Raw genomic sequence first — 72,089 nt, 5'->3', positions numbered from 1 at the left:
TAGAGAGCTATCATAAGCCGTCCTGATCCTTCCTAATCAGCAGGCTAAGTCAGTTTGCTGCCATACACAGAAGGAGCCGGTTTTGGAAGAGACAGTTGCCAGCTCTGCTGGTTTTTATGTTAGTGTTCAGTTAGCTCATGTATAAAATGGGGATAATATCCACCAGATTGTACGAATCAAATGAATGATTTAAGTACAGTGCTTAGCAGGTATTCATGGCTATAATGAATATATAGCCATGGCTATGGTGTACAGCCATGGCTGCACTGGTGTAGCACAGAAGAGGAAAAAGCAATTGACTCTAACCGTGGATGCTGAGCTGTGTAAGAAATGTGACTTGATTTTTTTGGGCAGTGGAGCAGTGGGGGTGGGTAGCTGCTATCTTCCAGAAAGGGAAATGTGTGGGATGATGAAGAAAGTACTAAACTCCGTACCCAAGAACTCTGCTCACCATCTTCCCACTGGCCTCTGGGCCTCAGTCTGCTAATGTGTTAAAATGAGGCTTTTTTAGATAAGGTGAGGTCTGCGGGGTATTTGTTCCAAAGGATGGGTGTAGGGGATTAATAATTAAAGCATGCTGTGATCCAATTAGGGAAATAACTGCAAAGCAAATTAAACAGATTATTGTTATTATCCTTAGACTTCTCAGAGCCTTTAATGTGCCAATGTATGTGCTAGTTCTCCCGGAATGGGCATGGTAGAGAGTTTCCCGATCTAATTTGAAAGATGCATTAGAAACATTTTATTTCCATCATCCCGAAAGCTCCCCTTGACCTGAAATTCTATGATTCTAATATCTAGGTAATGTAGAACGGCTGGTTCTTTATAGGACAGTAACAACATTTTACTAGTTTTGAATTAGGGTTTTTGATAAGGCAAATTCTACTTACCTGTCACCTCTGGAGACATACGCAGTCGTTCAGTTATTTCTCTTGCCTTTGAACTGGGTATACATATTCAGTTGGATCATTTGTCTCTGGATTTGAAAGGATTGCATTTAATTTTGAATCAAGGGGAAAGTGATCATGGTGTTCTGAGTCACTAGTGAAGCCAGTTACAAGCCAACCTCAAAGCAAGCACAGTCTTGCACTGATTAGGAAACGTTGAGACAAGATGGCGGCCAGAAATATTTGAAGCCTTTGGCACGAAACAGTTGTGACAGCAAAGGTCTCCAATTTTTGCTTTTCATCTTAATATTATCTTTATTTAAATTATTTTTAAATGATGGAATTACTAAACTGAAAAATAGTGAAAGCCACTAATTATTAAAGTGCTTACCATGTGCTGTTGCTATTCTAACTGCTCTTCTTGCATTATAGCCTCAGTTTCATCCCTATGAGACAGGTCCCATTTCCTCCATTAGCCAGGCAAGGAAACAGGCAGACAAAGCAGATTTTCTGAAGTTACACAGCTTAGGGGAGGATGGTCCAAATCCTGCCTTCATCAATTCCTGGCCGTGTGGCTCTGGCCAACTGGCGTATTTGCTTTAAGCTTTATTAGCTCTTCTACGAAGTTGGAATAACAATGAATAATAATAATAATAGTTTCAAAATAACAAGGTTGTCGTGAGGATGAAACAAGGAATGCAGAGTGTGGCCTGCAGAGAGTCAATACTCAAAATCTGCTAGCTATTATTTTAAAATTATTGTTATTATTACTATATTGACGTGTGTTAGGAAGCTGTTATTCTCAGAGGTAAGTGCTTTTCATATAAAATATAAATGCAATTGTGTATATATGGGATAGGTATAAATGTTAAGCTATTAATTCACTGTGTTATGCCTTTTTAAAGTATGTACATTATGTAGTCATAAGTTAATACCTAGAGCTTTTATGTTTTTCTTTCCCCAATGAAATAAAGCTGTTCATTAAGAACTTCGTGTGAACCAAAAATTTGGAATGAAATCATACTGAATTGTACCACAGTGGGAACTCTCATAGAGTACTGGTGGGCATTTAAAGTTGCAAAAACCGTGGAGAGAGAATAATTTGGCAAGATCTAGTAAGGAGGAGGCTGTACATGCTTGTGACCTAGTAATTAATATCCTGGAGGAACTCACACATGTATGCAAGGAGACTTGGGCAGGAATGTTTGTGGCAGAAGGATTTGAGATAGTGAAAAATGGAAACAAACCGAAGGTTCAGCAACTAGATAAAAAAAATGAATTAGAGCTCTAAGTATTGGCAAGGTAATATCATAAAAGTAAAATATTGAGTTAAAAGGAAATTACAGGAAAATATATGCAGAATAAAATCTACAAACAATATCACAAACTGATCACGAATATATTCATCTATTGCAAGAATATCATACAAGCTTAAAATAATGAATACCAAATTCTTGAATTCAGGGTGGCTGTTGTTTCTGGATAAGGAGGAATGAAGATGAGTTTGCTGAAAAGAAGGCTGTGCAATTCAACTGCATCTGGGATGCGATTTGTTCTGAAAGTGTCAAGGCATGAATGACCAATGTCAAGATTTGACAAAGCTGGATGGTGGCTGCTTTTGTATGCTTGAAATGTTTCATAATTATAAAGAAATCCCATTTCATTACTTGTGTTGCCTTCTCTCCTCTTTTTGTCTTCATCTGTTTCATAGTTTCAGGACACTTAGCACCTTATGTCTAAGTGTACCTTTTGGGGGGACAACCATTTTTTCTGCTACAAACTTTCTGTAAGAGGTTTTGGACTCAGGGATTCCAGTTCCGAGTGTTAGACCTGGTTTTCTGCTGGGTTCAGATGAGAGGTCAAACGGTGCAAGCTGGGGCCCGAGTTGAGTTAATTATTTAATAAGACTTCCACTTGGTCTGTGTAAACTCCACGAGCTCTCATGACGGCCAACTCATTCACACTCCCTGACCCGGAGAGGGTTGAGAAGGGCCAGGAGGTGAGATGGTTGGCGAGAACAAAACAGCATCCCTCCCTGCTGTTTATCAGTGTTTCTGCTGCTTGCTCAAGTAATCAACAGCATAGATAGGACTTAAAGAGGAAATTTAAGTCCGGTGCCGGCGGAGCTATGACTGACCTATTGAGGGAAGGTTCAGAGAGGCTGGGGAGTTTGTGACCTTCCGGTTAAAGTGTGACTTCAACCAAGGCAGACCAGGAGGGCGGGTGAGGCATCCAGTTCATAGATGAGATTAGTGTCAACGGGTGCAAATCCAGCAGGGTGACTCCGTGCAAGTGCGTGTATGTGAATAACACAAAGCGTGTCATGAAATAGACGCATTAAATCTGAAGTACATAACTTTGCATATAATGTCTTACAAGTTCCCAACTCAGCACACCATGAAATGTCTAACCATGACAATTAAACAGTGAAATGACTTGACAGGAAGGGCTTTTGTATTCCTTAAAGAACTTACATTCCCAAAAAGCCAGCTGGAGACATAAAACAATCCTTCCTCCCAGATGGGTTCGTGTTGGGTTGGTTTATTTTATTTTATTCTATTTTATTTTGATAAGAACATGTAATATGAGATCTACCCTCTTTTTTTTTTTTTTTTTTTTTTTGAGACGGAGTCTCGCTCTGTCACCCAGGCTGGAGCGCAGTGGCCGGATCTCAGCTCACTGCAAGCTCCGCCTCCCGGGTTTACGCCATTCTCCTGCCTCAGCCTCCCGAGTAGCTGGGACTACAGGCGCCCGCCACCTCGCCCGGCTAGTTTTTTGTATTTTTAGTAGAGACGGGGTTTCACCATATTAGCCAGGATGGTCTCGATCTCCTGACCTCGTGATCCTCCCGCCTTGGCCCCCCAAAGTGCTGGGATTACAGGCGTGAGCCACCGTGCCCCGCCAAGATCTACCCTCTTAACAGACTTGTAAGTGTACAGTGTAGTGTTGTTTTCTATGGCACAGTGTTGTACATGGGTCTCTAGGACTTACTTAACTTGCATAACTGAAATTTTATATTTGTTGGTTAACAACTCCCATTTCCTCCTCCTTCCAAACCCTGTTAACCTCCATTTTATTCTTCATTTCTATGAGTTTGACTGTTCAGCTACCTCATATAAGTGGAAACATGCAGTGTTTGTCCTTCTGTGACTGGCTTGTTTCACTTGACATAATGTTCTCAAGGTTTATTCATGTTGTCACATATTTCAGGATTTCCTTCTTTTTAAAGGCTGAATTATATTCCATTGTGTGTGTGTGTATGTATATGGAATATAATTATACCTGTAAGCACATACAATGGAATATATATATATATATCAATATATATATATATATCACATTTACTTGATCCATTTATCCTTTGATGGATATTCAGGTTGTTTCCACATCTTGGCAATTGTGAATAACGTTGCTGTGAACACAGTAGCGCACATACCTCTTCAGGATCCTGAATTTAATTCTTTTGGATAAATACTCATAAGTGGGATTGCTGCGTTTTATTATGAAGCAAAATTAGACAAGTGGGACTCGGTCAAACTAAAAATCTTCTGCACAGTAAAGGAAAGAATAATAGAGTGAAAGGCAACCTACAGAATGGGAGAAAATATTTGCAAATTACATATCCAGTAAGAGTTCATTTCCAAATATGTAACTTCTACAACTTTATACCAAAAAAGAATTACCTGATTAAGAGACGAGCTAATAATTTAATAAATATTTCTCCAAAGAAGACATGCAAATAGCCAACAGGTATGTGGAAAGATATTCATCACTAATCATCAGGGAAATTCAAAGCAAACCCAGGAGGTATCCACCTCACACCTGTTGGGATAGCAGTCATCAAAAAAACATTCGTATGCCCTTGGTGGGAACGCAAAACACTGTTCTCTAGGCTCCAGGGACACAGAAGAAAGGATGATACAGTCCCTGGCCCTGTGGAGTTTATGGTGCAGCAGGGGAGCTATAAAGTCATGTAGTAACTACAGAAAGAAAAAAAAAAAAGGCTGGCAGATGTCGTGGTGGGTAAATAGAGGAGGCCTTAAGCATACAGGGCAGGGTTATCAAACCTCAGTGTGTCTTAGTATTCCTTGGAAAGGTTATTAAAATTCAGATGACTGGGCTGCACTCCCCAGAGATTTGGATAAAGTGTGTTTATGCTGGGGCCCAGAAGCTACGTTTTCACTAAGCACCACAAGGGATTCTGGTGCAGGCTATTCTGCAGACCTCACTCTGAGAAGTACTGGACTAAAGGTAAGTAAAGAAAGGTGGGCCGGCTGCGGTGCCTCACGCCTGTAATCCCAGCACTTTGGGATGCTGAGGTGGGCAGATTACCTGAGATCAGAAGTTCAAGACCAGCCTGGCCAACATGGTGAAACCTTGTCTCTACAGGGTCTACAGAGGACAGCCTTCCTCTCTAAGGCTGTGCTTTGCTGTGCTTATGAGGGTTTGTGTCTCCTCTGGCCCCGAGTCTCATTCGCACCCACCCGTCTATTCCTGTTGGTAGGTGAGCCCTGGCTCTAGCTTGGGACTCAGGCCTCATGCATCTCATTTTAAAACAAACGCTCTTAGTGTTTCAGAAACAGAATTTCAGTGTTTAAACTGTATGTGGCAATTTGACATTGTAAAGACACCCCGGCATGTGATGAGTGGATTCATCAGTGGATACATCTATACTGTCTGAACTGGTGTAGACCTGGTTGGGTGATGTTAAATTCATGAGGGTATCACATGTGACACAAACCGCACCCTTGTCCTTATCAAGATCACATGCATGTACAGGATGGATTGGAAGTTAAGTCCGACAAAAAGTCCCAATGCTTGTTCTTCCCCAAGGACAGTTTGGGGAATATTGTTCTAGACAGAGGTACAAGAGGACAGCTGCTTTGGAGGGACTGGAAGAGGTTTAGTGTGATGTGGGGGCCTAGACTATGAGATGGAAGTAGTAGGCTGTAACCTGGAACAGAAAGTAAAGGGGGCAGGTTGCCACCTGACTGAGAAATTTAGACCTTGTGCAAGTGGCTATGGAAATCCACTGAGTGAACTGAATCGATGTTTTTAGGCACCAGGCCCTTGTGTTTAGAAATTCATTATAACCCTCCTGTGTAGCTGGGTTTCCCTGTTACCTGCAGTCTGTTTTCAAAGCCACATAAGAGTTGGGGAAGTAGCAAGATTATGAATTCACCTAAAGGATTTACTGTTTATCCAGTAGTTTGCTTTCTTCCTCCAGGGGCTTCTCCCACGACGGCCCCTCCTCTCTGAGGCGGTGCTTGTGAGGGTTTGTGCCTCCTCTGGCCCCCAGTCTCATTCACACCCACCCGTCTATTCCTGTTGGTAGGTGAGGCCTGGTTCTAGCTTGGGACTCAGGCCTCATGCATCTCATTTTAAAACAAATGCTCTTAGTGTTTTCTAGATAGCATGATGCTTTGAAAAAAAAAATTCAACTTTTTATTTAAAAATTTCAAACTATAGAAAGTTAGCAGAATAACAATATAAACACCTTTTTACTTTTCACCTAGACCCTTCGAATTGTTATCATTTTGCCACATTGACTTTCTCTCTTTATAACAGGTACTGTGTATTATGTAATATATGTAATAGATAATGATATAATATATACATAATTTTTTCTGCTAAATCATTTGAGAATAAATGGCAGGTATTATGCCCATTTACTCCTAAAAACTTCAGCATGTATCTTCTAAGGGCAAGGGTATTCTCTTACATAAGCACATGCACTGATCACATTAAAAACATTTAACATTGCTACAATGCTATCATCAGTAGAGTCCATATTCTAATTTGCTCAATTGCTCCCAAAATGCTATTTTAGGGAGTTAATGATCTGATCTAGGATCCAGGGTCACATATGGTGTTAGTTCTCTTCAGTCTTCTTTATTCTAGAATGGTGTCTTAGCCCTCCTTTGTTTTTTCTGATACTGACAATTTTGAAGAGCGCAGGCCAGCCATTCCGTAGGACGACCCCCGTTTCTGTTTGTTTTTCTGGTTCTTTCCTCCTGATTAGATTCAGGTTAAATATTTGGACAGAAAAACTACCGGAATAGTGTTGTGTTCTTGGGGCATCATATTCCGGGGTGCATAGTGTCAGTGATTCCCTTTATTGGCAATATGTATTTTGGTTGCTTGGTTAGGTGGGGCTTTGCAACTTTCAAGATGCAAGTCCCAGGAATAAGTTTATTGCCGTGATTGTTTCCTTGGGTACAAGGGTTGCCTTAGAGTATGTCTTTCTCTGGGAACGCCCTTCTTTACTCCTTTCTAAGAGGGCGGGTCTCTGCCAGCTCTGCCTTAGGACACATGATGAATCGGTCAGGTAACTTCTCCCATCTCCAAGAGCCTGTGTTCTAGTGAGGAGAGACAGGCAGTAAACATGTAAATGTAAATGATCAGAATAAATGAGTCAATTCCAGATTATGATAAGTGCTGTGAAGGAAATAATACAAAGGAATGGGATAGGGGTAGGTAGGGAAAAGTTGCCATCCATAAAACCAAGTTTCTGCCCTCCTGGGGTACCCATTGCAATAGGGGGCACCAAGGATAACAAACAAATATATAGCAAGTCAAGTAGTGCTGAGTGCCTTGAGTAGGAATGTCCTAAAGGATTCTACAGAGGGGACAGAGAAAACCTCGTTCAGGAAATGACAGTTGAGTGGAGAAAGCAAGCAAGCAAGGATAAGCCCTGTGACACTCTTGTGGGAGAGCGCTGCAGGCAGAGGCACCTGGTGGGCACAGAGTTGGGGGCAGCAGCTCTTAGTGCAGTGAAGGAAAAGCAAGAGGCTGGGCTGGTGTGGGGAGTGGAGAGTGGCCTGGAGTGAGGAGTGGGCAGGAGTGGGGAGTGGAGAGTGGGCAGGAGTGGGGAGTGAAGAGTGGGCTGGAGTGAGGAGTGGGCTGGAGTGGGGAGTGGAGAGTGGGCAGGAGTGGGGAGTGGAGAGTGGGCTGGAGTGAGGAGTGGGCTGGAGTGGGGAGTGGCCAGGAGTGGGGAGTGGAGAGTGGGTTGGAGTGGGGAGTGGAGAGTGGGCTGGAGTGGGGAGTGGAGAGTGGGTTGGAGGGGAGAGTGGGCAGGAGTGGGGAGTGGAGAGTGGGTTGGAGGGGAGAGTGGGCTGGAGTGGGGAGTGGAGAGTGGGTTGGAGTGGAGAGTGGGCTGGAGTGGGGAGTGGAGAGTGGGTTGGAGTGGGGGAAGCAAGGTGGGGCCAGGGCCAGACCCTGGAGGTTTTTCAGACCTTTTTCAATGGTAATGACGTTGGCTTTTATATTTATATGGAGTTTGGGAAACCACTGGCACATTGAGGGCAGGGAGAGGCATCATGCATGTTTTAAAAGTATCAGCTTGGCCACTTTGTAGAGAAATTGATGAGGTGGGAAAGATTGGGTCCAAGGTCAAAGTCAGGCATCTAATTCCATTTGAAATCCTAAGTTTTGGGACGTGTGGGAAAAAGAGACATGGGAGAGGGAGAGCAGTGGCCTCTTGGGATCCAGAACACGGGACCAGGGAGAGGCCAGTAGGCTCTGTCTCAGAGGAGGGCGCAGTTTCTGTGGTCAGCCAAAGCCTCATCTGAATCTCAAAGCAGAAAACCCAGTATCTGGAAGAAAAACGAAGGGGGCTCCATGGGAACTGTGACCTTGCTCTGTTCCCCTGTGCCTCTCCAATGCCCAACAAGGGATGCTCAACAAATAAATAGATGGATGGATGGCTGAACGAATGATGCAATACATTAGCTTCTATTATTATTAATGTTCAAGTACGGAAACCCATCTCCTGAGGGAGAATTTGCACCACGCCAATTTAGCTAAAGTGGGACTACATTTCCCGGAATTTGTGTTCTTCTATATCCTCTGCTGGGAGTTGCCAGCAAGAGAAATGTGCAGGTGACTTAGAAGAGGGAAGTGAGGAGCAGGCAGTTTGAAGCATCTGGGGGTCAGCAGGGAACCAACATGTTCGCAGCTGCCGCGGGCTGTGGGGGTCAGCAGGCTCATCTCCTTGGTGCTGGGCAGTGGCTCCGTTCCTGGCTCCTGAAGCCCCTGCTGACCAACTCCTTCCGGTCTTCAAATCTTGGTCCAGGCAGATGTGTAACTTCGTGGTGAGGAGGCTCCACCGCTCATGCAGGTCACGTGCGTGGTTGAGATCAGAGACCACGAGAAAAGTCACAGCTGCAGTGTATCACAGAGCTTTCATGCTGTTCTTTAGCCTTCCTACTTCAAGCCCATCTTCTCAACAGCCGGTTCTGCTGACTTCAGGAACGGCTCCCACAGTCATACACAATCTAATCTCAAAAACACCTCTTCAAACTCACTCATCCTGGTTCTGCTTCCCTGAACAAATTCTGAGGACTAGACTGGATTTAAGTATTTCTCAACCTTGGAGCTTCTTGGGCTTTGCTATTGCATAATGGTAAGCAAGAATATTAATTTTAAAGGCATGTTTATCAAAATAACTGATCAACTCAGCTATTCTAATACCAGTGATTCTCACCTAAACATACGGAATTGTTTTCAAATGGGTATTTTTTTCTTCGAGTTTTATAGATGTTTGATAAGAAAGCAAGTTTTTTTTTTTTTTTTTTTTTAATTGTTTAAATTGTTTGCCTAAGAGGGATATAAGAAATGTCTGGGTTCGATTTTGCAACATGTGTATGAAATGACTTAGCAGTGAGTCGTGGAGGTGATGAAGTTCAGCTGGCAATCATTGGCAGACCCCGCCCCCGCCCACCACACACACACAGTTCCCCTGCTTGAGAGCTGTGACCTTTAACTGAGTTCCTGAGATTAAAGTTTGTCCTAGTTTGAGGCTAGACCTAAAAGACCTTAAGTTTTTGGATATATGGGGGAAGGAGACATGAAAGAAGGAGAGGCTGGGCGTGGTGGCTCATGCCTGTAATCCCAGCACTTTGGGAGACGAAAGTTTGGGAAGAATTGCTTGAGTCCAGAAGTTGGAGACCAGCCCAGCCAACATGGTGAAGCCCTGTCTCTGCTAAAAATACAAAAATTAGCCATTTGTGGTGGCACATGCCTGTAATCCCAGCTACTCGGGAGGCTGCGGCAGGAGAGTCACTTGAACTGAGGAGGGAGAGGTTGCAGGGAGCCAAGATGGCACCACTACACTCCAGCCTGGGTGACAGAGCAAGACTCTGTCTCAAAAATACAGTATAATACAATACAATACAATAATACAATACAATACAATGAGAGAGGTGGCTGCTTGAGATCCTGACCGCTGGAACAGGGCAGGGAGGCCCCTGGGTTTTGTAACAGCTAAGGCACAAGCTCTGTGACCAGCCAAAGCTGGATTTGAATCTCAATTATGCTGTGTAACCAGGAGCAATTGATGGTGCATCTTTAAGTCTTGATGTCCTGATTTAGAATGTGGGTGATAATCACTTTCTCCATGTTTGCAAAGGTCAAATAGGACTGTACACCAAGGACTTGACAGAGCATCTGGTGCCCAGCACAGCAGACAAGGGATGGCTGACTTTGACCTTGCTAGGTGACCTGTTAAATAACTTTTCTGTGCCTCAGTTTCCTCATCCGTAAAATGGGGCCCACTAATAGTATCCACTTGATAAAGTTTTCATGAACATTAAGTAAATAAATAGTGTGGTTAGGATGGCAAACACTAGATTCAAATCCTGGCTCCAACACTTAATTGCTGTGTGACCTGGAGAAAATTACTTAACATTTCTGAATCTCAGTTTCTGACCCACATAAAATGAGTCTGGTAATAACAGTTACCATGGGCCTGTTGTAAGAGTTAAATGCCAGCATGTAGGCAAAGCAGTTAGCAGAGTCTAGTGCATAGAAAGTGCTCAGTAAATATCGTTTATTAATATTGCTGTTCTTATCATGATAATGAACCAGATTCAAAGATCTGAGCAAAGGGCATTGCATGCCTAATTGTCTTTAACTCATACAACCATTCTTCTGGGTAAAGATGACACTATTCCCATTTTATGGAGAAGCCACTGGAAGATTGGTAGTAGGTGTCATATTCATCTCTCTGACTGGGGAGCTGAGCTCCTAACCACTCTACCTGCTGCCTCTAGGTTATTTATTTACTTATTTTTTAAGACAGAGTCTTGCTCTGTTGCCCAGGCTGGAGTGCAGTGGCGTGATCTCGGCTCACTGCAACCTCTGCCTCCTGGGTTCAAGCCATTCTCCTGCCTCAGCCTCCTGAGTAGCTGGGATTACAGGTGTGCACCACCACGGCCGGCTAATTTTTATAGAGGTTATTTTTTCTAAGAGTACCTCCTGAGGGTTGAATGTATGGATCAGCCCACTTCCTCTGGGACTACTGCTTCTCTCACTCAAGGGTTTGATACACACAGGGCAGCCTGGGGTTTTTGAATGCCTGCCTTGCTATTGGGTGTCATCTTTTAGGACACATTTGAAAGGCCCCCACACCCCCGACACACAGGTAACTATGTGAGGTGATGAGTGTGTGAATTAGATTGATTGTGGTAATCATTCTCAACACATACATATGTTAAAACAGCACGGGGCACACCTTCAATATTCCTATTTGTCAGTCACACCACAATATAGCTGGAAAAGGAAGGAAAGAAGGACTAGGGCGATCTCTTTGTGTTGCAAGTGACGGTGGGAGGAATGGTGGGTGGGTGGGTGGGGGGACTCTGACTCAACTTCCCGATCCCCTCAGTTCTGTTACTCTGCTGACAGTGGGAATTCGGAGGGGCTTCTCAAGGGGAAAACATAAAACCTGACCCTTGTGTAATTCCGAAGCAAGACCTTAATGAAGACTTGCTTTTAATAATGAAGAATGACAGTATAAAAAGTCAGGAAGCTTCTCCATAGACGTCGCAACTAAAATATATATCAGCGAAGATGCTTGTTGCCAATAGGTGGGAACCCAAAACAAAATCTAATGTACAGAGTGAATTTCCTCTTTGGACTCCTGGTGAGTGAAAGGTAAGTAGATGCTAGAGGCACTGAGCTCTGTTGATTGCTGAGGCCCCATAGTTCAGGACTGACATGTATTAGCTTGGTGCTTCTGCATAAGGACAGTTCTACCTCCAACCCCAGCAAAAGATGTGTGTCAGTGTTTGGAGACCTTTTTGGTGTCACATTGAGAAATGCTACTGTCATCTAGTGGACAGGGTTCAGGGAGGCTGATAAACACTCCACAATGCATAGGACAGCCTCCCACAACAATAGCAAAAATCTGATCCATAATATTATAGTGCCAAGGTTGAAAAGCCCTGAGTTAGAAAGGTGTTAGGCAGTTGTCATCAAATGTTAACAGCTGAAGAAAACTTTTTTTGTGTTTGGACATGTGTCTTAGCTAGAGTTGCCATAACAAGATACTGCCCATTGGGCGGCTGAAACAATTGGCATTTATTTTTATCACCGTTCTGGAAACTGGAAATGTGAGACCAAGATACCCGCATGGTTGGGGTCTGGTGAGGGATAACTTCCTGGCTGGCAGATGACTGTCTTCTCGCTATGTGGCAGGGAGAGAGAGAGCAAGCGAGCAAAAGGGAACATAGTGTCTTTTCTTACCAGGGCACTAATGTCATCATGAGGACCTCACCCTAACAATTTCATCTAACCCTAATTACCTCCTAACGGCCACATCTTCAAATACCACCACGTTGAGGGTTGGGGCTTCAACATATACATTGTGGGGGAGGTGGTAACACAATCATTCATTCCATAAAAATGTAGCTAACAAGATTAAACATGTATGTCGCATTTACTCTTCTAAGTGCTTTACATGTATATGAACTCATCTAATCCTTGAACAAGTCTAAAAGGAGACAATGACTTTATCCTCATTTTACAGATGAGGAGATTAAGTAACTTATCCAAGGTCACATCGGTTGGGGATGCAGAGCCTGGTTTCCAACCCAGGCAGTCTAGCTCTAGGGTCTGTGTTCTCAACCTCGATGTGAAAAGTAATTGACATACTCCATCGTTGAAACTTCCTCCAATTAAAACAAATAAGAAATTATTTGTAATGACTGCATTGGCATAAAGAAAAATACAGGTTGGATTCATGATGACATATTCATTACCATTATTATATTTCTTTTTCCATCTGATTTTAAAATAAATTGAAATAAAAACATTTTTATGGACCCCTAAAAGTGTCCTGGGGCCCGACACTATTCCTAATGGAGAAGTCAACTTTGGTGGCAGTGGGTGCTGTCAGGAGCGTGAGGGATTGAAGAGAGTCAGGTGTGAAAATGATGGGAGTTTTAGCAGCCTGGGAAGCTGTGCCCGTGCTCTGGGGACAGCAGTTGTTCAGCTCCAGCCCACTACTAAGAAGTGGAGGGAGGTCAGAGAATGAGCGCTTAGTATTGACGAACCGGCAAATGTTCCAATTTTAGACAAGAAGCCAAGAATTCAAATCCAAACATTCTTTTCAGTCAATTTGGTTTCTACAAGCACTATATGAATGAAAGAAAGAAAGAAAGAAAGAAAGAAAGAAAGAAAGAAAGAAAGGAAGGAAGGAAGGAAGGAAGGAAGGAAGGAAGAAGGGAGTGAGGGAGGAAGGAAGAAGGGAGGGAGGGAGGAAGGAAGGAAGGAAGGAGGGGAAAGAAAGAAGAGGGGAGGGAAGGGGAGGGGAGGGGAAGAGAAGGGAAGGGAAGGGAAGGGAGAAAAGAAGAGAAGAGAAGAGGGGGGAGGGAAGGAAGGAAAGAGGCAGGCAGGCAGGAAGGAAGGAAGGAAGTAAAGAAGTAACAAAAAAGGGAGGAAGAGAGGGAGAAGAAGGACAAAGCACCACATTTGGTAAAGGAAATGGGCTTTGGGGTCAGATATGCCTTGGCTGGTCTACTTGCTAGGCATGTACCTTGGGCAACAGATTTCATTTCTCTAAATCTCATTTTATCATCTGTAAAATGGGAATAGTACTAGAACGCACTTTTTCCACCAGGATGTGGGTATTGAATGCGAATTAGATTTGCATCTCATTGTTTAAGTACAGTGGCATTTCAAACCCAAACAGGAACTTGCAGATCAGATTCCAGTGCTTTCTGGAGCTAGAAAAATGGTATATATGGGCAAACAAACCAGGTGGGGCCTGTGGCAGACTGGAGAGCTCAGACCCATCTCAAGGGGAAGCTGCTTGGCTAATTCTTGTCATCTGGGGATGTGGCCTATGTCAGACACATCTCCCATTTTAAATAGTGGTTAGGAATCTGGATTGTTTGTGAAATGTCTCGTTTATGTTTTTAATCTTAGTAATAGATTCCTATTTTTGAAAATACAAAATGGGCTGAATGATACATGCCTGTAAACTGGACAAGGCCCAGGTGGTCACCAGTTCATGGCCTGCCCTGAACAGAAGGCGAGTGTCTAGACAGTGTCTTCCTGTCTTGTAGGTGCCCTGGTGGCATCTGTAGATGTATCTGCAGTCCAATAGCGGCTATGTTCTTACAGATCAGGTTGGAATATTAATTTAGTGATATAGCTCATATAAGAAAATAAGAATTTTTTAATCAGTTGGGTCCTGGAAATCATGACTGGCAATGTCAGTCTGGAAACTGAAGATGTCACCAGGAAGAAAGGACAAAGATGTGTGAGGGATGGAGCAGGGAACAGATTGATTTTTTTTTTTTTTAATGGAAAAGAATAAAAGAGGATGAAATAAAAGAACAAAAGATTCAGACATGCAAATCATAGTACTCTAGAGAAATTTCTAGGCCCAGAAATCATGAGGAAAATAATGTTAGCTTCTTTTTCCACTTTTTCCAGTAAGAATTTTCATAAGGGTAGGAAAGTGCTTCTCTTAGAGAATTTTACAGCTGAACAGAACTAAAGAGATCTTTAGTTTTCAACTTAAAAATTTTTTTTTTGAAGTGAATAAAATAAGGCCTGCAGTGAAGAAATGAGTGGTCCATGGCCACGGCACTTGTGAAAATTCTAAAGCGTACGACGTAAAGCCAGAGCTTTGCTTGAGTGAGATAGACCAGGTGAGAGGTTCTACAGAATGGTGGAAACAGGCAAACCAGCCAAGGTCTGGCCTGCTTAACGGGGGCTTTGTTACCCAGCTGTAGCCAACTGTTCTTAGCAGAAAGTGGGCCCAGCGTAGACAGATCTAACTTTTTTTTTTTTTTTTTTTTTTGAGATAGAGTCTCACTCTGACGCCCAGGCTGGAGTACACTGATGTTATCTTGGCTACTTCTATCTTCATCTAGTAGGTTCAAATGGTTTTCCTGCCTCAGCCTCCTAAGTAGCTGAGAATACAAGTGTGCACCACCATGCCCAGCTAATTTTTGTATTTTTAGTAGAGACGGGGTTTCACCATATTGGCCAGGCTGGTCTCGAACTCTGGACCTCAGGTGATCCACCCACCTTGGCCTCCCAAAGTGCTGGGATTACAGGCATGAGCCATTGCACCCGGCTGGCAACAGATCTAACTTTTGGAGGCAAGAGAAAAATATCAACTTTGAGAATGCAATCCCTCAATTTTTAAAAACTGTCAACAAATTCAAAAGTTTAAAGCACATCATGCAAACCAAAAAAAAAAACACATGTGAGGTCCACATTTGGCTGGGAAACTGCCAGTCTGTGACTTGCATTAAAGAATCTTCCAGCGTCCCACACATTTTCTGACAAAGTAGTTCTCACCTCACTTCCTGTCAAGTGTTTACTTAAGTAAGGAACCCTTAGTGCGATCATTTTCTTAACTCTTCATCCTCAAGAAGGACCTTCAGTAAAGTCAGTATTTTAGTATTTTACTTCAGTTTCCTATATTTTACTTTGGTTGCCTTCATTATTCACCAGTTTGTGCTTGTTCAGCCAGAAATTCAGGAACCACAGGAAAGCTGTTAATTAAAAGAACTTAAACTTTCATCCCAGCACTGTTCACTGTTTTTCATTAAAGAATTTTCTCTTCATAGTAAACTAAAGAGAGGATGTTCAGAGTCCAGGTTCATGGGCTGCAGGACTTTTTTTTTTTTTTTTTTTTCTTTTCTTTTGCTCGGCAGAGCCCCAAAAATAGAATTGCAAAAATACAATTTGGTAAATCTTTAATGCCCAAGTACTACTCCTTTCCCTAACTAAGTCAGCCACCGGAACCATTTCTGCCTCTGCTCATGACACTGACCAGGAGGCTAAGCCCGTGTTTTATGCACGGCTGATTTTATTTCTCAATTCATTTTGAGCATCTTTAATGCAAAACAACAAGAAAAACAGCAGCAAAACACCCAGCTAGATTATAAACCTTTTCTCCCGAATTTTAATGCAAACCTGAAGAACGAGTCAGAGATGACTCGCAAACTCATGAACTTCGGTTTCTGGTGAAGACCATCATTTAAGACAAAGCCAGTTCTCCAAACAATGGGTTTCCCTATTTAGTGAACAAACATGTTTACTTCAAAATGCGAATCAAAAAAGTCCTTGAACAGACATTGTCTTCCCCAAAATTACTAAAATAGTTATCATGTTTCAAATTATTTACAATAGGAAACTAAATTATAATAAAATAATCAAGGATCAGAATCTAACTGATTTTTCACCTACTAAAATTTGGGTCACAAATTATACACACATACACACACACACACACACATCCCTACACACACATATACATACACATCTCCAAGACACGAGCTAGTAAGCACGGGAAAATTTGCCAAATGTCCTAGTGGATTGATCAACAAACAGCCCAGGTAATTCTGCATTTCTTCTTGGTCGAAGCTACTTTTTCTTCCTAACTTCTCACTCAGACTAGGTACAACTAAAATGTAGATAAGTAAGTCACTTTATCTGTGTTTTATTTAAGCAGTACAGTGGTTGGGTGCATGAATGCTAAAGCCAGCGTGCCTGGGTCAGATTCCTGGCTATGCCACGGTTACTGGTAGCTTACTGTGGAGTTGGTAAGACGGGGATGTGGAAATAGTAGTGTCAATTTGTAACCTGGTTAGGAGGATTACATGAATGTATAGAACATTGCCTGGCCCTGCATACAAATTCAAGACTTTGAGCTCAGTTAATCTGGAGAGCTAGCAGATCTTTGAATCCCCAGCTGAAACCCCTGCCCTGGCGAACGCTCATGCACGCTTTGACCACCTTTCAGGGATGCATAGACCTTCTCTGCCTCCCTTACTCCCCAGGTTCAGGTCCTCTACTCTAGAAAACACCTAAAGGAACCCGGGGAGGTGAGTTACATATGAAAACCACTTTAGTCCTCCTCAGGACACCATGCATCTTTTCTGAGCCATGGCAAAATAAATAGGTAAACAGGTGTTGTTAGAGGGCACTAGGCCTGGTTACTTTTTCAATGAGGCTTGAAAGTTGTATTTTGTTTATTAGGAAGGAAAGAACTGGATCTTTCCAGCGGGTGATTCATCATCTGGTTCCTTCAGGGGAAGAGAGGGAGTAGCTAGAGAGAACTGATGTCCAGCCTGGGGCCTGCTTTGCTCAGCAGGAACCTCAGGAAGGCAGGCTTCTTCCTCCTGACATTTCCAGCACTCCTCACGGGCACTCCGGAGAGGGACCTCTGAATCATCGCTGTGTCTAGACACATCAAAGGGCAAGCTGCCTGTTTCTCAGGCTCACCAAACCCAGTCAGGAGCACTAATGTGGCAGGTCTCCCTCTGAATCCCTCAGAGCAGAGGGAGGGCGCTGAGAGGTGAGCAGGTTCACCCGGCTGGATTCGCTCTTGGGCGCAGGCAACATTCCTCCCTGGGGAAGGCAAAGTCATGTTGCCTCTTGCCAAAGACAGTCAGGTAAGGAGACGCTGTTGATTTTGTCTCTGCCTCCTGGTGCCAGAGCAGACCCAGCAGGGCTTTGAAGATGTTGATGAGGCGTAAGCCTTGACGAGGAATGTGACCGTCATTCACCAGTGTAGGCACTCAGTAAATACCTGGGGCATGAATTCAAGGGAACACTACCTTGCAACATGGGCCACTCACTTCAGACAATTAATTAGAAGAAACATTTAAAAATGCCAAGAGCAGGAAAGTTAAAATAATTGCTTTGGGTTGCTCTTTGGAAGCCTAATCCAACATACAGTTAAATTTTAGACTTCCTCACTATTCTTCACAAATTTCTTTTCTTCAAACTCGTGTTGCTCTTATATCTGAATGTTCTACTACATGCTATAATAGATTTGATTTCAACCACATCCCACACAAAATCATATTTACATAGTTTTCTGCTTTGTAGATACTTTATTAAACATCTATTATGTGTGATATTGATATTTCCTTTTCACACATTAGAAATATTTTGTTTTCAGGTCTGAAACATTTTGTTTTTTTTTTTTTGAAACGGAGTCTCGCTCTGTTGCCCAGGCTGGAGTGCAGTGGTGTGATCTCGGTTCACAGCAACCTCTGCCTCCTGGGTTCAGGCAATTCTCCTGCCTCAGTCTCCCAAGTAGCTAGTATTACAGGTGCCCGCTCCACGAATTTTTTTGTATTTTTATTAGAGATGGAGTTTCACCATGTTGGCCAGGCTGGTTTTGAGCTCCTGACCTCAAGTGATCCGCCCACCTCGGCCTCCCAAAGTGCTAGGATTACAGGCGTGAGCCACCCCGCCCAGCCAGGTCTTAACTGTTTTTGTAGGCCCTGTGAAATTCTGATCCTGAATTAAATAGTCCTAACATTGTAGAAATGAATAACCTTTAATGGAGTATATGATTTTTATGGCCTCATCAATAAATGAATTTATTCTTGACATTCTTCTAAGGCTAATCACTCCCAAGGTTTTCAGAGTTTATCTACTTGAGGTTATCGACTTGATACACTGAGGTGGTTCCATCCTGTAACTGGTTAAGTGGATACTGTACTGTTTGGGGCTGTTGAAAGGAGGAATGTAGCTTTCATTTTCTAAGCACCGCAGGAGAAATGGAGAGGAGGTCCTATATGTGCACTGAGATCCGGAAAGGGCAATTTTGAACTGAGAGGAGCGTGTACTTCAAATAGTGTGCAAATTAGGGCCAATGAGATGCTCCTTAAAATGTCATCCTCAAAGAAGGGCATCCCATTCGTGGGTCTCTGTATGAGCAGCCCTAAAAAGCAAACAGCCAGTGTGGTAGCTCCTGCCTGTAATCACTGCACTTGAGGCTGAGGTGGGAGGATCTCTTGAGCCCAGGAGTTCAAGGCCAGCATGGGCAACATAGTGAGACCCCATCTCTACACAAAACTTAAAAATTAGCAGGGTGTGGTGGAGTGTACCTGTGTCCCAGCCACCTTAGGAGGCTGAGGCAAGAGGATCCCTTGAGCCCAGGAGGTCGAGACTATAGTGAGCTGTAATTGCGCTGCTGCACTCCAGCCTGGGCAACAGAGCAAGACCTTGTCTCAAAGAAAAAGAGCAAAGACTTTCATTCCTAATTGGAACAAAAACCCCACTAAAGGCTCTGACAGCTCCTTGTAGGACCCCTGGTTGGGTAATGTTGGAAGACTAGGATTCTCCTGAGGTAGGAACTGTGTCTACTTTTCTGTCCCATATTACGCTCCCCACAACAAGCACAGTGCACAGCACATAGTAGGTGCTCAATAAATCCTTTTATTTACCACTTGTCTGGAGTAAAGCATTATAATATAGTCATTACACGTGTGGCTTCGGAGCCCAACTGCTGGGGTCTGAGCCCTAGCTCTGCCACTTACCTACTGTGTATCTTTGGGTAGGTTACTTCTGCCTCTGCTTTGGTTTCCTCATCTGTAAAAGGCGGATAAGGAAAGTACCTACTTCAGTGGATGGTTACACTTCCTTTACATGCATTTACCAGTTTTCTGAACATATAATACGGTTTAGATCCATGTGGACTTGATGATTCTAATTATTCATAATGCATTACACTCTTCATATTTTTGGAGTTAAAATGTATATATGTATTTATAATAATTTTGGTTATTTTCTTCTTCTTCTTCTTTTTTTTTTTTTTTTTGAGATGGAGTCTCGCTCTGTCGCCCAGGCTGGAGTGCAGTGGCATGATCTCCACTCACTGCAAGCTCTGCCTCCCGGGTTCGTGCCATTCTCCTGCCTCAGCCTCCCGTGTAGCTGGGACTACAGGCGCCCGCCACCCTACCTGGCTAATTTTTGTATTTTTAGTATAGATAGGGTTTCACCATGTTAGCCAGGATGGTCTTGATCTTCTGACCCCGTGATCCACCCATCTTGGCCTTCCAAAGTGCTGGGATTACAGGCGTGAGTCACCGCACCCGGCCCGTTATTTTCTTCTTAACAAATAGTGCAGACATTTGGATCAAGGAAAAGGAGTGTGTGTGTATATAATTTTTTTGAATTGCTGGTAAGATGTGTCAAGCTAAGCTTTTACTATCTGTGACCTGCACATCTTTAGTTTGAGGAAACAAGTCACATTTTAATTTAATTTAATTTAATTTAATTTAATTTAATTTTACTTTGAGATGGAGTTTTGCTCTTGTTGCCCAGGCTGGAGTGCAATGGCATGATCTTGGATCACTGCAACCTCCGCCTCCTGGGTTCAAGGAATTCTCCTGCCTCAGCCTCCCAAGTAGCTGGGATTATAGGCACGTGCCACCACGCCTGGTTAATTTTGTATTTTTAGTAGAGATGGGGTTTCTCCATGTTGGTCAGGCTGGTCTCGAACTACTGACCTCAGGTGATTCGCCCTCCTTGGCCTCCCAAAGTGTTGGGATTATAGGTGCGAGCCACCATGCCTGGCCCACATTTTATTTTTTTTATGTGAAACCGTATCTTGGTCATATCTTTAGCAGCATGGAACTTTGGAAAGATGATAACATTTGAGGAAAGGACGTGAAGGAAGAGACTTGAGTTTAAACTGGCAACTTCTGATTTCTCTGCCCCCAAAAAGTATTGATGAGTGTGTTTTAATGGTTGCCAATATGTGTCTGAAGGTTGAAGAAGAACACTCAGGGAAAAAAATAAAAGAAAAACACATGTTTAAAGTGGTCTGTAACTGAAAGCAGCCTAGAAAAGGTCATGGAAGTAGTGCCCTGGGGTGCATTTCACCAAGGGCTACATCATCCCTTGGGGTTTGCAAAGCTGGTAGCTAAGGAGGATGAGGTAATGTAGGGATGTCCGTCTGGCACATTTCATCTCAAGAGCTGATCATCTTTAGGTCAGGAATGAACTCCTCACCCCATACAGAATATTACAGAGTTGGCCCAGGTGGACAGAGAGGAGACGGCAAAGAAATTTTGATGTTCTCGAGGCCAGGAATGTTGCCCTTATATGGGTTTCCTTGGAGGAGTTGGCTGTGCGCGCAGCTTATTCCCTACTTTAGGTGTATCAAGACGTTCCCCACAATATTCAGTAGTTAATTATCCCAATCCACATTTAAGAAATAGCACAAGACACTATGACATTATCTAACAATCTCTCAGGTCACTGCAGACGATACTAGCTTTGGGACATAGGCCTCCAAGATTCCTGTGTGTAGCAGTAGCTCATTAGCCCTTTTCAAGAGAAATATTATTGTTGTCCAGTCCGAACCTTTTGAAGCCTTTTGATGCTATTCTGCCTAACACATAAAAGTCTTCTACCCAGCGAGGCATAGTATTTGGTTTGTATGGAATTGTTTCTCCAAGTAGTTACTTTATTTCCCATCAAATTTCTCCTCTGTTTTCTCCACCACTTACTGTCGGCCAATTGGATTTTTTTTTAAGGTTTTTTTTTTTTTTTGTCTTCCTTAAAATTACCAGCATGGAAAAATAAACTATTCCCAAATGCGTGATGCTGTAAATCCCAGAGTTCAAATGCAGTATCACTGGAGGGTGTGATTGATGGGAAAGTAGGTTATGTCTTGTGATAAAATGCTCCTAAGAAGGAATTTTGGCCCCATTCACAGGAGGACATTGTTTTCCTCATTTTGACTTTTTTTCTTTTTTTCCCCATCTGGACACAAAGTCCTTAGTAATTTTATCACAACCTTTATTGGGAATGGTGAGTCCTGGGCCATAATTGATTTCAGGAGGTTTGCAACTGGGCTACAAATCAAACACGTGGGAGAAAATATCTCACTAGTATTGTTGAAGCCCTTTGGTTTATGTGCTTTGGCAATAAAATCCTCAGCAGGGGAGTTCAACAGCATCTTTTGGTTTCTGTTTCTAGGTTTCTTCTTTCTTGGCTTGAGGAATGGGTTAGTATGTGGGTTTGTGTAGGAGATTCAGAGAAAGAGTCTAAGATTTCGCTGAGGCTTCGTGGGGTTCACACCTTTAGATTTGGAGCCTATTTGACTGCTTTGCTTTATTTTTAAGTGTTTTTTTTTTGTTTTATAAAAATTATTCTTTCTTCTTAGAGGTCATTTGTAGAGATTGCATTAAGGCTTACAGTTCTGTTGTCTGGTCGAATGCTTTGTCTTTTTTTAAAAGAGGAACTAGCTTGCTAACTTGGAATTAGTGTGTAATGATGACATCATTTATTTGTCTCTATGGGTAATAGGCATTCATTCCTTTTTTTTTTTTTTTTCCCCAGAGGGTAATGAGTTCATGTTGAAGTATATGATAGGATGTATTCTCCCTGGTTATCATAAGCAGATGCATCTTTTCATTTACTTGGAAGATCTTTCTGAAACATGACCTGTGCAAAGGACTAGGGTTATGGGAGAAATTATAACAGACAAGGCTGCTGTTCTACAGAAGCCCTTCGTCTAGTGGTGGTGGGGGCACAGATGAGCACGCAGGAAAATGCAGAAAGATAAATGCTAAAGAAGGAGGCCTTGCCCAGCCTTGGGCCTCAGGGAGGCCTCAGGGAGGGAGTGACAGCTAAGGGGAGATAGGAGGGGCAAGCAGGAGAGGGACAGGTAAAGAGGGGGTGGGAGAGACAGGCACTTCTGATAGGAGAGAACACCCCAGAGAGAAGGAATTGCAAGTTCAAAGTCCAGGAAAGAGAACTTTAATTACATTTTTCAAAGTATTTATACATATGTTATGTTTATTTATTTTGTAACCTTGAGTTATACAACTCAGAGTCTCAGTTTTCTTATCTAAAAGATGGGATAACAATCCCCACCTCCAGGGCAGACCATCAGGAAAATCCAAGATAACCGATAGAGCGTTCCTTGTTAGCATACAGCTATTTAAGAGTGTCTGGCACATAGTCTATGCTTCATAAAAGAAACTGCCTTTACTGTTGTTCTTACAGTTCTTCTTCTCTATCTTAATGTTTCTCTTTGCCTAATTTGTCCTACCTATTTTTAAATTATTTAATTTTGCTTGAGGTATTTCTCTCTCTAATTTATCTTGATTTTATTGTAGTAAGAACATTTAACATCAGATCTATTATTTTTAACAATTTTTTTTTAACTTTTATTTTAGGTTCAGGGGTACATATGCAGGTTTGCTATACAGGTAAACTCACATTATGGGGGGTTAATTTCACAGACTATTTAGTCACCCAGGTATTAAGCTTAGTACCCATTAGTTATTTTTCCTGATTCTCTCTTTCCTCCCACCCTCCACCCTCAGGTAGGCCTCAGTATCTGTTGTTCCCCTCTTTGTATCCATGAGTTCTCATAATTTAGCTCCCACTTATAAGGGAAACATGCAGTATTTGGTATTCTGTTCCTGTGTTAGTTTGCCAAGGATAATAGCCTCTAGCTCCACCCATGTTCCTGCAAAAGACAGGATCTTGCTCTTTTTCGTGGCTGCATAGTATTTCATGGTGTATACGCACCACATTTTCTTTACCCAGTCTAGATTTTAACAGATTTTTAAGTGTACAATACATTGTTGTCTATGGATACTATGTTGAACAGTGGCAGCTCTCTGGAACTCATCTTGCATAACTGAAACTTTATTCCTACTCAATAATAGCTCCCTGTTTTCCTCTCCCTGTAGTCCCTGGCAAACCCCCTTTTACTCTCTGCTCCTTAGAAGTCCTCCTCACACATCATATTGGGGTAGGGTACAGTTTCCTACCCCTTCCTAAAACAATCACAGGCAAGAGCACTGCCACTTACATGACAGGTTAAGAGTAAGTAGTGTATGCCCTGTACACATTGTGCCAACAGAAGGCAGGGAGATTGAAAGAATTTAGTAACCCAGGGGGTCTGCCAGCATAGAACAGTGTCCACTATGATCTTTTCTAACCCAAATGCAGCATTATGCACAGTTTATACCTTTATTTTAATGTGAAAACTGTGATGTGACTAGTAACACCTGGCTTCAGCGCACCATCTAATGAGAGCCTCTGTGTCAGAATGAATTGAGCTATAATAACTACTAAATTGACTCATAATGACTTACACCAAAAGGAGATTTATCATCCTATAGAATTAGAAATGCAGAGGAAGGATGGCCCTGAGGATGGTTAATTTAGCAGCAAAACAACATCACTAAAGATTCAGGAAAGTTCCGTCCTCTTTTTCCATTTTGATATCATTGAGGCCAGAAGGTCACTTGGTGTCTTCGTTTTAAAAACCAGGAGAACCCCGGAGCCCCAAGAACACTTTCCCTCATAATTCATTGGCAAGAATCAACTCATATGCCTCCAATTGAATGAAGGGGAATAAAATTATCAGGGATGGCCAAGGCTTTAAGCAAGACACGAACTCTAAGGATGCGGATGGTCTGTGCTTACTATGAGAACCTGATACCTGAAGTTAGGATTCCACTGGTAAGAAGAAAAAAGGGAGTGGGCAGTGGCTATTGGGAGACACTTATCATGTCTACCAGATACACATTTTCTTGTATGTTTATTTGTGCTAAAAGAAACACAAATTCTCTCCCTTTTCTTCTTAGACCAGAGAGGTCCAAGATATTTGGAAAGAGGAGAGGCTGTGCCAAGTAAAAATAAACAAGCCCACAAACCTCCCTAGAAGAGACACACACATATCCTCCACATCTGGATCAGGTTAGTGATGATGATGGTGATGGTAAGTGGAAAGTCTCAAGTTCCCCACATCTGCCAAAGTTGGAGCAGCTGCTACCAGGAGGGCACCAGATGGTATGTCCTTGCTTCCTGTACTGCTCAGAGTCCCAGCAGAAAACAGAATTCCATTCAGATGTTTGACCAGAGATTTTTTTTCTTTCTTTTTTTTATTATACTTTAAGTTCTGGGATACATGTGTGGAACATGCAGGTTAGTTACATAGGTATACGCGTGCATGGTGGTTGCAGCACTCATCAACCTGCCATCTACATTAGGTATTTCTCCTAATGCTATCCTTCCCCTAACCCCTCACCCCGCCGACAGGCCACAGTGTGTGATGTTTCCCTCCCTGTGTCCATGTGTTCTCATTGTTCAACCCCCACTTATGAGTGAGAACATGCAGTGTTTGGTTTTCTGTTCCTGTTTTCATTTGCTGAGAATGATGCTTTCAAGCTTCATCCATGTCACTGCAAAGGACATGAACTCATCCTTTTCCTATGACTGTGTAGTATTCCATGGTGTATATGTGACACATTTCCTTTATCCAGTCTATCGTTGATGGGCATTTAGGTTGTTTCCAGGTTTTTGCTATTGTGAATAGTGCTGCAATGAACATACGTGTGCATGTGTCCTTATACTAGAATGATGTATAATCCTTTGGGTATATACCCAGTAATGGAATTGCTGGGTAAAATGGTATTTCTGGTTCTAGATCCTTGAGGATAACCAGAGATTTTTTTTACAGTTACTATTTCTAAAGGCATGGGTAGGTTAAGAAAACTAGCAAGGGAGGATGAGACACCTAAGACTAACCACCGTGGGAAGTCATAAGGAAAGCTTAGCCTGAAGGGCCAAGAAGATGAAATGATCGTTGCAGATGCTAAGTGAAACTGAGGCAGTGGAGGAGGGGCCTTTGGGAGGAGCTGTAGCCTAGAGGAAGGAAGCCAGCGTGAGACACGTGGCCAGAGAGGCAATAGAGGCAGTGCTCTGATCTCTCTCACTTCCCAGCCTGTGATATCCATCTGGTGCCTGCTTCCATTGGCTGAGCCTGAATGTAGGCACTGGTGAAGGAGCTGGAGCCCAGTGATGCCCATGTGGAAGGCAGCCTCTCGGGGCTAGAGGAGAGCAGAGACAGATGTAGTTGGGACGACAAACAGATGGATGGGCTGATGTGACCCCAGGCAGGCCCCTCCACCTAGGGCATTCTTTCTCAAGAGCCTCGATCCCAGGCAGAGCCACGTGGCCTCTCAGAGTCAGTGAATCCACCCGCAGCCAGCAAAGGAACTCTTTTGGCTTTGGTTTGCTTCTGCTTGGTCTGTCTTTTATTCTCCTGCTCAGCACTTCTCCTTCTCCTCGTTTTCCTGTCTCCTGCTTTTCTCTTCTTTGTCTTCTCTCTTCTTCTTTCTCTTCTCTCTTCTTCTTTCTCTTCTGCTCAGTATCTCTCTGATTCTTGAAGCCTTTCACAGTCTAATAAGGGCCCTAAACTTCCACTGGAATCATGGAGAGCTCTTTTCTGTCCTTTTTTATTTTTCAGTGAATAACAGATTCAGGTAGGACAGGTTTAATTTTGAAACTTGAAAAATTGCTCAGGACTTCCTCTTCAGGAGATGAGTATTGGTCTTTTATCAAAAGAAAACAAGATTTTTGGTAGGGTTCTTTCAGGTAAATGTTTACCACTTACAACATACAGTAAGAGAAAAAAATGATAAACATTATAAATAGTGTATTTCTTCACTTCCTTTACCATCATTTGCACATTCGTGCCTAGTATCCAATGCTAGGTGTTACTTTCACCACTCAAGTGACTCTTGGGGCCCATCCTGATAGCTGTGTTTCAGGTTGGATGAAATGAAGCCTTTCCAATTGTTATACAATTGACTGTGAGCTACTTAAATCTGCCACTGATTAAGAATGACTGGTTATGAATCATTTCCAGTTCCCAAATATGATGATGAATTTGTGATTGCTCTGCAACAGTTTTCAAAACAAGATCTCATACCTTCCATCAGGAAGAGGGAAAATGGTTTCATTTTCAACACGGGAATTTGTTTCTCTGGTTGAGACATAAAACATGTGTCTTAATGGTTCTGCAATGTGCTGGGATCTACTCTGAAAGGATAGTGATTCACGAAGAGATGGAGTGGGGTTTCACATCCTTTGAAGTCTAGAGTTGCCCAATTGCAGTCATGGAGCAACATGCAGCTGAGCATAATAGCCAACTGTTCCTAGGTTTGTCTTTAATGGTTAAACATGCCTCATGCGGTGTGTCAAAAGCTTATAAATTCCTAATTGGGGCAAGGCTGCTGTGGGTTTAGTTGCCAATAATGTGTTAATGTTGGATTCAGAGTGCCCAATTAGGATGGAACATAAAGCAATGCATGGCAGCGAATGAATACGAGATCACTCATGTTTCAGTGGAATTTTCTTTGAAGCTTCACAAAATTGGAGGAATAGCTGCGCAGATAACACTGACTTCACCTTATGGCCATATGCAGAGGGCTGAAGAAGTCCTGATAAACTAAAGTAGGTGCTTCCGAAGCTCCCTAAATAGGATTGGTTAAAGTGTGGGGATAGAGAGTTGGTCACATCCAGGATTTCTTCCCACCTCCTTCCTGTCATATCGGAATACATGTTACTGTGGCTAAAGTGGCATTTCCATCCAGAAGCCAGGATCTGGTTTAGCTGTGTTTGTCTTCCTTCCCAGAGCTGAGTCATGAATGGCAGTTTGGAATCCTCCAAGGTTAAAGGTATCTTTTGTTCAGCCACTCGAGGCTGCTCTCTCACTGTGCTCAGTTACAGTCTAACTGGCATTTCCTTGTCAGTACTCTATGCTGTTGTGTAAAGCAGATTCAAGTTATTGTATTTGGTTCTTCTTATTTGTCCACTCACGCATGTCACTGTTTATGATGATCCTTCTATGATGAAGGCACTATTTGAGATGCCTGAAAACACAAAAGTGAGCAAGATAAACGAGGTCCCTGTTCTATTCTATTCTTGTTGAGGAGCTAGATAAGTAGACAAATGAACAAACTAATAAAATAATTTTAGACAGTGCTATAAGATATGAAAGGGCTAAAAATGGGTGATGGTGTAACATAATTTGGGGGAGTTGAGTGATGGCCACATTAGATGAGGTGGTTCTCTCTGAGTGTGTGATTTTATCCTGAGATCTAAAGAATAAGAAGGAGTCAGCAATGGAATGATCTAGAGGAAGAGTGTTCTGGGTAAAGGACTCACAATTGGAGGAAGTCCTCAGGCAGGGAAGGGCTTGGTGTATTAAAGAAACAATAACATCAACAGAATCTGTGTGACTCTGCTCCATGAGAAAGAGAGTGGGGGGTAGGGGACTATGTCAGAGAGCAATGGGAGCTGGTTATGTGGGCCATGGCGAGAAGTTGGGATTTTGTTCAATCATAATCCACCCAACTGTTTTTTCACTTGCTATACTTCCTCTCTTCCCTGCTTATCCACGGTTTATCATTAAACTCATTCCCTTGAAAATATCCTGTCCTTTGGTATTAGTTATCTATTGCTGTGTAACAAATTAAACAAAAAATTTAGCAGTTTAAAATAAGAAGAATTTGTTATCTCACACAGCATTTGTAGATCCAGAAACCAGGCTGGCTTAGTTGGGTGGTTCTGCCTGTAGGTATCTTATGAGGTTGCAGTCAAGCATTAGCCAGGAGTATAGTTATCTAAAGATCATACTGGGGCTGGGGGGTTCACTTCCAGATTGACTCACTCACATGCCTGGGGAGTTAGTCCTAGTTGTTGGCATGGGGCCTTAGTTCCTTGTCATGTGGGTCTTCCTATAGGACTTCTGAAGTGTCCTCATGGTATGGTGGCTGACTTTGCCCAGAGACAGTGAGCCAAGAAAATGGAAGGTGAAAGTCACTATATCTTTTAGGGATCTAGTTTTGGAAGTCATATATCATTGTCTTCATAATATCTAATCAGTCATAAAGGCCATCCATACTCAGTGTGGGGGAGGAGAAGATCACACAAGGGCATGAATACCAGAAGACAAGGACCATGGCAGGGTGTCTCAGAGGCTTGCTAACACACCCTATCACCTCCTTTGTTCAAATCTTGCAAAACCTCAGCCCTGAGAAATCTAAAGCATTGCACTAACATCTCACCCATTGAAAAGCATACCAACATGCTGAGTGAACTCATTTTATGTTCATGATCACAAACATCAAATGAAATCTTCGTGCTGTCTGACTCTCCTTCTACATGCCCCTAGCCAATTTATTCTTTTCCATATCTTCATCTCTTTTATACCTGGTTTCATTCTTCATTTTGCCCAAAGTCCTTGCTTCTGATAAAATAGAAGCTATCAGAAGAACAATTCTACATACTTCCACCAATGAATTACCCACCCAGCTATACCCATATACTCTACCTTCTCACCTGTCACTACAGATGGTCAGCTTTTGTTTCTATACGTGTTTTAGTGTATTAGTCCATTTTCACACTGCTGATTAAGACATATCCGAGACTGGGAAGAAAAAGAGGTTTAATGGAGTTACAGTTCCACATGGTTGGGGAGGTCTCACAATCATGGTGGAAGGCAATGAGGAGCAAGTCACATCTTACGTGGATGGCAGCACCAAAGAGAGAGAGCTTCTGCAGGGAAACTCCTGTTTTTAAAACCATCAGATCTCATGAGACTTATTCACTATTGCAAGAACAGCACGAGAAAGACCTGCCCCCATAATTCAATTACTTCGCACTGGTTTCCTCCCACAACGTGGAGGAATTGTGGGCGTTACAATTTAAGATGAGATTTGGGTGGGGACACAGCCAAATCGTATCAATTACTTTCATGGAGCTGCCACAACTAAATACCACAAACTGGATGTCTTAGATCACATAAATGTACTGTATCCCAGTTCTGGAGGCTACAAGTCTAAAATCAAGGTGTCAGCACGGCTATACTCCCTCTAAACACGCTAGGGCAGGATCTGTTCAGGTCTTTTTTCTGGTTTTCAGTGGCTTAGGGCATTAACTGTCTTGCAGATGGCCACCTTCTCCCTGTGCTCATCCCATAGTTTTCCCTCTATGTGTGTCTGTCCCAGTGCCCAGATTTCTCCTTTTATAAGGACACTGATTGTATTGGATTAGGACTTACCACAATGACCGCCTTTTAACTTGATTACATCTGTAAAGACTCTATTTCCAGATCAGGTCACATTCTGTGGGAATGGAGGTTAAGACCTCAACATTTTTTGTAATGGGAAGGTAGGTGGGGGACAAAATTTAACCCAAAATCTTAGACTAATTTCTCCATTTGTATGCTGAATCCCATTCCCTTCCACCAGCCAAATGGATCTTTCAGCAACTGTACTCTCTTTCCCCCTGCGTTATCTATTTTTCCCTTTCTATTGATCATTCCCATCTTATAGAAGCAGACTCTAATAACCCCCATCATGAAAGCTAACCAACCAACCAACCAATCAAACAAAAAACTTGCTGATCCCACTTATCTTATTCACAGAACTCAAAAGAATTGTCTTTACTCTACGGCTCTACTCTTTCCTCTTTGGTTTCTTGGAAGCTCACTTCAATAAGTCTTTAACCTACCATGCCATCAACATCTCTTTGGTTATGGCCAAAAGCACTCTATGTATTACCAAATTCAATGGGCAGCTCTCAAGTCTTGTCTTACTTGACCTGTCAACTGTGTTATTTGACACAGTAGATCACGCCTTCCTTTTTGAACGCTTTTCTTCACTTAATTTGAGGACAGCACTCTCTTTTGCTTCATCTCCCATCTCACTGGCCATTGCTTCTCAGGGTTTAGTCTTTGAAACTCGTCTCTAGATGCTTCATGCCTTGAGTGATGTCACCCAGCCTTGCGGCTGTATACCATCCATATCTACATACACTAACAATTCCTGACCTCTTTCTTTAATGCCAGGCTTGTATATTTGTTAATTCTTCCTCTCTACTCAAAAGCCTGATAGACTTCTCAATATTTTATGCCCTGAACTGACCTCGTGATGATCCTTCATGCACATTCTAGTTCTTTTCTTGTCTTCCCCATCTCAGAAAATGGCAAATTCATGATCCCGGTTGCTTAAGCCAAACCCTTGGCATCACCCTTGATTATCTGTCTCTTTTTCTCATATCTCACAAGTATCAATGAATCCTCTTTGCTCTACTTCGCCAATACATCCCAAATTCAAGCATCTGTCACCATCTTCATCATTGTCAATCTGGAGCAAGCCTTGATTCACCTTTGCCTGGACTATTATAATCATCCCCCAGTTAGTTTCCCTATCTCTATTCTTGCCCACCTGTAGTGTGTTCTGGACCCAGCAACCAGAACATGTAACTCAAAACCCACCAATAGCTTCCCTTCTTGATAAGCATAAAATGCCAGCTCATTTTGTTGGCCTTCAAAACTCCCCACGAGTGCATTCTTGGCCACCTCTGACAGAATCCTCTACCACTTATTCCTTTATTCCCTCCACTCCAGCCACATGAGCACCCTGGCTCCTTTTTTTATCATGCCAACTGTGCTTTCTGCCTCATGGCCTTTGCATTCGCTGTTCCTTTAATCAGGAATGCCCTTCTCCTAGGTATCCACATGGTTTGCTCCCTCATTTCATCCAGGATTCTGCCCAAATGTCTCCTTGTCAGAGAGGACTTTTCTGCCCACTCTAGCTAAAATAGCAATCCCTGTCCACCAATATTCTCTATTTCCTTACCCACTTTCTATTTCTTCATAACGCTTATCATGGCTAGGAACATTTTATATTTATTTGTTTATTTCTCTTACCCCTTTAAAGTATAAACTTCACGAGAGCCACGACTTTGTTTACTGATGAACCCTTCCTTAGCTCCTAGTGTACTATACAGCACATAGTAAGTGTTGAGCAAATATTTCTTAGTCAGTTAATGTGTTAACTCCGTGTTTTTCCTTCTTTCCCTTCCATTTTCATTCTCTTCCTTCCTATCCATTTTCACTTTTTCTCTTTCTTTTTCTTCACATTCCACTTCCATCTTCATTTTTGCTTCATTTTCAGATTAATATTAGAAAAACAGATTGATTCAAAGACCTTCAAAAAGGAGAAGACTCAATGTAATCCTTAAAATTGTTATGAATATCATTATAAAGATCAGAACCACCCATACTTTGAGTGGTTAATTTTCAAAATAAAAAGCAGCTGAAATTTTACGGCTAATTGCAAAAAGGAATAACTAGATCAATCCATCCCTGCATTGTTTTAACCTGAGCTTCTAAGATACTGTGACTTTTCGAATAAGCTAACATAAAAGAGGGGCTCCAAAAATTTACCCATGCCTGTGACAGAAAGTAGCTTGCCTTTCTGTATATTATTTATGCCACATGGCTAAAACATTTCATAATAAACTTCTTAGTAAAGAAAGAAAATATCTTACTTTTCCTCTGCACTTTTGACTTCTTCTCCTTTTTTAAAATTCTCTTTCTCTTTAATGTTTTTCTTTGGTTAATATTTTGGGATTTGTTCAACAAACTTACTTCTTAATGATGCTTGGGCCTTGTTTGGAAAATCAAATGTCTACAGATGTGGGCAAGAAAGACAATCAAGTAGGCTCAGAGTAACAAAAAAAATGTCTGCAGTTTAGGGGCCTGTGACAAACTGGAGACACGTGCTTTGTGGAAAGGGAATACTATGAAAGTCAAAACAAATATGGGTGCAGTACAAATTGAGCTGGTCGTTTTTTGACCTCTGACTTAGGTAATGTGACTACTATTATAATAAACTGGTAGCCGCTAGTCCTTATATTCCTAGTAGATAACTGTGGGAGGAAGTGCATGGAATCAAAGTTACAAAACAAATATTAGAGTAGGGAAAATCATACTTCTATGAAAAATAAGTCGGCAAGTGAGTACACAAAGTTGAGTGTGTATGTATGTGTGTGTGTGTGTGTGTGTCTTCAAAATAATAGTCAGTTATGCAGTGATGTACTGTGGCTCTCTGGAAATATAAGAACCATGTACAAAATATAATGGGATAAATCACAGAGTTGGTTGTAGGTAGACATATCCTTGGGTACAATTATTTTTAGGGTATTTTCTGCAAATAATAGAAGTTAAAAGGAGAAATCGAATCAAAACCAGAATCAGCTTCCAGAGAACCAAACCAACTCAGATGTGAGAACTTTTTGGTAGCTGGTTATACCACCCCTTCCACTCGGTGGTGAGATAATGAGGATACCCCTGGGTGGACTGCACCCAGGTTTCCCCCTGTTTCTTATACATGATTCTTGCTTTGTGCATACCTGAGAGCCATGCAGACTGCAACGCACTGTGAACAGCTGTGTGGTGACTGACACCTGACCCCTTCACCGTGCGTCTTAGTTCATTTGTGCAGCTGTAACAAAATATCTTAGATTGGGTCATTTGTAAATAACCAAGATTTATTGTTTATCGCTTAGGAGTCTGGGAAGTCCAAGATCAAGGCACCAACAAATCCAGTGTCTGGTGAGAGCTTATTCCCTGCTTCAAAGATGCCCTCACACGGTGACGGGGGCAAGGGAGCCCCCTCGAGCTTCCTTCCATAAGGGCACTAATCCCATTCATGAGGGGTTAGGACTCATGGCTGAATCACTTCCCGAAAGTCCCATCTATTAACACGATCACACTGGGTATTAGGTTTCAACGTATGAATTTTGGGGGAACACCAACATTGAGACCACAGCGCCATAAAGCCGTGCTAAGTGAGAGAGTGGTTCCTGTATGCAGGGGTTTTAGTTAATGCAGCACTATTTAAAGTGAGGATTGCTTGTATTAGTAAATCAGGACAGCTTGTGTTTCCATACCTTTGAACTTTGAACTCAAACTTACCTGATGTCTGCTATTTTGATGTTTGTTTATTTGTTTGTTTTCAGATACTCATTTAGGGACATAAATCATTATAGTTGGAAGCCCGTGCTCCAGAGTCAACAAGAATAATGGGTTCAAAGACCAGATCTGCCTCTTATTACCTCTGTGACCTGTGACACATTTCTTTTCTTTTTTTTTTTTTTCTGAGACGGAGTCTAGCTCTGTCACCCAGGCTGGAGTGCAGTGGTGCCATCTCGGTTCACCACAACCTCTGCCTCCCGGGTTCACACCATTCTCCTGCCTCAGCCTCCTGAGTAGCTGGGACTACAGGCGCCTGCCACCATGCCTGGATAATTTTTTTGTATTTTTGGTAGAGACGGGGGTTTCACCGTGTTAGCCAGGATGGTCTCGATCTCCTGACCTCATGATCTGCCCGCCTTGGCCTCCCAAAGTGCTGGGATTACAGGCGTGAGCCACCGCGCCCGGCCACGTTTCTTAACCTCTCTAAGCCTCTGTCTCCTCATCTGAAAAATGGAGATAATCATACCTCACAGCTTTGATTAATGTGAAGATTAAAGTGAGATGCTGCTTATAAAAAACTTAGCCATAATGGGTAGCATAAAAATTCTCGGTATATATTATCAATGACTCCCTTTGCTATTACTTCTTTTATTATTAATACACAGCACAGCTACTCCTTGAAGTGTTTCATAAAGTTTGGTGACACTCTTAACACTCCTGAGAGGTCAAGCATACAATTGGCTTAGGTTGGAGGAACAGTGAACTTGGTGGTCTTGCTGAGCCCTGGTCATGCATAACTAGGATGCCAGATGCTTAGAACTGTAATAAAAAATTCCCCTTGAGCTTGGTAAAATTTGGCAGGCTCACCATTCATCCTTCCATGAGCTGCGTGAGTCAAGCGCTGGGCCAGTTCAGCAGAAGCATCGAAGTTCAATCACAGCACAAAAATCTAATCAATTCTCACAGTCAAAGAATGAGCTGATGATTCAGGTATTTATAGCAAAAGGTGTGAAGAGACTATTTGGAACATGGTGGAGGGTAAGAAACAGGATATAAAATCTACTCCAGAATTTAATTTCTTGTGCGTCTTCTAGGAAATGGGATGAATGGTCTTTTAAAGAACATTCATTATTCAGCTAAGATTTTTGGGCATCTACCATGTGCCGGGCGTTAGGCTAACTTCTAGCCAAGTAGCTGAGAACAAGACTATGTGAGCACCAGCTCTCACAGTGTTCAAAATATATGTCAACATCTATACTGAGTGTGTAGCCCTTATTATGCAGCTTGGCACTTTAATTTTCTCTAAGTTGTCAGAAACTGCTAGAAATTTGAATGATTTCCATCAATGTATTCAGGTGAATTGCTCTAGTGGTGGGCAGAGGAAAGATCCTATTTTTTCTCCCCTAACACACACACCCCATTAATCAAAAGATTGCCTGTTATTTAATAAAAAATAAAACACATTAACTTATTGAGGCAAACGTGTTTCCCAAAGCCATTATTAAAACTGAATTACCAACGACACGGTCTGAGCAGTAATATTATGACCACAAGTCATTTTTCTCAATTGACATTCTGACTGGTGATACAAGATCCATGGGAACTGTCTGAATTGCAAGGCAAATATTTTAGTAATGAGTCGATCCCCAAGGCAATTTCAACACTGGCATGGAAATTTATACATTCCTTAAGCTTTGCTTCAAAGACAGGTAAAATTCCTTCTGAATTGGGTAAATGGAATGCATTCTATAAACTGCACTCTTTGGTTACAATGAACCCAATTGCTCCCATCGTTCATAATCTGGCCCAGCAAGCCAATTCTTTGTTCCATTGCTAACCCATAGTGCAGATTTTAATCTCCAACAATTAGTAACCCATTCCCACATATCTTGGAAAGTTCACGACTGCCAGGGTAGGCAATTTTTATGTTGTGTATATAGGTCTCCAAAGAGACAATAAATATTTGTGGAATGAATATATGCTTTTAAAATTCCCATTTCAGTAAGTGGAGTTTGCAGTATACTTTAACATAGCCCAGCAGAGAAAAAATTTAGTGAGAGAAGAATCTAGAATAGTAGTTTCTAACTGAGGGTGACATCATTCCCCAGGGGACACCTGACAATGGTTGGTGACATCTTCGGTAGTCACATCTGAAAGAGGGCGCTATTGGAATCTGGTAGGTAGAGTCCAGGGATTCTGTGAAATATTCTACAGTGCACAGGACAGCTCCCCTATGATGAAATATTATCTGGCCCTAAATGTCACTAGTGCTGAGGTTAAGACACCCTGATCTGGAGGAATGCTTCTCTTTCTTTCATCTCTCTCACTGGGGAAGTCAGCTGTGTTTCGAGTAAGCTCCAGCAGCCCCATGGAGAGGTCCACGTGGTGAGGAACGAAGCCTCCCCAAACAGCAGTCAGCAACTTGTCTGTCACCTAAATGAGCCATCTCGCAAGGGCATTTTCCAGCCTCGGTTGAGCTTTCAGATGAAAGCAGCTCAAGCAGACACCTAGATGGCAACCTCATGAGAGATTCCCAGCCAGAACTAGCCAGCTAAGCCATACCCAAATTCCTGACCCTCAGAAGTTGTAGACCAGTGGTCCCCAACCTTTTTGGCACCAGGGACTCGTTTCATGGAAGACAATTTTTCCACAAATGGTGGGGTGGTGGAGGATGGTTTTAGAATGAAACTGCTCACCTCGGATCATCAGGCATTAGTTAGATTCTCACGAGGAGCAACAACCTAGATCCCTCACGTGTGGAGTTCACAATAGGGTTCACGCTTCTATGAGAATCTAATGCCACCCCTGATCTGACAGGAGGCGGAGCTCAGGTGGTGATGCTCACTTGTCTGTAGCTCATCTCCTGCCGTGTGGCCAGTTCCTTAGAGGCCACAGACTGGTACTGGTCTGTGCCCTGGGGGTTGGTGACCCCTATTGTATATGACACATTCCTCTAAGTCATTAAGTCGTTAGTAGTTCCTTATGTAGCAGCAGAAAACTAATATAAGTACCTTATGTTGTATCTACACCAAATGGCTTCATTTTCTCTTCCTGTATTCCAGTGAGTACAAGAAGAATGGTGAAGGATATGCTTTTTGATTTTGCAGAGAAATGAAGACTTGCAGAATAAAGTATCTTGCTTAGTTAATGGAGTCACAAGCCATTTGATGAAGTACCTGTTGAGAGTATAGCCTAAGGAAGACTTGACTTTGAAGCCCAGATCTGCCACTTTCTAGTCAACTAACATCCCCAAGCATTGATTTTTAAAACATGGGAATAACAGGAGCACCTGTTTGATAAGGTTGCTGTGGAAATTACAAGAGATAACAATATAATGTGCTTAGCACAATGAGTGGCTGGTGGTAAATGCTCTACAAATGTTCGTTGAAGAAATAGATGTTGTGATTACATGAGTGAAATTTTTTTTTTCCAACTCAAATCACTCTGGTTTTCTGTTTCACATCTTTGCCATTTAAAGGTTTGGGAATGAGTCTCAAAGCCCATGATTTATGATCTTGTGGTATTTTGCTGAGGTTGGGATTAGAATCATTTAAGTCGCAAGGTGGTGTTTGGTGGAACTCAGTGAACTCCCAGCTGCCTGTGCAGCTCACGTGTCTCAGCAGAGCCAGCGAGGCACTTGTTCTGGGTGAAAAAATTTAGCAGACTGCCAAAAAACTCAGTATTGTTAGGGTAAATATTTTTATATAATATTTTAAAAATCAAATTAGCAAATGATTGCTAGCCACCTGTTTTTGTAACTGAAATTTTATTGGACGTTCACCACTCACAGCTGTGAATTCAATAATTCACATCAAGCTTTTTAAGATGATTATTTTCTTAAATTTATTTTTCGTTTATATTTACAGGGAAATTTTTGCCCCTAAGCAATATTCATGTGTGCAAGCCATTGTGAAGTTAATGGCGCTTATACCCTGGAATGGGTCTGTGTGAATTTGGAAGCTGTGGCAACATGTTGCGGACAGCTTATTATGAACAGCTGTGGTTGGAACTGTTAATGTCTTTTCTCATTGCCAGGCTCTTGATTCTTCCTAATTCATATGATTTGCATCCATAATTTTGGAACTAAAAATATGTCTTTTAAACTAGTAATATTTAAAGAGGAAGATTCCAAGCCCTATTTATATTTTAATTTATTATTTATCAATTATTTTTTATTTCCAGATGTTTCTGGGGAACAGGTGGTATTTTGTTACATGAGTAAGTCCACTAATGGTGATTTGTGAGATTTTGGTGCACCCATCATCCAAGCCCTACTTTTAATTCTAAGGTGATAGAAATCCAGGATTAAAAAGAAGAATAAACAAAAAGAGAAGTTAAAAAAAAAAAAGATGAAAGCATCAACTAATGAAATGGAAAAAGAAAAACCAAACTTTTGTTCTTTGAAAAAAACTAAAACAGGCTTTTGTTGAGATACAGAGAGCATAAAAATAATCCTAAGCATAAAACAAAAATTTCTACAATTATAGTAGATGTTTTGAAAATCATAAGTGAATACAGTTAGCAACTATGTGCCAATAAATTTATAAGTCTAAATGAGATTGACGATTTTCTAGAAAAAATGATAAATTACTTAAACTGACACAGAAAGTAGAAGAAAGTCTAAATTAACCAGTAACTATGAAGGAACTGAAGTAGTGGTCAAATGTCTGCAGGCCTGTGCCAGAGCTGGCTCCATGGGTGGGGACCTGAGCTGGGCAGTCACAGGGTGGCCCCGTGCTTAGAAGTACCTTGCTCTGGGTTTAATTGTTTGCTGCTGCTTTCTTAAAATTCTTATTCTTTTCCTTTTCTCTCTCTCTCTCTGTCTCTCTTTCTTTCTTTTCTTTTTTTTTTAAGACGAGTTCTCACTCTGTCCCCCAGGTTAGAGATCACAGCTCACTGTAGCCTCAAACTCCTGGGCTCAAGTGATCCTCCCACCTCAGTCGCCCTTGTAGCTGGGACCACAGGTGTGCACCATCACACTTGGCTAATTTTTTGAACACGTTTTTGTAGAGATAAGTTCTTGCCATGTTGCCCAGGCTGGTCTGGAATTCCTGGGCTCAGGTGATCCTCCAGCCTTGGCCTCCCAAAGCGCTGAGATTAGAAGTGTGAGCCACCACACCTGGCCTTAAAATTGTTAACATGTCATATTATCATATATAAATTATAATATATGTTATATTATCAACTATGTTAATTATATTATTAAAATATAGTAATATATTATTAACTATAATATATCAATATATACTATAATTAATTATAGTATATATTAATAAGAAACCCTCCTTTTAATTTTGTACTTGGCCCCACAAATGATGTGGCCGGTCCTGTTCATACTAGTATACTTTTATAGGTGAGTTTTACAACTAATCTTACAGTACTGATAATCTAAAACTTTTGAAAATAGGAAAAGAAGGCAAGTTACCCAGTTCAATTTAGATCATTGTAACAATTCCAAGATCTCTTGATGAAAGTCATTTAGAAATTTGGAGATAAAATGTTATTTCATTGGATCTGCCAAATCATTTGAATAACTGCCATAATCATTTATTACTGAAGAAGTTTGATATTGACCTTTACAGTTGACTTGTTCTCTCTTCAAATGAAGTTGTTTTCTAACTTTTTTGTTTTTTCTGTTTCCAACAAGAAGTATGCTAGCATAGCTTATCCTAAACTCATTCTAGGTTAGTTGATTAGTTAACTATTTTAGGCTCTTCCGGCATTTCTACTCTCTTAAAGTCTTAATATGAATTTTTTTCCAGGTCACTTGCAGTGAACCTTGGAAAGATTTGGCAAATTGACTTAATGTTTGTCCAAAGTCAGACTCAGCTACTTTTTCCGGAAGCTCTAAGTTTTTTTTTTTTTTTTTTTTTAAAAAGATGGAACTAGTGTTGGAAATCTTATTAAGAATATAGTGGAAGCATACTTGTTTTGTTCTGTTTCTATATTTCTGATCTAGCTACATTGTTTCTCTATAAGGCGGGCAATCATTTGAAGTCAGGAGTTGGAGACCAGTCTGTGTAACATAACGAAACCCCATCTCTATTAAAAATACAAAAATTAGCTGGGTGTGGTGGCAAGCACCTGTAATCCCAGCTACTTGGGAGGCTGAGGCAGGAGAATCTCTTGAACCTGGGAGGCAGAGGTTGCAGTGAGCCAAGATCATGCCACTGCACTCCAGCCTGAGTAATAGAGCCAGACTCTGTCTCAAAAAAAAAAAAAAAAAAAAGAGGCTGCCCTCTGTTTCTTGCCACGAGGGCCTCCCCAGTACAGTCGCCTGCTTCATCAAAACAGATGACTATTACAATCTTTTCTCATGTAATCACCAAGTGACATCTCATCACCTTCGACATATTCTGTTGGTTAGAATCAAGCCACAGGCTCCACCACACTTAAAGGGAGGGATTTACACAAAGCTTTGTTTGCCTCATAAAATATCATTCTGTTGTTATTTTACTTAGGCATCATCTTTAAAACTTGAATCAATTGATTTATAAGTACATTTTGTAGTAGCACCAGAACTTTAAAAAGAATTAGTATTACCAGAAGATAATTGTAAACATACATATTACCAGTAATAAAAATTACTTGTGTATGTACCTTGAAAATTCATCCTGTATACAACTTGTGATTGTACATAAGCATCCTTAATAAAATGCTGAAAAAAATCAATGTAATACACTTACTATAGTGCCAAGCACACAGTCAGCCCTTAATCAATGTAAGCTATTCTTATTACAGATCTATTAGGTTGGTGCAAAAGTGATTACGGTTTTTGCCATTACTTTTGCACCATCCTACTACAAGTTTGGTCTCCAGAATATATTGTATATCGGATGAAACACAGGCTGAATATCTCTTTTCCAGCACCCTTGGCCTATTGATCATGATCTTCTTTCCTGCCATGCTTGGACTCACCTGCCATGCTTGGACTCACCTGCCATGCTTGGACTCACCTGCCATGCTTGGACTCACCTGCCATGCTTGGACTCAACTTTAGAATGTTTCTCCATACTGTGTTTCAGGCAGTTGTCAGCAATCAATTGGTGTTGGCACAATCCAGAGGACAGCTACTGGCCTCCAGTAGATTTCACCTGGTGTAGAGAGATCTGGGCCAATCATAACTGAAGAAAAGCGTTAACAATACATGAAATGAAGGGGGAAAATCGGTTTATTAAAAAGAAAACAAATGCAAATGAGAAAGCAAAGCATTTCTTTTTCAAGTATGTCATCAACTCTCCGCTTCATATTTCTTTTGTCTTCCTGATCTCTTTTCTCCCACAATGTGGGACATCCTCATCACCTTACCTTTCTGCTCAATGTGTGCAAAATATATTGCACACTCATTTTTATGAAAGCGCAACAGATTCGGGAGGAAGAAGTTTCCTCTGTGCAAATCTTCTAATTCTAAAGCACTGGTACTTGGGAGTTGATGCTACTTGAAAAGCCCAGGTGCAAGGCATCCTGATGACTAAGGGTTCTACAAATATTTTATTGCTGATAAAGGAGATTCTACGGGACAAAACAGTCATGGAGAAGCATAAGTGATATTAATCACTTATTAGGTCAATGTCCAACCCAGGAGATTAGGAAAAGCACAACAAATTAATCTGAATCATAAAATAGCACCTTGGCTTTCAACCAGCAGCTTTCTCCTAAATACTTGCTGATAGATTCACTGACTGACCCATTTAGGTTCTTTGAACACCAAGAAGTGCAGGGAAATGAGTGAGAACTATGAAGTCAGACTGGGGGTTCAGTCCAAGCCTGCTTGCTGCATTTCCCTGAGTAAGATACTTAACTTCTCTAAGCCTAATTGAAAAATGAGAAGATTCCCAGCGATTTGGCAAGGCCATGGGAGAAACTGATGGGACGAGTTATAGAAAAGGAGCTAAAATACACTAAAAATATATTAGTGGTCCTAATCAGATATTTGTGCATTTCAGCTTTTTAGAGAAATGCAGTGAGGTGCCCTAAAAACCAAAGGAAAAAAATGCGTAGATTTCTAGAATGTGCAAAATAGACGGTGAAAATGAGATGTGGCAGGTGCTATCAAGAGTAGAGGCTGAGTCAGGACTCAGTGTTGGAGACTGAAGCTCAGGCCCTGCCCCAGAATGGACTGGCTCCAGCTGACGGCTTTGTGGGCTCAGGGGACACACAGACCAGGACCTCTGTTTTTTCACGGAAGCCAGAAATATGAGATGGTGCATCTCATCGCACAACTGTTAAATGTTAGTACGTCTTTAAATACCTGCTATTTACTGAGAATTCGTCATGTACCAGACAGCTTCTAAGAGTTTTAGTGCATTGTTTCCATTTATTCTCTCAACAACTCTATGAAATATGTTTTGATCATTATTTCTGTTTCATAAATGAGAAAACTCAAGCACAGAGAGGTCAGAATCACTTCCCCAAAGCCACACAGTGGAGGAGCTGGGATTTAAACCCAATCTATCTGCTTCCAGCACTCAGTTCTTTTTTTTTTTTTTTTTTGAGACAGAGTTTTCACTCTTGTTGCCAGGCTGGAGTGCAATGGAAGGATCTTGGCTCACTGCAACCTCTGCCTCCTGGGTTCAAGCAATTCTCCTGCCTCAGCCTCCCGAGTAGCTGGGATTACAGGCACACGCCACCATGCCCAGCTAATTTTTTTTGTAATTTTAGTGGAGACAGGGTTTCACCATGTTGGCCAGGCTGGTCCCGAACTCCTGACCTCAGGTGATCCATCCGCTTTGACCTCCCAAGTTGCTGGGATTTCAGGTATGAGCCACTGTGTCAAATTATTTTGACATAATTTCAGAAACGTTATATGAGCGGTACAAAGAATTCCCATATACCATTTACCCAGATTCTTCAAGTGTTTGCATTTTACTACTTTGGTTTTGTCTTTCTCTCTCTCTCTCTACACACACACACACACACACACACACACACACACACACACACGTCCTAACTCAATGCTGAGCTTCCCTAGAAGCAGTAACATCCCAGTAGCAACGAGTACCAGGAGCCAAAATCTTGATTTCTAAATGCTCTTTTCTACTAAAATAAACTAGAACTTCTTGAAGAAATAGATGATTCCAGGGTGGGACAGGTGAAGTACAAGATCAGCCTGGAATATCTTAGGGTGTTCCAGAAAGCAAGGAAGTGCTAAAAAATAACCACGTCAAAAACAAACAAACAAACAAACAAAAAAAAACAACAACAATGCACAGGAACCTATTGAAAGAGGCTCCCATTAGTCAAACCTGGGACAATCTGAACATCCAAACAAATAATGACAGTGTAAAAATTATAACCCATTCAAAAACGTAAGAAATCTGCAAGCTCGCACTATATAAATAGGCATAAATTATAAAGAATAAATTCTTCCTGACAGCACGCCTGTAATCTCAGCACTTTGGGAGGCCGAGGTGGGCAGATCACAAGGTCAAGAGATCGAGACCATCCTGGCCAACATGGTGAAACTTCATCTTTACTAAAAATACAAAAAATTAGCTGGGTGTGGTGGCATGTGCCTATAGTCCCAGTTACTTGGGAGGCTGAGGCAGGAGAATGGCTCAAACCCGGGAGGTGGAGGTTGCAGTGAGCTAAGATTGTGCCACTGCATTCCAGCCTGGTGACAGAGCAAGACTCCGACTCAAAAAAAATAAATTAAATAAAAGTACACAAAATTGATGGGATTAGAAAAATCACATTTGGCAACTAGATTTGAACCAAACCAAATGCATCAAATTTTATCTGTGGATTTGTAGTTTCCAGTATTTAGTGTAAAATCTCCTATGATGAGACCACTGGGTTGATGGAGTTAACTGTATTTTTTAATTATCCTGGTAATTCTCCATCAGTCCCAAGAAGACTCTAAACAGAAAAGAAAATTAATTTCCTGTATTAGCATGCTAAAAGACACTCCCACCAGTGCCATGACAGTTTACAAATGCCATGGCAACATCAGGAAGTTACCCTATATGATCTAAAAGGGGGAGGAACTCTCAGTTCTGGGAATTACCCACCCCTTTCCTGGAAAACTCATGAATAGTCCACCCCTTGTTTAGCATATAATCAAGAAATAACTATAAGTATACTTAATCAAGCAGCCCATGCCACTCCATTGTTCTCCCTGTGGAGTAACTATTCTTTATTCCTTTACTTTCCTAATAAACTTACTTTCACTTAAAAAACTATAATTTCCCATAAGTCTCTTAGGGTCTGCTCCACAAATAGGTAAAACTGATTGTGTTTGTATTTCCATGATGGTGTAATTGTCTCCCATTTTTCCCATTTGGGCCCAGAACATTTCTTTTGACAGGTTCTGCCCCGTAAAGGGAGCTGTTTGACTTTTGCCTCTTTGATCGAGAAATAAGGGTTCTGACACCATCCCTGCTCTGTGCTCAGCACTGAGTTAGGTACATTTCAAATTTTCTAATCTCCATGAGAACACTTGTGCATCGGGTATGTTAGTGTCCATTGAATAGCTAAGGCTCAGAGAGGTTAAGTAAACTCTCCATGTCACACAGCTGGGAAATGGCTCCTCTAGAATTAAAACCTGGTGAGGTTAACAACTTTAAAACCTAGGTTTTTTTGGGTCGGGCACGGTGGCTCACGCCTGTAATTCCAGCACTTTGGGAGGCCGAGGCAGGTGGATTACCTGAGGTCAAGAGTTCGAGACCAGCGTGGCCAACATGGCAAAAACCCATCTCTACTAAAAATACTAAAATTATCTGGGCATGGTGGCAGATGCTTATAATCCCACTACTTGGGAGGCTGAGGCAGGAGAATTGCTTGAACCTGGGGGGTGGAGTTTGCAGTGAGCTGAGATCACGCTGCTTCACTTCAGCCTGGGTGAAAGAGTGAAATTCCATCTCAAAAAATAAAATAAAATAAAACCTAGGATTTTCCTCCTATATCAGCATGAAGTTTAAGGGTGTGGAACTCACAGGTGTTTCATTGGCAAGAAAATGCATTGGGGATTTAGGTTTGAAAGTTAAGCAAGCAGAGTAAAAATTTCTTAGAGTTACAGTAAACTTTACATCCCTTCAATTATCTGTAAAGTACAGCATAAACACAGAGTTTCATCTCTTATTAACCCATTTATGCCAGAAGTTGCAAAATTTTTTTGTGAAAAATCAGACCTTGGCAATGACCTTGAGCAGTAGGCTATCAATAACTCCCACAAGCTTAGAGTTCCACTAATGGAACACTAGGCATAAATGAGTTTTAATCCACATAGGATTCCTTCCAGTGTTGGAACAGTTTTCTGCTCTAGTGGGTGAAAACAACCTGAAGTAGTTGGCTTATGTCTAGGGGCCATGTCAAGTGAAAAAAGCACGTCCTCAGATACTGGAACCACACCAAGGGCATCAGGAGCTCACATTTTGAGATGTACATGAGAAATAAGGCAAGAGGTGGATCTCGTTTCCCATCGTGCTGTTCTCATTGAGCGAGGATGTTGGAATCACCTGGGCTACATCCTTCCATAGTCATCTTTCCACTCCAAGCATGGATGGTTGGATGTGCCTGGGTTGAGTGTGCATATGATGCAACCTCACTCCATCCCCTGCGTAAGTAGTTTCCCCACAAATAATTCCTACTCCCCAGGGCAGCAGTACTTGGTCTGTAGAATCCCTGCTACAAACGTTGAGGAATTCCTTTGCTCTCTCCATTTCCTCCTTCATTTTTTTTCCTTTCTCTCTTTTTATTTTTCCCTTCCTCTCTCTCTCAAAAATTATTTGAACATCACAAAAGCCAATTGGACTGAATTCCATATGTATCATTATATACTGGTTTCCCACAAATATCCCTGGAAATTTTGTCAAAGCTAAAATATGGAGCCAGCCTTGAGGGAGACAGAATAGGGACTGGAAAGGTGTCATAATAAGCTATGAGCACTGAGCAGCTGTGTTACTGATGACGATCACAACGGCCCTGAGTCACTAAGCATTTACCGAGGGACAGGCACTGTATGACATGGTAATCTAGAAGACCTTGGAGAGGAGGTTTTACAACTTGGCATGCATGAGTCCTGGGAAATTTGCCTAGCTTTATTGGTTACCACAAATGGCGGTTGTAAACATTACAACTAGGACAACCAGGTAAAAGGAAATATTTAATGAGTGCCTATTAAGAGCTGTAAGCCAAGCATCATGCATACAGGGGCAAACTGAAATAAACATATCCCTGCTCTTATGCTGTCTATATCCTAGTACATGGGCTGGGGAAGAACAAGGGGAGGAAATGTCAATCAAATAATCACAGAAATGCATATAAACTTGCTATTGTGGTGAGCTATGTAGGAGCGGTACATGACGTGCATCCCACAGGGCCGGGAACCAATCTATCTTGGAATCTTGACTTCCCTATGTACCAATTGTGATTCTAAGGGGATTACTGAGCACCTCTGTGCCTCAGTTTCCCCAGGTGTGAAATAGGAAGAATGATCACATCTACTTACAGGGCAGTGACAAGGATTTGTGAATTCATACGTAGCAAGTGCTTAGAAGAGAGACTGAGACAGCAAGAGCAGTCAGTAAATATTATTATCATCATGGCCACATTGGCCATGTCAGTGTCCATGTCAGTGTCAGTTCTAGGCAACCTGCTCAGGGAGGTGAGGGGTAGCAGACATGGTCCTTGCTCCACCCTGTGCTCCTCACACCCTTTTTCCAGTCTTTGTGCCCTTCGCCCAGGTTTTTCATGGTTTGCTTCTCATGGAGCCTGCAGCCTTCTTTAAAGACTACCTTCTGGCCACTGTAGCCATTTTGCCTGGGTATGTAAAGTCTAGAAGTATCTGGCAGTTTATACCCCAAGGTGCAGCCTGATTTGAAGGAGTGTGGAAGCCCCGCTCCCTGGGCACAAGGAGAACAAACTGAGCTGCAGTATACACTCCAGAGCTCCCCAGGGATCAGGCTGGGGCTGGAACTTCATTCAAAACCACACGCTTGTTTGGTTTCTTTCCCTTCCCCATCCTGCTGTCCCCACCGTCGCACAGGTCTCCTCGGGAATCACAACCCTAATGAATCTCGGTGCCGGGGACAGCGCCTGTGGGATCTAAGTCATGAAGGAAGATTTCCTTCAGGAAGTGAAAGCTGGATGGACCTAGATGGTGTGTAGGAGAAGAACAGGCAGAGAAAGAGCGTGTGCGGAAGGTGGCGGCGGGAGGAACCCTCTTGCCAGCATTTAAGGAACAGCAGAAACTGGCAGAAGCCACTGTGGCCTGGGTCCAGAGGCCTCTGGGGTGGATGATGTGGGCTGAGGCCTGGGGGATCAGTGGGACCTCAGTTGACAGGGCCTGGAAGTGCGGATTGCAGAATCGGATCTTTACGTAAGAGGAATTGGGGAAGCCCCAGAGGCAGGATGAGACATGATCGGGTTTGGGTTTTGAAAAGACCAATAAGGCAAGTGTGCAAAGAACAGATGGGAAGGAAGCAAGAGAGGACTGAGATCAGCTGGGAGCTCCTGCAGAGGCTAGAGATATTAGTGGTCCAGGCAAGAGATTGTCAGTATTATTCCCAGCCACGGAAGATTTGCCTGTTGTAGGTCTTTCATTGTGAAATGTAAACTTATTCTTGGGAATTAAAGATTCAAGCACTGAATGTGGTAGGCAGGGGCTGAAACGGTTCGTAACCTCTACCTGACTAACAAGTGCGAGCCTCCCTTTCATGTCATGGAAGATGCGACAGAGAACAGGCTCCCAGGCCATTCTACCCCGCTTCCAATCACATAACCAGCGTGTGGTTGACTGTGTGATTGGAAAGGGGGTAGAAATAGAAGTAACTGGACTTGAGAAATATTTAAGCAGCAAAAAAATGGCAAGTTATTTTGCAGTTCCAAGAATACACTTTCAGTAAAACGGCTATTAAAGTCTAGATTTATCTAAGGGTAAATTTTGTGATATAGGGCTTATAGGCCATATAAGAAAATTTTTTACCAGTAAAATAAAGTTTGAATTTGTTTTTATTTTGCTGTAACAAAGGCAATAAAGAGAGGAAGTCTCTCAAATATTTAAAAACTTTTATTTTTACTTTCAGAGAATTTGAAGGTATACAGATGAAATCTGACAAGACATGTGAATTTATAATTCTAAAAATAATTTCACAGCAGAGAGAAAGTGTATACCTAGATATGTACACATTTATTACAATATAAAGACATAAATGTATATTTCTGAAACATTCTAAAAATATAATGTAGGAAGAAATATTTATCAAATATACAGAATTATATACAGTATGCATTTAGGAAAAGCAGTAGTAAAAATATGCACAAATAAACCATCTGTAAACACAATTTTTAAGTCTTACAAGTATTACATGCATTTCTATGCATTTTACATTTATGAAATCATATTGTTCCTAGGAGTTCAAATCACAAAACAAATGTTATATAGCAGATCTCTAACTTTTGCATGCTTTATAATTGTCCTATTTAATAGAAAAATTATGGCATGGGAAATCATTTTATAATATTAAAGTCACATTGAATATTTTAAAGCTGTGACTAAACTTCGAAACATTGCCCTCCACCACAGATCCTAAATCAAGTACTGCAAATATTAAAAAAAATGACTGAGGCAAATTACCATTAGAACACACACACATACACAGACACACACACAGACACACACACACGCACGTCTGTGCTTCATATGCACATACACAATTTTAAAATTGTTGCTTCATCCTTACCCTAATGTCATAAAGGAATCACATTAAAAAAATAAAGAATTTTAAGGTCCTCTAACAAAATGATGCCCCAGTGAATCACGAGTCTTATAAGATGTCTGACTTCATTAAAGTCCTTTTAAAAATAGAGGTGTTCTCTAGTTTCCCAATAATGTTTCTATTTCAATTCAAGAAGAACGCAATTTCATGGGAGGCCTGATCACTTTAACGATCATTTAGCTTGGCTTCCATTATTAAGCAGGCATTTCCCTAAGTAGTACATTAAAGCAGAGCTACAGTAAATGGATTGTCAGTATTACTCCCAGCCCCAGAAAATTTAGCTGTTGTAGGTCTTTCATTGTGAAATGTAAACTTATTCTTGGGAATTAAAGATTCAGACAGTGAATGTGGCAGCCAGGGGCTGAAACGGTTCGTAACCTCTACCTGACTGACAAGTGCCAGCCTCCCTTTCATGTCATGGAAGATGCGAGAGAGAACAGGCTCCCAGGCCATTCTAAGCACCTGAGGACGGCGCTGACGCAGGTGAAGTGTAAACCAGCAGTGAACCCTGTAGAATGCCTTGAATCCCAGCACTCAGTCCGCTTCCCTGAGTTGGATATGACGTTAACAAATACCACGGTCTAGAAAGACAGTATAGCTTCTGGAACAATTTTGCAGAAGAAAAAGGATCAACACCTGGGCCTAAATATTCTTTATAAGCTATTGTATGATGTGGGCTTTTGAAGTTTGCGTTCCGGTAATGCAGAAGCCGTAAGCACCATTTTTGCAGAAAAGTCGAAATGGCTGTTTTGGTCTTGGTTAAAAAAAAAAAATCTGAAAAAAAAAAAAGGTACACCGTAATTATATATCAAAAAAATGTATTTAAACAAGACAAATTATTAGCCAAAAAAAAAATGCTACAACTTAAATTGCCATGGGCTTTTACCAAAGGTGCGGCTTATTGTGATAAACATGCACGCTGTCTTGGCTGAAGACTGGGGTCTCACCACTAAGCTAGAACACTTTCCTTACCCTACTTGATTCAGTTCTGTTGGTTGGGATGCTCAGAATTGGACAAATTTCATAACAGCATCAGACACTTGGTAGAGGAATAATAATGTATTCATTTGGGCCTTGTTCAGAAATTTTATCTGTAATTGCATGTTTCTCTAAATAATCTACCAATTAGCAAATGCTCCTGAACTTGCCACTGGCAAACAGTATTTTCTCTCCAGGCAAATCCCAGGAGGTGCTGCTAACAGAACAAAATGATAGAATCTGGGTTTAAATGCTGACATGTCACTCTCTAAAGCCATATGTTACAAATGTCTTAGTTCCAGTGGTGGCTCACGCTTGTAATCCCAGCACTTTGGGAGGCCAAGGCGGGTGGATCACGAGGTCAGGATTCGAGACCAGTCTGGCCAACATAATGAAACCCCATCTCTACTAAAAATACAAAAAGTTAGCCGGGCATGGTGGTGGGCGCCTGTAATCCCAGCTACTCGGGAGGCTGAGGCAGAAGAATGGTGTGAACCTGGGAGGCGGAGGTTGCAGTGAGCTGAGATTGCGCCACTGCACTCCAGCCTGGGGGACAGTGTGACACTCTGTCTCAAAAAAAAAAAAAAAAAAACTTTCTTAGGCTAACTTTTGATCACTTCAATAGTTTTGAATTCATTTTAATGCCTATTAGGAGAACATAACTAGACTTACTAACTCTTAATTTCATTAAGGAAATTATTACTCAGCACAAGGCCAACATATAGTATTAGGCTTATGTTAATTTAAAGGAAATAACTCAGTAAGTATTGAAATAAATAGCAGTTGGTTGGTATATGGATATGGCAAAAGTTGTGGAGGGAACATGAGAACTCCTCTACTGTAAGAAAAAGCATTGAATGGCATACTGCAGAAAAAATATTCTATTGTGTTCAATACAGGCTGATAAATACATACACTTATCGTACAAGTCATTTCATAACACAAACCTAGACTCTAGGGCTAAATAAAGTCTACCACTCGTGTTTTGTAAAATTTATCAGAACACAGCCTTTGTAGGCAGAATAACGGTCCTCCTAAAATGTGACTGCTCTAATCCCTGGAACATGTGAATATCCTACTTTATATGAAAAAAAGGGCTTTCCAGATGAAATTAAATTTATGAACTTTGAGGTGGGAGACATGATCCTGGATAATATCTTGTCAGACAGAAGCCATATAAGAAGAAAGAGAGATTCAAAGCATGAGAGGGACTCAACCGACCATTGCTACTGGCTTCAGATGGGGAAGGTTTCATGAACCAAGGAATATGGGAAATTTCTCAAAGTTGAGTATAGCCTTCAGCTGACAGCAGCAAAAAAAATAAAGATGTCAGTCCTGTAACCATGAAGAATTAAATTCTGCCAACAACCCAAACTAGCAAGAGAATAGATCCTCCTCTAGAACCTCCAGAAAGAGCCCCGACGACACGATACTTTTAGCCTGGAAGAGCCTCATCAGACTTCTGATCTGTACAACTGTAAGATAATAGGTCTGTGTCATTTAACTCACTAAATTTTAGTAATTTGCGGTGGGAGCAATAGAAAGCTAGAACATCAGCCCACTCATTAGTTTACAAATTGTCTGTGGCTGCTTTCATGCTCCAAGGTAGTATTAAGAGGATGTGACAAAGACTGTTTGGTCCACAAAACCTAAAGTATTTGCCAACTGGCCCTTCACAGAAAAAGTTTGCCAAGCCTTACTATTCACATGCAAAAACCATGAACAGCTGCTAGCATTTACTGAACACTGAATTGATGCCAGGCTCAGGAATAAGTATTTGGTATTCACATTAAATTTTTGTGATACACACTCTTTGGGTCATCATTTTACAAATTAAAAAAAAAAAAAAAAAAGGAAGCAGAGAGTTTAGGGAACTGCTCAAGGTCACCCAGCAAATTAGAGGTGAGCTGGGATTCAAACCCCAGCCTGGCTGACTTCCCAGCATAGCTCATCCCTCGTCATTCTCCCTACCTTGCAGAGGATAAGGAATCGCCTAGATGCTCACCTGAGGCATCTTATCGCTGGAAAAACACGATGGGGAGCTCCCGGCTGGGCACCAGGGTGCCTGAGTGTAGCATCTCAACAGGCTCGTTGTCTGTGGCCTGGATGTCATATTTGCGGACAATCTGCAATGCGCATGCACACAAAAACAGAATTACCCCTCTCTTCTTCTGCCTTGTGAAATAGCACAGAACATAATTGCAGAAACCGGTAAAGGTTTTACCCAACAAAGAGCCAAATGCAGTTGAAGCTCGGCTAATCGGCGACCAATGCACATTCTTTTTCCAATGCCAAATGGAAGATGCGCAAAGGGATTAATTTTTTCCTTCTCCTGAAGCCAACGTTCAGGTCTAAACTGACTTGAATCTTCAAAATTGTCTTCATCGGATCCCAGCACCTGGGTATTTAGCATCAGCACTGTCTAAAAACACACAGAAACACATAGTATTTAAAATAACCAGAAGATACCTTTGAATGACAACATTTACAAAAGTTGTCACCTTACAAATCAAAAGCCAAATCCACAAATGTATAATAATGATGATTGCCAATATGCACGGAGGCTTAAAATGTGCCAGGTAAGAAACAGGTAAAGGGCTTTAAAATTGTGCACAATACTCACAGCAATCCCGTGCGGCAGATTCTGTTATTAAACCCCTTTTACGGTTGAAGTTAAGGCTCACAGAGATTATGTAACTCACTCAAGACAACACAGATAAAGGTGAGACTGAATCCAGGTCTCTGTCTCCATAGCCATTAGTTCTAATTCTATACTATGCAACATTCACTACCATCTCTGTATTTCCAAAATGAATATTTTCCAGTGCAAAGTCTAGGGAGATCTGACGAATATTTGCAAAGTGTATCTTCCAAGGTTTTGTAAGGTGTAGAATATACAAATTCGACTTACTCCTTTGGGTAAAGCATATTCACCCAGAACTGTTGCCTTGTCAAGAGTCCGAGTTGTAAATGGCACACTCGGCGTAAGCCTGAAAACGTAAAATCAAAGATGTCAAGGTGAGCACGAGCACCGTCTAAGTTCTCTCTGAAGTGTCAGTGGGAATGCAGATTGGATTAAATAAGTGCAGCCCAAGTGCATACTCAGAAACGCAGCATAATCACAGATCTTCCTAAAGAAGTTGTCTTTTTCTTCTCAATAATTGTATCTCTTGTTCCTCTCATCTTCTTGAGTCAGTTAAAACCCCAGTGCAAGGGTGTTTAGTGAACTGTTAACATTGGTTTTCTCTGTACTTCACTCCAGACTTCAATTTGTATGTTTCTATGCTAGCTCTTGAAGCGCGATGTTTGTTCTATGTTTCTCCTATGTGCTCTTGACAAAGTTGACAGTATCCTTCTCATCCTAAAATGTTGTGAGTTTTGTTTTCCCAAAAGGATGTGAAAAGAATTTCCAAAAGATGTTTTATACCGGAGGCTCAAAAACAAAGCTGTCTCTACGTCCTATTACATAACAATATAGCTTTTTTGTGAGCTTCCGTCTCATAGCCTTCAATCATGCCCCTATCTTAATTAGTGCTTACAGCGTTCATTAGAGTAGCAAGATTATCGAATTAAAGGGGAGGGCACTGACTTTCCAAGATTTAATAGAATTTGCCCAAATGATTTAGGAAATGAGTGCCAGAAAAGAAATACGGCTCCAAAGATTTTTTTGCAGTGTGATAATTGTTTCTAATTAGCTAGGGGAAGCTGTCCATGAGTAGGGGACCCCTTGCTTTGTAATTAAGAGAACAGTGTTCTAACACATTTATATTGGCTCAGAGATAGGCTCTTACCTCATAGATTCTTTCAGACAGGCTTTCAAATATGGCATACTCCTCAAATCTTCTGCCCGTGGCACCTGATTCTCAGGTAATACACTTTGAATTTCCTTAAAAAGCTTTTGTTGCACTTTTGGATTACGGGATAAATTGTAGAGAATCCACATGAGACTGTTTGCTGTCTGCAAGCCAAATGGACATAAACTTGAGTTTTTGTAAATAACTGCATTAAACCACTATTAGCTGAAAAAAGGTGATGCCTACCACCTTATTCTGCAAATATGTTAGTGAAGCTTCTTCATGTGTCCTTATAGCTATGCCTTGAGACAAATCCAATATATAAAAAAGCAGATTTATTTCATAAAATGTATTAATTAAGGATATATTTTAAATTAATTACTGAGGAAACCAAAGTATAATCCTTTAATCAGCTGCTTTAGAACATTTAAATACAGGTTTTTCTTTTTCTTTTTTTTTTTTTTGAGATGGAGTCTCACTCTTGCCCAGGCTGGAGTGCAGTGGCACCAGGTCAGCTCACTGCAACCTCCGCCTCCCGGGTTCAAGCGATTCTCCTTGCCTCAGCCTCCTGAGTAGCTGGGACTACAGGCGTCCACCACCATGCCTGGCTAATTTTTGTATTTTTAGTAGAGATGGGGTTTCACCATGTTGGCCAGGCTGGTCTTGGACTCCTGGCCTCAGGTGATCCACTCGCCTTGGCCTCCCAAAGTGTTGGGATTACAGGCGTTAGCCACTGCGCCTTACCTAAAATACGGTTTGACACAATAATTGTTCGAACGCAAATGAGTACATGTAAAACTGGTGAAATGAGAATATTAGTGGGTTAAATCGATGCCAATTTTGGGATTGTGACAATGTTTTCTTGTTAGACAGGATGTTACTATTAGGGGAAACCTGGGTAACGGATGCAACGGATCCCTCTCTATTTTTTCTTAGAACTGAATGTGAATCTACAATGATCTCAAAATAAACATTTAATTAAAAGTTGCTTGATACAAAAAACATTGATATAAAAATGGAGTAAACAGAGAGGGATGGTGATCCTCAGGGTGTTGCTAATGAGAGGCTTTAAGAAAATGTTATAGTGGAAATGGACAAGAAACAACATTTCTGAAATTTAAAAGTTCCTTTGGCCACACCCTAAAAAGTTACCACAAAAATAAACAGGCACTATCTACACTCAGGATTTCAACCACATGTAAAGAGCCCTCATACGAGGGTGCCAACACCAAAATAAGACATTCAAGCATTGAGTTGAGTACTCCAGCTACAGTTTCTGACAAAGGCCTACGCCCTTTTAAGTGGCATCTTTTATTTTCTCTGCACAGGCAATGACTGGAGAAAAAATATTGGTGGAAACAGCCAGTGTAGCTTTAAGCTACATAATATTCACCACTAGTATTCATCTGTAGTTATTTTTAGGCCGTACTTCGCTAACTTAAGCCAAATATTCCCTGAAAATGATCATTGTGTCCACCTCCACAGACATGAAGGCGCTGTTGCTAAGTGCCATGTGCCACTCACACAAATGAGCAAAGTGCACGACCATTCAGAGACGATGGTTATTTATTATTTTTGGAAGAAGATGCCTCCAAGGCAGGCTTCTTCATGTCAGAGGACTGGCAGCCTCGGCTGCAAATAAACTATAGACGCCATGATTATAAGAGTCTAATTTACAAAACAGGAAGAGGGTGTAGCCATCAAATTAGATACACTTTCAAATGGCTCTGATTTTCCAAATGTGACTTTCAGAATAGCCAGGACCAAAAAAGAAATGGATTTAACCATATCAGTGAGTCCCTCACCGCAAGTACCAAATAGTTTCCAAAAGGCAGATAACTGTAGCTTTTACCAAAGCCATGTAAGACAGTCTGAGCCTGTAGGGAAAACTGCAGGGGCTAAGCTGCAGCAGCTGACTTGAGGGGAAGTGGCCTGGAAAACCTCGGGGGCACAAACTGTCCTGGACTGACCTCCGTGGAACAGACCGAGCTCACTGACTGGCCTGCTGCACCCACTCTCTTGGCTAAGTTCATCATTCTCCATCCACCAGCCAGAGCCCACTTTCAAAAACATAAATGATCAGGTGATTCCCTTGTTTAAAATGCTGCAAGAGCTTCCCATCACAGGTGCAATCAAATCTAATGCCTTACCCAGGCTGGTCTCACAAGGCTCTGACTAACAAGGCTCATCCAATTCTCCAGTCTCAGCTCTGACCACATTTGCTAGTTCTCCAGCTCCATCCCTCTTTCTGCCCCAGGGCCTTTGCATGGGCCGTTTCCTCTACCTGCAGTGCTCTTCCACCAGGTCTTTCTGTGGCTGGCTCTTCTCATCATTCCAGAGTCAGTTCCAGTACTGCTTTCTCAGACAGGGCTCCCCTTTAATCATCTCCACCCCTCTATATTACACCATCCTGATGGCGTCCTCTGCAATCCATACCACTATCTAAAGTGACCACATCTGTTTGTTTACATGGCTACTGTCCGTCTTCCCCACTTGCATACAAGTTCCATGAGAGTGGGAACCCTTGTCTCTGGTTCATGGTGGTCTCTCAAGAACCTGGAACAGTCCCAGGCATACAGTAGGCGCTCAGTAGTTCCTGAATTCATTTATTCAACAAGTATCTATCAGCCACTACTAGATGCCAAGTACTGTTCTATGTCCTGGAATCACGGCAGTGGACAACCCTAAGCCATTGCTCTCAGAGAGGTCACATTCCAGTTGAAAATATAAAAGAATAATGGGTGACACTTTACTTTCACCGCTGTAAGGAGCCTCCCAGGGTAAGTAGTTCAATAGGAAAGTGAGCGAGGATGGATTCCCACTTTCAACAGCCTTCTGGAGCATGAGGAGAAATGAGAACCTCTCTATCTCCTGATACAGAAAACCTACCTTTACTTCAGGCAAGAAACAGCACAGAAGGGGAAACACATGGAAAATAAACAACTGCTTTACATTTTGCTTAGGAACTTTAAGATGCATGAAGTAAATGTTGCACTTAGGAGGAGGTTAGTGTGCGTCACTCCCATCACAGCTCAACCCAGTATCCAGGTCAATTCAACCTACCTGAATGTCTATGGCAGGGTTGGTCTGCACTTAGTATCTACTATCCCCTAGGGAGTATCGGCCACATCAGAGACAGAATTTTGGTCTTTACAATGAGCTGTTTCGTTTCAGTTAAAATCCACTTGTCCCAGACTCTTTGGGACTTTGTTTACAATTCTAAGCGATAAAAATATTATTGGCTTGAAAGAGAGTATGCCATTTTTTTTTTTTTTTTTTTTACAGTAAGTAACAGCCACAGTTAGGCACTTTGGGGTAACATGTACAACCGAACAAAATACATCCAATTTTGAAAAATCTGGATTCTGTATCTTGCCAGGGCAGGGAACTTTACTGCTCCTGAACTCCCGCAGCAGCGTGCATGGACATCACGGCACTCGTCACATCCTACTCTGGGTGTTTGTCACTGGGGCACACGAAGTCTCCTCCTACCCAGTGTTTAAGCACAAAAGGCCATGCACGGATGCACAGTGGCATCTAGTATGAGACTTTTCATTTTTGTGAAGTTGGTGCTCAGTGAATCCCGGTGACATGAATGAGATGAATTACTATTTAAAATCTGTCATCTAAAAATTGTACAGACTGTTCATTTAGCAAACTCAAATCCAGCCCACCCTTACCGTTTCCACTGCAGCCAGCTGGAGCTCTGTGACAGCAGCATACAATTCTTTCTTTGAAAGCCGATTCTGGTGATAAATGTCACAAAGGAAATCTGCACTAGGCTGCTGAGAATACTTCTCTAACCGGTTGTCAACACAAGATTTGACTATTAGAGCAGAGAAGAAAGAGAGGAAGTCAGTTGAAAATGAGGATGAGGAAAATCACAAAAGAAAATCTCAGTCCAAAATCCTTCTTGCAATATCTAAATAGTCTTTTCAGGAACACTGACAATTTGTTACACACACTAATTATTGCCTTCTTGTTAAGTCTGCAAGGATTTTTCAATACCCACATGAGTGAGGCTTCTCAAACTTCAATGTGGATAGGAATCACCTAGGCATCTTCTCAAAATGCAGAATCTGAATCAGGGCTTGGGTAGGCCTGGAACTCTGCATTTCTAATAAGCTTCTAGGTGATGCTGATGCCACTGGGCTGCAGGTCATAGTTTTGAGTAGTAAGAGTTTAGATCTTGGGAGAAATAAGCGTAAAAGAAGGTAGGATTTGGGCTCACTTTCAGAATCCAACTTGGACCCAGATATTACTAAGCACACATACCCCACATACGCACAAGTACACTGTCCATCCATGTTGACAATAATGGTAAAAATTTCTAATATTTACAACATAAAATGTAGGCGTGCACCTTCCTCACTATTAAGCAAACAACCACCAGGCTTATTATAATAATGAAGATGGTAATAATAATGGTGATCACATATGGCACAGCAGTTAGAGTTCAAGTCCAGGAAGCCCTCTGTCTGGCTTCAAACCTTGGCTTTGCCATCACCTGGCATGCAATCTTGGGAACGTTTGCTAACTTCTTTTTTTTTTTGAGATGGAGTCTCACTCTGTCGCCCAGGCTGGAGTGCAGTGGCGCGATCTCGGCTCACGGCAAGCTCCGCCTCCCAGGTTCATGCCATTCTCCTGCCTCAGCTTCCAGAGTAGTTGGGACTACAGGTGCCCGCCACTACTCTCAGGTATTTTTTTTTTTTTTTTTTTTGTATTTTTAGTAGAGACGGGGTTTCACTGTGTTAGCCAGGATGGTCTCAATCTCCTGACTTTGTGATCCGCCCGCCTCGGCCTCCCAAAGTGCTGGGATTACAGACATGAGTCACGGCGCCTGGCCACGTTTGCTAACTTGTATGTGTCTCAGGTACCCCTCTCAGGGCTAACAAAAGGACCTACCTTATAGGTGTGTTGTGAGGATTAAATAAATGTATAAGTGAACAATGCCTAGCATCAAATATTCCCCTTTGTCATGTAGCAGAAACAGCTCTAGTCCACTGAGATACTGTGATATGCCAGGTTTTTATGTTAACTATAATCTGTATTAGACCCAGAAACAGTTACATTGAGGTAGGTACTCTTATTATTATGATTATTTATTATTATTATTAGTCCATTTTAGAGACAAGGCAACTGAAGATGAAAAGGTGATTGCACATTTGGCCAAGCCACCACAACCAGTGACAGAGCTCAACTTGAACTCAGGGTTCCCTGACTCCATAAATTTTACTTTTTCTTTTTTTTGAGATGGAGTCTCACTCTGTCTCCCAAGCTGGAGTGCAGTGGCGCAGTCTAGGCTCCCTGCAACCTCCGCCTCCCAGGTTCAAGCAATTTTCCTGCCTCAGCCTCCTGAGTAGCTGGGATTACAGGTGCCCGCCACCACTCCCAGCTAATTTTTGTATTGGTAGTAGAGACTGGGTTTCACCATGTTGGCCGGGCTGCTCTCAAACTCCTGGCCTCAAGTGATCTGCTTGCCTGGGCCACCCAAAGCGCTGGGATTATGCAGGGGAGCCACTGTGCCCCGCCAGATTTTACTTTTAATCACTCTTAATTCCCAAAGAAGACTACAGAAAGCTTGTTACTTAGAATTTGTGTATGCCGGGGCAATCCCAAAACACCTGTGTTTGCAAAACCTAAACGTGGTGATGAGGCCCAGGAGATCACTCCACACCTTCTCTCTGAAGCTCCAGACACAGGGATGCCCGGCTCGTTCTGGCTGGATGTGAAGGGCGGCCCTTTACCTGATTTGAAAATGGTGTCCCAGGCCAGAGTGTGGTCCTGCCAGACCTTGGTGTTGAGGCTCTTGTGCAGCTCGACTGGAGTGACCATCATTCTCCCAAACGTGCTCATCATCTGAGAGAAATGTAAGCACCTTTTTATTCTGAATTCTCCTTCTCTCAAAGACAACGTTCGTTCTGGAAGAGGAACATTCTAAACCACAGCACCCTGCACTTTTTAAAAGGCTGGAATTACAAGGATGTCCCCGGGTCTCTCTGCACTGGTCCTGGGAGCAGTGCCCACACCCTACCTCCACCTCCTTTCAATATTGAAGGTAATGTGGGGGATGACTTTCCACTGGATGTGTTTGATAAAAAATTGCAATCTGATGACTGAATTGTAAACAAAAAAAGAGGAAAAACTATAACTTTCATATTCACTTCAATTTCTAATAATTTCCAAGCTTCAGTGATTTCCAAACCAATTTCAGTGTTTATCCTATCTACACACCACCCAAACTATTCAAAACGGTACAATCTGAAAAATTTTGGGTTCCTTTTAAAAAGTATTTTAAATCAACTGATCTTTAATTAAAATAGCTATTTTAACCTTGCCTAATCAAAGAAATAATGGATTTAATGTGCTTCTTTATGTTACGCGCATATATGCAGGGGTCCCCAACCCCCAGGCCATGAACCAATACTGGTCAGTGGCCTGTTAGGAACTGGGCTGCACAGCAGGAGGTGATCAGCAGGCCAGCAACATTACCACCTGGGCTCTGCCTCCTGTCAGATCAAGGGCTGTGTTAGATTTTTACGGGAGTGCGAAGCCTACTGTGAATTGCCTATGCGAGGGATCTGGGTTCCACACTCCTTAGGAGAATCTAGTGACTGATGGTCTGTCACTGTCTCCCGTCACTCCCAGATGGGACCTTCTGTCACTGTCTCCCGTCACTCCCAGATGGGACCTTCTCGTTGCAGGAAAACAAGCTCAGGGCTCCCACTGATTCTACATTATGGTGAGTATGTAATAATAATAGAAATAAAGTACACAGTAAAACGTAATGCACTTAAATTATGCTCCCTCCCCTACTCCACCACCCTGCTTTGTCCATGGAAAAATTTGTCTTCCACGAAACTGGTCCCTGGTGCCAAAAACATTGAAGACAGCTGCATATATGCACATCAATATACTAAAATATATAAGGCACATTAAAATGAACACTTAACTATGGAAATAAAATACGTGTGTATGCCAGTTTTTGGGAAACACTGTGAAGTTCTGTAAAAATCGATCTGTAAAACATCAATCAAGAAAACGGCTCTCTTAAAGAGACGGCTTACTGTTTTGATGGCCATGATGAAGTTCATAGCTTCATCCCCTGCATTCTTCTGGAGAAGCCCAAATCTCTTCTCATACAACACGAGGCAGATACCTGTCATTTAAAATAATCATCACTTTACACAATCACAGCAATGCTGGAGTCTATGTTTAGCTGGCTGTTAAAGACTCAATTCCATGCCTCTTAAAAGTGTGGGATTTTCTGAGAAAAGGCAACAGTGCAAGAATATCGAGGAAAAGCAAAGGGTCTGAGAGAAAGGGGACACAATCACTCTCTTTTTCTAGAAATTATCTCCAGGTCCAATGACTCATCACCTTAGAATGTGCTGATCAGAGATCCACTGTCCTGAGTCATGTAAGTCACACAAGAGATCCAGTGGCCCCAGCAAAGGTGCCGCAGGGTCAGGTCTACGCTATGCCTCTAACTCAGCTGTGTTTTTAGAGTCACTTATTGGATTCTACTGCCTGACATAATGAATTGGAAGTCATTCACCAGAGGAAGAGAAGGGAAGGGAATAATTATGTTCTAAACACCCATTACATGCCAGGTACTGGACTAGCACTTCACATAGGATTTTATTTTTTCTTCCATTTCATCATCTTATTTAGAAGGAACCTTTTTAAAAATAAAATTCTCAACTCTTCATTTCAAAACATTTTACCTACAGAAAAGTTGAAGGAATGGTAAAATGAATACCTGTATCCTCTGAACTCATTAACATCTTGCTGCCATTTCTTTCTCTTTGTGTGTATGTATGCATACAAGTGTATATGTGGCTGTGTGTGCTGAACCATTTGAAAATAATTTTGAGCTCTCAGGACACTTCACCATTAAATATTTAGCAGTAATGTCCTAAGAATAAAGCATTCTCCTATATAACCACAATGTCATTAACATCCCTGAGAACATTAGCAACCATTCCATAAAAAATCGACTGTGTCCCATTTTAAAATGTTCCCCATTGTCCTAAAAATTATCTCTTGTAACCTTTTTTTTTTTTTTTTTTTTTAAAAAAAAAGGACACAGGGCCAAGCATAGTGGTTCACATCTGTAATCCCAACACTTTAGGAGGCTGGGGCAGGCAGATTGCTTGAGCCCAGGAGTTCGAGAACAGCCTGGGCAACATGGCAAAATCCTGTCTCTACAAAAAAATAAAAATAAAAAATTAGCCAGGCATGGCTACATGTGCCTGTAGTTCCAGTTACTCCGGAGGCTGAGGTGGGAGGATCTCTTGGGCCCAGGAGGCCGAGGTTGCAGTGAGCCAAGATCGTACCATTGGCCACTGCACCCTAGCCTTGGTGACATAGTCTAGAAAAAAAAATTATACAGGATTACTGCAGCCACCTTTTTAGTGGTGGATAATTGGCTCTTGACTTATAAAGTGGGAAACTAGGATTAAAAAGGTAAACAACTGGCCTAAAATCATAAACCTGAGGAGTGAGAGTCAATTAGCTTAGTCAGCACCCACATACAACTTTTCCAACTACATCTGTGTTTTCCAAACTCTACTCATTTCTTCCCAGCCTTTCAAGGTTTCGCCACATTTGTGTTCCACAGTGGTTGGTAGGTACACCACTGGGAATATGTGAGACAGCTCTGGGTGGTACATGAACTTTAAAAATAATTAGTTACTCTGAAGGGCACGATGGCTCATGTCTGTAATCCCTGTACTCTCAGAGGTCAAGGCGGGAGCATCATCTGAGCTCAGGAGTTTGAGACTAACTGGTGGCAAAACCCCATCTTTACTAAAAAGCACAAAAGTTAGCCAGGCATGGTGTCTCACGCCTGTAATCCCAGCACTTTGGAAGGCCGAGGTAGGCGGACCACAGGTCAGGTGTTCGAGACCAGCCTGGGCAACATGGTGAAACCCCATCTCTACTAAAAAATACAAAAATCAGCCAAGCATGGTGGCATGCACCTGTAGTCCCAGCTACTCAGGAGTCTGAGGCAGGAGAATTGCTTGAACCCAGGAGGTGGAGGTTGCAGTGAGCCAAGATCACACCACTGCACTTCAGCCTGGGGGCAGAGTGAGAGTCTGTCTCAAATAAGTAATAAAAAAGTTATGTATTTTTATATTTATCTATTTATGGCCATATTTCTGACCTTGAATTTATGGAAGTGTTATAGGTTTTCCTTCTCTCTCTTCCAACAGCAGCCACAGTGATCCTCCCAGCAAATCTGCCCATATCGCACTGCTGCTGAATACAATCCACAGCTCCCAGTTACTTACAGGCTCATATTCAAACTCCTGCCCATACAGCTCTCCATGAGCTGGTTGCCGGCCCTCTCCCAGCCTCTGTTACAGGATACGCTTGTCATTCTGCACGTCTTCTGTAGGGACATCTTCCTTCCTCCCTTTTCAGCTGGTGAACTCCTACTCAACCATCAGGTCTTAGCTGAGGGGCACCATCTCCGTGAAGCGACCCCTGGCCATGTCCGGCTTAGGTGGCCCTCTCAGATTCTCCCACAGCCCTGAAGGTCCTCAGCCAGGCGCTCTCCCACCTGATCACAGCTGCCTGCTCTCCTGCCTGCACCCCCATGGGCAGTGAGCTCTGCCCTTTATTTCCAGAGTAATCTTTGAAGAAAGTGGTCATGTCCTCCCTCCCTCACTTGCACCACCTGAGTCAGACGAGGAGTAAAGTCTTGCCAGGACCTATGAGCTGTGCCCTATTGGACGCCTGTCTTCTTTCTGACCTCATCTTTCATAGGCTCCCCTTCCTCCCGGCTTTTTCATCGTGAGCCACTCACACCAGCACCTTGCAGTTCCTCAAACACGGTGCTCATGCTTCCACCTCCTGGCATTTGCACTTCCTGTCTCTGCTGCCTGGAACAGTCCTCCACGGATACCCTCGTGATTTGCTCCTTCCCTTCCTTTAGGACTTACCTCAAATGTCTCCTTACTAAAAAGGACTTGCCCCTCTTTCATTCTTTCATGTTCTTTCTTTCTTTTCTTCTTTCTTTCTTTTCTTTTTTCTTTCCTCTTTCTCTGTTTCCTTCCTTCCTTCCTTCCTTCCTTCCTTCCTTCCTTCCTTCCTTCCTTCCTTCCTTCCTTCCTTCCTTCCTTCCTCCCTCCCTCCCTCCCTTCTTTCTCTATCTCTCTGTCTCTGTCTCTCTCTCTCTCCCTGGAGCTGGGGTCTCACACCGTCACCCAGACCGTAATGCAGTGGTGCAATCATGGCTCACTTAAGCTTCAACCTCCCGGGGTCAAGCAATCCTCCCACCTCAGCCTCCTGAGTAGCTGGGACTGCAGGCATGTGCCGCCAATCCCGACTAATTTTTGTATTTTTTGTAGAGACAAGCTTTTACTGTGTTGCCCAAGCTGGTCTCAGAATCCTGGGCTGGCCTCAAGCGATCTGCCCACCTCAGCCTCCCAGAGTCCTGGGATTACAGGCATGAGCCACCGTGCCGACCTTTCATGCTCTTTCTTAACTCCCTTTCTGTTTTCTTTTACTCCCTGGAAGAGTGTATTTGAAAATGTGTTTACTTGTTGACTATCACCTTGTCTAGCATAGAAGCTCCCCAAGGGCAGGAAGGTTATGTGTTTTGTTCATTGTCATATCCCTAGTACCTAGCACAGTGCCAGACACACAGCAAGTGTTCAACACATGTTTGTTGTATGACTCCATAAACAATCCATAGTTCAAGGCATAACTTAAGCACCTAAAAGAAGCATTAAAAGGGCTGCTCTGGCCTTTCCCTAGGCAGCAATAATGCATGTTTACAAGGGTTGTCGAAAGAGCCGTGTTTTATCCGCAAAATCACCTGCAAAATCAATGAGCAAGACTATGACGACAACTTACTTTCAAACGACCATTTGTTCAGTTCGCTGTACAAGTCTTCAATGTGGCCTCTTTCATCACAGAGCTCATCTATTCTGCCCATAAAATCAGCCAAGACCTTCAAAGAAAACAACCACAAAAGACACATTTTAAAGCCGTTGAAGGAAAACAGAAGTTTAAAGCTCACTGAGCTAACTTCAGGTCTTGCTACATCGAATATTCACTGGCCATAATGTTATTCATCCTGAAGTCACACTAATTATATATTCTCCCTGGGAATCCACCTCATCCCCTAGCGACCTCGTCCTGGGTTATTTCTTGAAGCCACCCTGAAGCTTAAGTTTCAGCTTTTGATCTAAAAATAATTCTGGCAATTTATGAAGAGGAAAACATTTTTTTGTTGTTGTTGTTTTTCTAATCAGAATGGGGGAATAAACCACAAAGGAATCAGCCAAGCGTCCCTGTTGGCCCAGCATCTCAAGGACTGTGATGAGGCAGCTATCCTGAGGTGTGCCTTTCCACATCTGGGCAAGGAAACGTCTCTTTATTGGTCGGTGGTTGTGTTAATGTTGAACTTGGAACCAGAAGATCCACCAATTCTGGACGCAGCTCTTTCCCTAAGTAGTCTATGACCTTGGGACAGTCACATAAGGCCTTTGGATGCCAGTTTCATAAACCAGAGTTTTCAATAACGAATGTCTCACATTTAATGAGGTCCACATGGTACCAAACACTGTACAAAGTGTATTGGCTGATCCTCCCACAACCCCATGAGGTAGTAGGTACTGTCATTACTCATTTCCCATGTAACAGATGAGAAAGCTGAGGCTTAAAGAGGCCAAGTCACTCACTTATGCACACAGAGCTGATAAGTTGCCATCCTGGAGCCTGCCATGCGCTGGTGTGACCATAGAGTCCACATGTGTGGACTTACGTTGCATGTTTAATTTGCCCACGTAGTGCATTTAAAAGTTCTTTGAATTTGTTACCATTAAAAAATCAAGAGGTTTCGTATGAACATGTGGATTTACCACTACTAGTTTAACAATGTAAATAATAATTACGAGACTTGGAGACACGAGGTCTGCGTTCCGACATGGCAATCATTTGCTGGAACTGGGGCTGCTGTCCCTCCTAGGAGGGGCGCGCACTATCACGTTTCCTGAAATTTTTACTGGGTCTGCCTTATTATTTTATATTAGTCCCGTGGCCCCTGGAAGGTTCTGAGTTTGCAATCCTTCACCTATGTGATCCCATCTGGGGACACATCCAGTTCAAAATAAACATCCAAAGTGAACAGAAGTAGAAAGAGATTACTATATGCTTAAAACCCCCTTTGACTCTGTGCTGGCAAAGGGGCGATGTCCAGATACTTTAGTATGATACAAAAATATTGTTAAGACCTGTCCAGTATCATTTCAGAGAAAGCCTCACATCAGCTACACTAAATGACTGATTCTCTGAACACACCATGTCATTTCATGCCTCCCTGTTTTCAGAAGGCGATTGTCTCTGCCTTTCCCCACCTTCTCTGCCTTCAGACTCCTGCAAAACCTAGCTCAAATATCACTACTTAAGAACTTTACAAGGGTATCTCATTTAACTCTCACAGCAAACCCATGCGGCAGGAACTGTTACTCCCGTTTTGTAGATGGGGAAACTGAGGCTTAGGGAAGGTAAGTGGTATAGCCGGGTCTCATAGTCAGGGAGTGGAAGGCTGGGGCTCAAATCCAAGGCTGTAGAATACCAAAGTCCATGCTTCCCATTGCTCCCTCATTGTGATATGACTTTAAAAGAGGGCGAAGGAGGGAGAAATAAGGGTTTGGTGGGGAGGAGGTTGTAGGAAGGAATGGAGAGAAAGAGAAGACCCCCCTTTGAATCACCCGAATTGCATGCTTTTTTCCTTTGTATTTTGTAGCTGTCACTTGAAGCTCCACCAATATTCCTATGTCCCCAAGAGCCCCAGGAAAGCTGGCCCCAGCCTACAAACCTCATTGATTTTGTTGTCCAGCTTCATCACTTCCACTGGTTTCATCAGTTTCTTTTGAAAGGCACTCCGGACCCGCTGCCAGTCTTCCCCTTCCCTGTGAAAGAAGCAGGAATACATTTAGAGCACATTGAAAAGAAAAGAAGGGATATGCAGAAATACCCCCAGCTGCAACTTCAGGAACCATAAAATCAAATAAACACTGAGAATCATGCCGAGAAATATCCAGAGAATATTATCATTAGACTATCTGGGATAAAATAGTGATTGTATTTTGACAATAGTTTGACAATAGGATGCAAAAGCACCTAGTCAAAGACTGCACCAGAAAGTTGAAGTCCAGATAATTTGGGTTCAGGGGTTTTGAGGTGTCCTTGCAGGGAGTGGGGCTGGAAGGCCTGGGGCCAATTCCTAGCCGTAAAAGGGGGCATGTGAACACCCCATCACCAGCAACTCAGACCTGTTTGAGGAAAGAATCTTGTCTTCTTTCGACTAATTGGTGTGGGCTTCGTATTTACAAAATATCTCATATTTAGAATTTTACTCTTGCCTCCAAATGATAACATACAGCCAGAGATTCACTGGAGTAATAAGCCTTTTGTGAACGTGTACTTGTATGCACCTGCCCCACAGCAGACCACACAGCCTGTGATGCACCGTGCATTAACAGGGTTTTCAATTCCAGTCATTATATCCTGGAAAATATAACTATTAGGCATTACAATTTGGGGGTAAAGGTGCTAACTTGTTAAATGCTAACAACTAAAGGCAGAAGAATCACATCCCATTGTAGCACTTATCGACCTAAAACACAACTTTGATATCCCTCCTTATTCCACCTTTACAAATAGAAATAAGGCATGCCCCGCAATCTTCTGCAGAAAAGGCCACTGTCAAAAGCAAAAGAGGTTAACTCCTGGCTCTTGAGCTTACAAGGTGTTTCAGGGAATTTTAAAGGACAATTTTGTTTGTATAAGATGTTTGCCTGGTACGCTGACTTCAGAACCTCATCCTGCCCAAGAGTCTGAACACCACAGTTTGTACAACCCTGTGTTGGCCTTTCTTTGATGGGAGGGTGTGGCCCTGCTCTGTTGCCAGAGAGAACGCAGGTGCCCGGTGCACAGCACAGCTTTTCCGTGGACCGACTCTAATCTATACAAGAGCTCAGGGTTGCAATGGCACCGGAGAGGGGCTTTGGTATCCGCCCTACATAAGAAGCATCCAACCCCAGGGAACTCTAACTCCACGTCTTCACAATTTCCAGGCGCCGTCAGGCTCATCAGGCCTGGCCGCATGCCCAGGTCCCTCGGATTGGACTCACAGGATCAGTAGCCCGTAGCCTTCTTTGCGGTAATCGCGATAGGCCTTCCACGGTTTGATCTCCAGCCGCTGCGGGTACGCGCTCTCGGTGCGGTACAGCGCTTCCAGCAGGCATGGCGAGCCCAGGTGCACCGACTCAAAGGAACCCAACTTCATGCGGAAAATCTTGCCGTACTTCTTGTGGTACTCCACCTGCAGCGGGCCGGGCACAGCGCGGTGTCAGCGCGCATCCTCCGCCGTGGCCGAAGCGCTTTCCCTCCTCCCGCCTCCTTCCTCCTCGGGAAACAGGGTCCCTCACTGCCCAGACGCCGAAGCGCACCGTGCGCCGCGCACGTCGGGGAGGGTTTGGAGCGCCGCTGGGAGGGCGGAACAGGGAGGAGAAAGGGAATCAGGGGCGCGAAAAGGTATTTACCAGGGTGTCGTGCTGTTTCTTGAGCCCCCCTTTCCAGAGAATCTGCAGCAGGCTACCCAGCAGTGGCCAGCTGGTGGGGCCCGGCAGGGCGGCCGCGTTCTGAGTCTCGCCACCAGCTGTCAGCGGGCAGACTGGCACCTCTCGCGGCTGAGGGGACGAGTACGCCGTAGATGTCACCGGTCTCGGGGGCTGCCTCGGACTGCGCAGCTGCTGCAGGAAGGCGGCAAGCGAGCGGCTCTTGCTGATGGGGGAGCTCATGGCAGCGGGGGACACCGGAGCGCGGGAAGGCACAGGGACGGGGTGGGGTGAGGTGAGGTTGGTAGGAGGCGCTGGTGGGATTCGGAGCTTAAAGATTCTGGGAAAGGGAGGCAAAGAGGGCCAGCTGGTGTGAGGGAGCGGGGTGAGGCGGGACAGGCAGCAGAAAGGACCTCGGCAAGGATGCTCGACGCTGCACCACGCGACAGCCTCAGAGCACTGGTGCCTCCTTGCGCTAGCCACAGGCGCTGGAAGAGGGCAGCCGGAGTCTGGGGACCTCTTGAAAAGGGAACGCTGGAGTCCTCCTGTTGGTCTGCAAGGCTGACCTCTAGGGTCTGGCTGGAACCACGGGGAGGAGGTGTCAAGGAGAGTAGATGAGATGCTGCTGGTGCCGCGTTTCCTCCTGTCCCTCTCCATGTTCCTATGTCTGGGGACCATGCATTTATGGAGACCGGGCATGCCCTGGGTGGCCAATGAGCACGCAGAGGAGGGCGGAGTGGCCCCCGGCTGGCCAGGCTCCGAGGGACGCAGGACCCAGAGGATGGGGGTGGAAGGAGGATGGAGTCAGCGAGGTGAGCGAGGGCATCCGGGCCTCAGGTGACCGGGGCTCTGTTCGCCAGGTGCGGGAGGTGGGGTGGGGGCGGCAGACTCCACCCCGGAGATAACCCCCGGGAAGGCACGCGAAGCCCGGAGTTCACCGGGTGTGCGCCGAACGCGCCTCCCTGCCCTCCCCTGGCTGGCAGGAGCCGGCAGCGGCGGCCGTGGTTGCCGCCCTGCGCTTGCACAATCGCGATGCCGGGCGGGTGAGGTCCACGAGTGCGCACCCAGAAAAGCTGCTGGCGTCTGCCAGGGGCCCGGGGAGCCAGATCCCCCCAGCCTGGACTGAAGTGTTTTTTTTTTTTTTTTTTTTCCTTTATTTTGGAGGAAGTTTGGCTTTCTGCGCCTCCCAGGGTGGGGAGGATTTGAGTCTTACTGAAATGCACCAAAAGAAGAGACTTTCTTAACTTGAGCAAGAAGGGGAGTTTGTAGAATTTCCTTCCTGCTGCTTCATGTTTGGTTGTTTTGCAGATTAAATGAATTAATGCACGTAAAGCGGCAACAACGAAGCCTTGTCCATAGTCAACAGTCAATAAAAATTAGTTGCTGTTGTTATTTCTTTAGGAAGTTAGGAAATGAAGCTTGAGAGCTTGGCTTGCACCCATGTTGCTTGAATTCAGGCTGGGCCACCTCCCGTATGTCCACCGCCCGTCTCTGTTCTTGTACACCGACTACCTTGTGCAAAGGAGGGGCACACAGAGCTCGAAACCACCGTCCCCAATACTGCCCCCCTCCCCCAAGGTGCGTCCTAGGCAGCTCCAGTGACAAACATACACAATTTCTAGAGTCATCGCGGCCAGCAAGAGTAGAACTCGCTTTGCTAATTCAGGAAGAGAAGCTGGAGACTTTTGTTGATTGTTTTAAAGTGGCTGGAATCCTTTCAACCTGATCCAATACAAAACTACCACCAGTCAGGGAGGAGCGGAGGGACATTCAGTTTCCTCGCCCTGCTTTTCAGTCACGTGTCTCGGTCATTTTTGCCCCCAGTGTTGGCAAATCCTTACCTGGTAAATTCTTTTGTAAGCCTCTAGTTTGTTTCTTAAAAATCTTTTGCGGATGGGCGCCTTGGTTCACACCTGTAATCCCAGCACTTTGGGAGGCCAAGGCGGGCGGATCACAAGGTCAGGAGATCGAGACCATCCTGGCTAACACGGTGAAACCCCATGTTAAATTTTTGTAAAAATACAAAAAATTAGCCGGGTGTGGTGGCAGGTGCCTGTGGTCCCAGCTATTCGGGAGGCTGAGGCTGGAGAATGGCGTGAACCCGGTAGGCGGAGCTTGCAGTGAGCCGGGATCTCACCACTGCATTCCAGCCTGGGAGCCAGAGCGAGACTCCGTCTCAAAAAAAAAAAAAAAAAAAAAAATTCTTTTGCAGTCCAACTTGAGCTTGAACACCATGATTTCTGATTTGTCTGGAGGGGTTAATGACTGTTTATGTTAATAAAAATAATAGCTATTGATATAAACTTTGTGAATCTTATACATATTTACATATACATTATATAGTATATATGATACAGCATACACTATAGATTATGTTATATGCAATATACACTAAATATATGTAATATGGTATAGATTGCATATAGTATGTAGATTCCATGTGTTATATAATATTCTCATGAAAGCTTTCTAGGGCTTATGATAAGTCAGGCACTGAGCTAGCCATTTTACATCAATTTTTCCATTTAGTTCTCATCTCAGCCCAATGTCAATAACATAAAATAAAATAAAAAACAAAAAAAAAAATCAAAGACAAGCAGACAAAAAAACCCTTGACTCTTACAGAGCTAAATAATTTGCCCAATGTCACAGACCTTACTATTGGCTCAGGTGGGATTCAGACCCAATATTTTCTGATTCTAGGCTGGGCCCTAAATAATACACCCATCCATATACATCATGCTGTGTTATGTCACTTTTTCTTAAACCAGAGTGTCTCAGAATATTGGAAGTATTTCTTAAATGAGAATTATCACCAAGAGGAAAGTGGGTGGGGTCAGAATGCCTACCATATCAGTACGTGTGGGGCAGTGTGAGGCAAACGTTTTGTGTACTGATGGTGGTGAAAAAGAATAGCTCTGGCTAAGTGTGGTGGCTCATGCCTGTAATCCCAGCGCTTTGGGAGGCCAAGGCAAGCGGATCACCTGAGGTCAGGAGTTCGAGACCAGCCTGGCCAACATGGTGAAAGCCCGTTTCTACCAAAAATACAAAAATTAGCCAGGTGTGGTGGTGCATGCCTGTAGTCCCAGCTACTCAGGAGGCTGAGGCAGGAGAATCGCTTGAACCCAGGAGGTGGAGGTTACAGTGAGCCAAGATCGCGCCACTGCACTCCAGCCTGGGCAACAGAGTGAGACTCTGTCAAAAAAAATAAAAGTAGCTCTAAACAGAAGGTCTATGTTATTCACCACTGAGTATCTTGATTCTGGTGAGGTGCTTGAACGCAGTGAATGGTCACATTGTTATTTCAACTACTGAGTAATTTTCTCAATTATTCTTTCTTTTCCTTCTCTTTTGGCAGGTACACACAAGGAGAAGAGGAAATAATTTCAGATTTGCTAGGTTTTTCTAAGAGTTTCATGCTATATTGTTTTATATACTCTAAATAGATGTTTAAACGTATGGGCAATCATTAATGACCTGATGGCCAAAAAGAAAATTCCTATTTCAGGGATATTGGTTTCTCATGTTCAGTGGAGAAAATCCCCAGTAATTTTTAGACTGGATTGCAGAGGAAGACAAGACCAGTTCTTTGAAACTTCATCGACCCCAATCCATACCTGTCCTTGAGAAGTACGGTTAAATTCAAAATGACTATTTCTGATCCCGCTTCCAGGAATTCACTATTTCTCATTTGTCCGCATCCTTCACTCACTACTTAGCCTCTATGAGTCATCCGGACAGGGATCTTGTCAGGAACTACTAATGAGGGATCTTGAAATGCCTCATAAATGCCTGCCATCATTACTGAGACAGGCTCAGGCCCTCTGTTTTGTTCTGGGAAAGCTTACCAAGTCCTGGAATGGATAATTATGCTTCAGCCCTCATACCAAAGGACCACCCATGACAACATGTGTGTGTGTGTTCAGACACCTGTGTCCACATGTATAATGAGGGTGGGGTGGAGGAGCCTGGAGGAGTTCAAGGGCTGGTTTCTTTGTACTGGAAAATAAAAAACACTTTCAAGTATATGCAATAGTAATGTAGTTTTGTGCTTAAAACTGCTTAGGCCTGGCATGATGGCTCACACCTGTAACTCCAGCACTTTGGAAGGATGAGGCAGGCGGATCACTTGAGGTCAGGAGTTCAAGACCAGGCTGGCCAACATGGTGAAACCCTGTCTCCACTAAAAAACACAAAAATTAGCCAGATGTTGTGGCAGATGCCTGTAATCCCAGCGACATGGGAGGCTGAGGCAGGAGAATTGCTTGAACCTGGGAGGCGAAGGTTGCAGTGAGCTGAGATCGTGCCACTGTACTCCATCCTGGGTGACAGAGCACGACTCCATCTCAAAAAAACAAACAGAAAAAACTTTGCCTAAACTGGGGTGTGAGTACTAGATCCGCTTTCTGATTGTGGAAACCTGGAGGACTTACTTGCCACATTTGTTGAATGAACAGTGTTGGAACCAGCCTCATGACAAAGTTCAAGCCTCACAGAAACAGGAG

General features: G+C 42.7%; 1 protein-coding gene across 3 annotated transcripts; it reads right to left on the bottom strand.

Annotated features, from left to right (window-relative positions):
- Positions 1-47,509: 47,509 nt before the first annotated feature.
- Positions 47,510-68,234, bottom strand: LOC112632353 (1,25-dihydroxyvitamin D(3) 24-hydroxylase, mitochondrial). 3 transcript variants are annotated; one of them, XM_025398059.1, is made up of 12 exons: positions 67,570-68,234; positions 67,159-67,349; positions 65,841-65,934; positions 63,872-63,968; positions 60,073-60,164; positions 58,753-58,864; positions 56,686-56,831; positions 53,003-53,169; positions 52,123-52,201; positions 51,436-51,633; positions 51,217-51,337; positions 47,510-49,007 (listed from the first exon to the last, which is right to left on the bottom strand). In XM_025398059.1, exons 1-11 carry the CDS (start codon positions 67,825-67,827, stop codon positions 51,227-51,229), a joined length of 1,545 nt encoding a protein of 514 aa, XP_025253844.1. In that variant the 5' UTR covers positions 67,828-68,234; the 3' UTR covers positions 47,510-49,007; positions 51,217-51,226. The 3 variants fall into 3 exon arrangements, with proteins under 3 accessions (XP_025253844.1, XP_025253845.1, XP_025253846.1); XM_025398060.1 differs by having other exon boundaries at positions 47,510-48,814; XM_025398061.1 differs by lacking the exon at positions 51,436-51,633 and having other exon boundaries at positions 47,510-48,814.
- Between the last annotated feature and the right edge of the window lie 3,855 nt (positions 68,235-72,089).

The sequence above is a fragment of the Theropithecus gelada genome, chromosome 10 (genome assembly GCF_003255815.1).
Source record: "Theropithecus gelada isolate Dixy chromosome 10, Tgel_1.0, whole genome shotgun sequence".
Lineage (NCBI taxonomy): Eukaryota > Metazoa > Chordata > Mammalia > Primates > Cercopithecidae > Theropithecus > Theropithecus gelada.
The sequence above is the reverse complement of the archived record's forward strand: the minus strand, read 5'-3'. Positions and strand labels throughout refer to the sequence as shown.

What these genes read in the sequence shown, in the direction of transcription:
- LOC112632353 (XM_025398059.1), bottom strand. Translation starts at nt 67,827, where the DNA reads ATGAGCTCCCCCATCAGCAAGAGCCGCTCGCTTGCCGCCTTCCTGCAG. An exon ending in GGCTACGGGCTACTGATCCT is followed by an intron (nt 65,935 to 67,158) that starts GTGAGTCCAATC and finishes CTTCTTTCACAG; the next exon opens with GGAAGGGGAAGACTGGCAGC. An exon ending in AGCTGGCTGCAGTGGAAACG is followed by an intron (nt 53,170 to 56,685) that starts GTAAGGGTGGGC and finishes TTTGGCTTGCAG; the next exon opens with ACAGCAAACAGTCTCATGTG.